General features: G+C 34.3%; 5 protein-coding genes and 1 long non-coding RNA gene across 6 annotated transcripts in view; 2 read left to right on the top strand and 4 right to left on the bottom strand.

Annotated features, from left to right (window-relative positions):
• The window catches only part of LOC133184888 (uncharacterized), a 3,564-nt gene extending 3,227 nt beyond the window's left edge, over window positions 1–337 (bottom strand). Inside the window, exon 1 of the long non-coding RNA XR_009720861.1 lies at window positions 1–337. This exon is cut by the window's left edge and continues 209 nt beyond it. This is a non-coding gene — a long non-coding RNA (uncharacterized LOC133184888).
• Window positions 338–9,298: 8,961 nt separating this feature from the next.
• Window positions 9,299–27,632, bottom strand: LOC133184778 (exportin-T-like). The gene is made up of 28 exons (XM_061319839.1): window positions 27,598–27,632; window positions 25,762–25,886; window positions 23,335–23,420; window positions 23,029–23,085; window positions 22,655–22,724; window positions 22,214–22,432; window positions 21,994–22,077; window positions 20,154–20,264; window positions 19,750–19,908; window positions 19,263–19,342; window positions 18,726–18,921; window positions 16,565–16,627; window positions 16,401–16,472; window positions 15,995–16,123; window positions 15,497–15,565; window positions 15,100–15,219; window positions 14,864–14,958; window positions 14,595–14,760; window positions 14,165–14,307; window positions 13,076–13,361; window positions 12,515–12,704; window positions 12,119–12,186; window positions 11,775–11,823; window positions 11,387–11,502; window positions 11,065–11,112; window positions 10,867–10,938; window positions 10,433–10,486; window positions 9,299–10,258 (listed from the first exon to the last, which is right to left on the bottom strand). The coding sequence occupies exons 2-28, from the start codon at window positions 25,819–25,821 to the stop codon at window positions 10,232–10,234; spliced, it is 2,889 nt and encodes a 962-aa protein (XP_061175823.1). The 5' UTR covers window positions 25,822–25,886; window positions 27,598–27,632; the 3' UTR covers window positions 9,299–10,231.
• A 2,173-nt stretch (window positions 27,633–29,805) lies between these two features.
• On the top strand, window positions 29,806–51,172 carry LOC133184774 (constitutive coactivator of PPAR-gamma-like protein 1 homolog). The gene is made up of 17 exons (XM_061319836.1): window positions 29,806–30,687; window positions 31,139–31,221; window positions 32,914–33,008; window positions 33,740–33,852; window positions 34,016–34,065; window positions 38,268–38,358; window positions 40,401–40,516; window positions 40,797–40,937; window positions 41,953–42,109; window positions 42,769–43,042; window positions 43,328–43,436; window positions 43,706–43,912; window positions 44,228–44,501; window positions 45,264–45,432; window positions 45,602–45,767; window positions 46,018–46,166; window positions 46,695–51,172. The coding sequence occupies exons 1-17, from the start codon at window positions 29,970–29,972 to the stop codon at window positions 46,864–46,866; spliced, it is 3,084 nt and encodes a 1,027-aa protein (XP_061175820.1). The 5' UTR covers window positions 29,806–29,969; the 3' UTR covers window positions 46,867–51,172.
• Window positions 51,173–53,262: 2,090 nt separating this feature from the next.
• On the bottom strand, window positions 53,263–56,216 carry LOC133184775 (EEF1A lysine methyltransferase 2-like). Its single transcript, XM_061319837.1, has 6 exons — window positions 56,071–56,216; window positions 55,845–55,910; window positions 55,030–55,147; window positions 54,142–54,249; window positions 53,741–53,975; window positions 53,263–53,460 (listed from the first exon to the last, which is right to left on the bottom strand). The coding sequence occupies exons 1-6, from the start codon at window positions 56,130–56,132 to the stop codon at window positions 53,363–53,365; spliced, it is 687 nt and encodes a 228-aa protein (XP_061175821.1). The 5' UTR covers window positions 56,133–56,216; the 3' UTR covers window positions 53,263–53,362.
• LOC133184777 (ras-related protein rab7) lies at window positions 56,182–62,621 on the top strand. Its single transcript, XM_061319838.1, has 5 exons — window positions 56,182–56,283; window positions 57,364–57,425; window positions 58,235–58,361; window positions 60,239–60,457; window positions 60,726–62,621. Exons 2-5 carry the CDS (start codon window positions 57,373–57,375, stop codon window positions 60,942–60,944), a joined length of 618 nt encoding a protein of 205 aa, XP_061175822.1. The 5' UTR covers window positions 56,182–56,283; window positions 57,364–57,372; the 3' UTR covers window positions 60,945–62,621.
• Window positions 62,622–65,468: 2,847 nt separating this feature from the next.
• The window catches only part of LOC133184887 (putative Dol-P-Glc:Glc(2)Man(9)GlcNAc(2)-PP-Dol alpha-1,2-glucosyltransferase), a 4,789-nt gene continuing 389 nt past the window's right edge, over window positions 65,469–69,868 (bottom strand). The window contains exons 2-3 of the mRNA XM_061319962.1: window positions 67,066–67,266; window positions 65,469–66,587 (exon numbers count right to left, since the gene is read on the bottom strand). Coding sequence (XP_061175946.1) covers window positions 65,517–66,587; window positions 67,066–67,266 — 1,272 coding nt within the window. The 3' untranslated portion in view covers window positions 65,469–65,516. The remainder of the gene's footprint in view (window positions 66,588–67,065; window positions 67,267–69,868) is intronic.

Raw genomic sequence — 69,868 nt, 5'->3', positions numbered from 1 at the left:
TCAAGATGGTTAACGATAAGAAGCGTTTCACGGACAGAAATGTCTTATGTGCTGCATTTAAAATACCTTGTATATTCAGCTGAATCTATTTTACAATCTTTCAACAAAGCTAGAGATCTTTTATCATAATATTGTCCTCAAATCAACACTTCATCTTTTCGTCTGCCATTAAGACATCACACTTTTAATTCCTTTAAATAAGGAGAGTTCCACTAAGGGAGATAATTTTTCTAATAGTTTCAGCCAACTTCAATCTATTTTTAAATTAGCATAATGCCATTTGCAACCAAATTCCTTTTAACTATATATTGATTTTGAAGGATTTTTGCAATTAAACTGATATTTATAATGTTTTAAGCGTTTCTTGGGTTTTTACAGCATTCTAAAGATAGTGGTATTTTAAACACATTGATTTAATCTAATTTTAGACCCCACTTTTACAGAATCAGTGTTGATAAATGAAATTAAATAAAATATTTCTAGTTAGAGCACTTCCTTTAAATTTATTTAATATGTAACATTTGAATAAAAGTGCATTTTTTCCTGCAATTTTTTTCTCTTAATCTATGGGTGTTTTTCAAAATATTTTCATAAAATGTGCTAAAAATAGAATATAGGGCTATAATAGGGATCCCCAAAGGTACCTGACAGTTTTGATACTGGGATTTATTAGAGGACACATGATGCTAATCAGAAACAATAAAATTAGTCAAAATGATCACAATGCCTTTCATAATAAAATTTGGATTTTGCATGGTTTTCTCGTAGACACGCATTTAAAAGTATTTGTAACATACTGGCGGAAGTTAAAAGATGCACCTAGTATCCAGTCATTTATGGGGTTTTGTCTTTTTGACAATATATCCTAAAATCCAAATCAAAGTTTCAAAACGAGATTAGACTTTGAAAAACAAGAAGAGTGGTAAGAAGTTTTCAACCTTACCTGGTGTCTTCTATAACTTCCATTTTAAGATATTTTAATCCATTTTCATATGTCCACCTGTTCTTCCGCCTTGTTTTATTGACAGTAAAATTAATGTGTCTCCAGGCTCGTAACTGCTGCTATTCATAATCTCTAGTTGACATACACAACAAGTGGAATGTTTTTAATATATATTCTGAATGCCTTTAACATTCTTTGTGCCGCGGGCCTATTTTGGGCCTATTTTCAAAAACTACGTTAAGTGCCATGGGCCTATTTTGGGCCTACCGTTAACTCATTACGTCACAAGTAAAACTGCATGACTATGACGTTCCGTCATCATTCTAAGTTTCGCGCCATTTTGGCCTCTTGTTGCAGAAAACAATCAATCATTTTTAAAACCAATTTAATACTGAAAATTATAAGAAAGAATTTTAATCAGATTTTTCATTTGTCTTGATCTCCAGAAAATGTAATCGATGCATTCTGATTTGAAATTATGCAAATTCATCAATATTTTCAATCCTTGTCTGCACGATAAAAGCAATACAATGCCGTAAAAGTTCCCGTGGGTTTTTTTTTCAGTAATATTTTTCCTAAAACACGGGAATAACTTTAATTTCTCTGGGTACTGGTGTTTTAATATTTATCGGACACGCGATGTCCGGCATGGTTTCAACTTTTGCCGGACATGTATGAAAGCTACCGGCGATCGTCGGTAATCCGGCACATTTCGCCAACTCTGCAGTAGTAATGCAATATCATTGTAATTTCTGTAAATAATTTTTAAATCTAAAATCGGCATTATATATGCAGGTAATAAAGTTTAACAATTTAACATTTAAGCCTTGTAGAGATTTTTAACCGACTATAAAACCAAGTTTTATCCTCAGGAGCATCACAAATTTATGCAGAGAAATGCAGTTTACAACAGATTACATGTCGCATAATAAAAGAAATTCGGCAAATAGACAAAGAACTCTACAGATAAACATTCAATTATAGAATACAAGTAGTCAGTGCACGACATTTTCATTAAGAAAAATCAAGATGCCTTCTTTTGTGGCACATGTACATGTGCTCGTGGATGGTCCTACCCTCTTCCCCAAATACACAACACCCAGTTTTGATAGTATTTTATGAATTATATTTACCATTGTAAAAATCTGGAGGGAAAGCCAAAAAAAAAAAAAAAAAAAAAAATCGCGACTGTGTATATTTATGGTATACATGATTAACAAGATGTGTTTGTGAAACACTATGCCCCCAATGATAACACAATTCTGGTGTGGGACGTAGACTACAGTGCAATAGTTATGGTCAATGTTAAAGTTTTTCAAATGTAGGTCAAAGGTCACAGTTGAGGTCACATGATAAAAAATTTGTGTACCAATGGGTAGGTCTTGTCATAATGAACACTCATGTCAAATATTAAAGCATTACCCTTGACAGCGCAATAGTTATGGGCTAGGTTAAAGTTGACAACAGCTAGACAAACAGACAGACAGGACAAAAACAATATACCCCCGGGATCTTTCGATCCGGGGGCATAAAAAGTCTTAAGAAAAATAATTTGTGGGGGGAAACCCCCAACAAGCCCGGGGGTGTATATCGGCGAAAAAGGGGGAGGGGCATAATTGTTGGTGTTTTGTTGTTTAAATGTTGAAAACAAGGATATAATTAGGGAAAAGAAACATTTTTTTTTTCAAATTTCCTTAGCCTTTTTGTTGTCCCTTCGAGAATGTTTCGCTCGAATTAGAAAATCGCCAATTGCAGGAAAAGACTGCTTATGTCCATTGGGCAATTAGGCTCTTATTTCTGCAGAAAACGGCTGTGACATGGAACCTCTGCATGTTTATAAGTTCCCATCCAATCCCATCCATTCTGTTTGTGCATACGACCAATACAGGTTTCTTTTTGGCACGAATCATAGATTTTAACTGCGGAGAGGGGGGGGGGGGGTATTATTAGCCGGGATCAGATATTTTGGCATGCTTATCGTGTCAGATTAATGTTTTGCTATTAAATTAAAGGAAGAATTATGGGAGGTATTAACAATCAGATGGCAGGCTAAATATCTTTTCGGTTGAAATCGGGGCAAGACCCCCACCCTCGCAAATACCCATAAGATCTTGATTTCCTCCCAACGTAACTTACAATGTACCTAGTAGTAATAGTCTATTTTATTTTCTAACAGCTAGGCGAAGCATTCCAAATGAAGTAGATAAATACATAAATTAACGGTTCTTTTTGCTCAATAGGTTCCACACCTCTCCAATGTAATTGTGAAAAATCATAATATACTTATATACATGTACAGTAGTAACCTTGTCTGTCATTTATCTACCATGTTATTTTAGTTGTAGGATCGCACATTAAGAGTTGCCGATCGCCAAAACGTTTGCATTGTGTACTCCTAATATTGTACTTTGACGCTTTCAGTTTGAAAAACATATTTGCAATGAAAACTTTTATACTTTTTAAGGCCGATTACTACTTACATGTAGATGCACATTGTAAGTTACAAGTTGACGGAATATTTAGCTTTAACAAATGAAATGTTTGTTAATTTTTAATGTCCTTGAAGGTGTTTATTTATCTAGCACAAAATACAAAGCACAGGCACTTGTTTTTGTGATATTTTTTTTTTAACCCACAGCATAATAATAACATTGTTTTACTATGGGTTAAAAAGTATTACAGAAACAGTGCCTGATACAAGTCATAAATATTGTAGAAAAAAAAAAGTTGTAGTCAAAATACAAAAAGGACAAAATATAAGTTTTATAAATCTAAGCTTCTTCATTTGATTGAATTAAATAATCCATGTATTGCATCAGAGTTGCCGATTAAGGGTGGTAAAGACTCCGAAGAAAACGAACATTTGGAAGTAACGTACGTCTTAGTCGGTGTATTCCAAGTTATAATTTGTAAGAATACGATTACAAAAATGTGACAGTAAAAGATCAACATACTAACGTTTGAACAAATACAACCATAACAATTATATAATTTAAAACAATACAAGTGGTTTCAGGGAAAGAAGTGTGTGTACATGTGGTTATATGTAAGGCCTATGTTCAAAAATATGTATAAGGTTTACGAACAGAAATTAACCTTTTTCAAGTCCAATCGAATTTTTATGTTTTAGAACACTTTCACTGATAGATTCCGAAAAGAATTATTTACGTATCACTGTGTTTCAATTACACTGTACTTGTATATATTTTTAACTTAACTCGTACTGCGTTCAATATATGTTGTACGTGTATACACTTGATCCACAGGTACCCTACCCAATAATTCACGTGAATTGGATATGAGGTTATATTTTTTAAATAAGAAAAATATGTAACGTCAAGTGCCTGTGACTAGATCTACTAAGAATATTACTATTAATTTTGTGCGTTCTATAAATGTATTTTTTTTTTCGAAGGGGCCTGTCGTTGTAGAATCTATTATTGTCTCTATTGTAACAATATTCTGCAAATACGAAAAAGTATACATGTATACCTTTACCTACGTACATTGTTTGTGACGTCACAGTTACGTTACATCATAGATTTAACGTAATAGAAAACTGTCACGGCACTGTACGTAATTTGAACTGGAAATCTGCACGGCAGCAAAAGGGTTAACCACGCCTGATTGAATATCCATGGGTACATGTAAAAGATTTTACTACCATTTACAAATGCGTCTGAACCGGGAAAGGTGGTTTGGTGCTCTCTCATTCTCTCTCTCTCTCTCTCTCTCTCTCTCTCTCTCTCTCTCCAATATTATAAGAGAAAAAGATTTCTCTTTTACATTTAACACTTGTTTAGCAAACCGGTAACTTAATAAATTAAAATCCCTTAACGATCATATACAACTCCCTCATGTCCTGGTATGTACATCTTATAACTTGATAAAATTTGCGTAAGAATTAACCCTCCCATGGCCGTAGGAACGGGGGGGGGGCACGGGGGGGCGTGCCCCTTCCCCCCCCCCAATAATTTTGCCGATATATAGAATACTATAGAAAACATAGCTAATATATGCTTGTGCCCCCTCAATAATAACGTCTGATGACCTTTTTTTTTTTTTTTTGCTTGTCAAGGAATTTTGGTAGCGGATAGTTCCCCCCAACTGAAAATGTATGGTTGTGCCCCCTCAAAGTGAAATTGCTTCCTACGGGCCTGCCCCCCCCCCCGCCCCCCTTTTTTTATTTTGCCGAGAGACTCGATGAAAGATAACATCATCCTGGCATTAGTTTTGTAAATTCTCTCTTTAGATTTTACTGAAATGATTTAGCATGCACTGTTAAATACATCTCAAGGTTATGACAATGCCCATGTGTGGATCTAGAGAGGGGGATCAGCCCCCCCCCCCACGGGGATTTTGTTTTCAAATTTCTATAGTAAAGAAAAGAATACCTTGTCCCCCCCCCCCTCAAAAACATGGACCCCTGATAAAATGGTAAGGAGAGTCATTAGTATAGACGAAGGAATTAAGCCCCCTCCCTATACACACACACACACAAAATAGGTATTTGGGGTTTGGACAATTGTAGCTTTTTTTTCCTTGTCATTAAAATCCTGCAATGGATTTTTTAGTGGGTATGAACCCTCCCCCCCCCCCCGTGGAAAAAAATTCCTAGATCCGTGCATGAGGCTATAATGACATGGGAAAAATATCTGCATGTTCAGTCCCTGAAACGTTCTACTTTCCCACTTGAACGGTGAGCGAACGCTGAACGAACGGTGAACGAACGCTGAACGAACGCAGAGCGAACGGTGAGTGAACGATGTGTGAACGCTGAACGCAACTTGGTGAACGATGTGTGAACGGTGAACGGTGAGCGAACACAGAACGCGAACGGAGCGCAAACGCGAACGCAAAGTGAACGGTGAACGAACGGTGAACGCAAGATGAACGATATACTAGTATTCGGAATGCCTCTGATCTTTTCCTTGCATTGAAACTATTTTGTTGTATTATAATGTCAGGTGCCAAAAAAAAAATAATAATAATAATAAATAAGTAAACAAATAAATGAATGAATAATTAAGTCAATAAAATAAATTCTCCAAAATTGTCCTCAGAAAGACGATGCATGTACATTAAGTTTTTAATCACACGATTTTTATCGCATTAAAACATTGCAATTGTTGCCGAACGCTGAAGTATAAAAGATATTGTTTTTAGTTGGAAAATAAAAATGTTTATTCTTAGTTGATAACAAATCAGAGAAATCTTATGATTTAAAGAATGAATTAAAGCGGTTGTAACTTATATTCATATATATATATATCTCCGTGTCAAGGCGATTTCGTGTAAAGTAATGAAAAAAAAATTAATTACATTTATACGCTCGTATTTTAAATATTTAAAACAATAATATATTATGTGTCATTTCTATTTTTCATTATGATTTATTGAGCAGACGTCTACATGCATCTTTAGATGGCCGTGATTATACTCGAACAAGATCATGATGATACAAAAATACATATTCATATTATTTGTTATAAATTCAATTTTCAGAACTTGATATTTAAGTAATATGGTGTTATAGTTTTTATTAAACAGACAAATGAGAGAGAGAGAGAGAGAGTAATATTCAGTTTTAGCCCCCCCCCCTCCTTTCAGGCTTCACCAAATGTTTGTACCTATATCAAACAAAAACTCGGAAATTTTTTTCTAAATATATCAGACAGTGAAAGTAACTTTTTTTTTTTATCAACAAATCATATCCATTTGTTTGACAGTCATACTTGTTTTTCATTTTTCCTGCTTCAAGTTCACACGAAGTCCACGTGCTTGTCCTGTCAATCAAAATCATTCGACACTGTGCAGGTGTGAAAGTTTCGTCACATCGAAGACGAAGTGCGAGTATTTCCAACAAGTTATAACATTTATTTTTATCATTTCTAGATTTGATTCCAACATTTGAATAATAAGTTAGTAAAATACATTAGGCATTAACACTTGAATGTGAAACATACTCTCTGCCAATTTCAAATACCACCGCCGACACGTGTACATTTTGATCTACTATTGTTTTGTGACTTTTTTAGATGCATGTTTGTTTTGAGACTGAAATTTTTTTTTCTAAAAAAGACCGTAGCTTTTTTTAAATGTTAATTAAAACATTCTGGAAATATGGTACTGACTAAGTCACCGATTTAGGGGGAAAGGGGGGGGTATTAATCATATCGATTAGCAAACATATTAAGTTACGGTGAAGAAAGTTTTTTTTTTTCTCTATAACTATATACTTTACATATTACAGTAGAGAAATTCTGTAGTGCATTACATTTTAAAAATATTTCCTTTAACCACACTATCAATTTAATTCGTTCTAAAGATAATAAATTAACAGGATATCCGCAGTACTATGTATAACTCTCAGAACTAGTACTAGTTCTATTATATTTTCCGTAGTAATTGAAAAAAAAACCTATTAGAAATAAATATTTTCGTAATTTTGCTGCGTAATTATTTGACTTGAATAATTATATCTCCATTAATGATTTGTCGTCTTTAACAAAACAACAAAATCTTGCAGTGCTTGAAGTATTTGCACATTGCCCTTAGTTAAATTTAATATTTCAGCATCGTTCTACATAGGTACAGAATGTGCTTGTAACAACATTTATTTTCCAGAGTAATTTAATAAATAACCTAACAGCTAAGTTAAAATAATAAAAATATATATCGTAGATATTTTTCCTCATGAAATAATGATTCTTCAAACACGATATGTTAGTTAATAAATTAAAAAAAAAACCTGTAACTCCTTAACTACAAAAAGATAAGTCCTTTCACTTCGGAGTTCCGAATGGCAATGAAAACTGAACGATAGGTGAACGCTGAACGCAAGGTGAACGCAAAGTGAACGGAACGAAGAGCGAACGCTGAACGCTTTGTGAACGGTGAACGCGAGCGCACGGTGAACGGTGAACGCAAAACTGTGAACGGAGAGCGAACGGTGAACGCACGCTGAACGAACGGTGAACGCACGCTGAACGAACGGTGAGCGAACGGAAAAATGGGAAAGTAGAACGTTTCAGGGACTGTACATGTACCAAAATTAATGTCTCATACAGTTTCTGATTTAAATTAGTAATGCCTTTCATATGAGTATTTTTTATTGATAGCCTATATCTTACAGTTCCTGGTTAGGGAATAGTTTTTTATCATTAGTTTAGTTATAGATTGCTGTACTTTGTTTTGTAGACTCTCGATCAACATGGACTGATAGTTCATTGGATGTCTTGTGCATTTTTTTTCCCAAGAAAATACATTACAAAGCAGTTGAAGGTGATAAGTAAACACTGGCATGCAGGTACTTAACTTTCTTGTTTAGAAACAGTTTCAATCAACTTTAAATGTGAAGTTAGTAGTCAATCAGTCTATGACCTTGTATCCAAATGACGCTCCTCAAGGTCAAAGATGTGTGAAAGTCAGGTACTGGTAATTATACGTACCATTGATTTGGACATGTAAAACATGTTGTGGAAATCAGAGTTCGAACTTTATTTGAAATGGTGTACATGTATAATGGTAAACGGTACAATTTGCCAAAATATTAAGCAAAATGTCTGGAAGTGTTTTCTTTTAATATATATTTTTGACAAACTTGCTTCCAGATGAATGCGGAGTTTATGGTAATATATACAACAGTTTCCTTACAAAATAAAAGTTTTTATCCAAAAAGGAAATTTATGTGTTTATTCCTCGTTACTAAACATTTACAGTATGTTGTTTAGGGTGTAGAAACTAGGGATGGGGCATGCCCCAATAAATTTTTCAGTATACAGTATACAGTTGATTTACGGTTGTGTCCCTTAGTGGAAATGTCTGATGACCCAACCTTTTTTGTTTCTCCGAGAATTTCTGTTGGGTTTCTATGAACCTGCTCTTTGTAATGCGTCTGGTATGCATTTGTAAAACAGTAGTACTTGTATTTTCCTAGAGATCATGAATGTGGCAATCAACAGAGACTGTAACAGTCAGCTAAATAGTTGTTTTGATATTAATGCGAATTTTCTCCAGATTTTTTTAACACTCCTTAACCAAAATATCAACTTAAAGTTCATAGGTAGAAAATACATAAGGCCAGCTCAGTAAGCAAAATCTGAGTAACACATGTACTTCAGCATCCAATCCAAAGATCAACACTGAAATCTTAATTACCGGTATGATATTAAAAAACAAGAAGATATTAAATACAGGTATCATTAATCATCTTCTAGGACAATTAATTTACCTCAGGCCTCTAATTAAAAACTGAAATACACTGTTTTTACACTGTTTAAGCTTACTTTATTCATTTTGAGAAAGAATAATTTAACAACAATATATGTTGCAGTAACAACCCTATTTTTAACAAAAAAAAAAGAAGCAATTCTTGTACATATAAACATATGATTCAAACTAAAAGACAGTGTATACTATCGAAAATATCTATATTGCCAATAGAAAATAACTGGAGTGAAATCTTTCCTTGATTCTAAATGCATTGCTCATTGCATTTTGTAAATAAAATTTAAAAAATAAAGTAAAAAAACATTAAAACCATGAATTACATTTATCAAAAATAACACTGACATTATAATTTAACGTGTATATTTTTTGCCATACAATTTGTGAATATTACTTTTTAAATTCATGTGTATCACTGCACTTGTTTAAAGCATGTGCCTTATGGAATATTCATGAGCTTAAGTTTTAGAACTGCTAAAATATACTCAACTATTTTTACAGGATTTGAAATTTAAGGTCAGTTAGTTGTACCATCTAGCAAGACTCTCTCTCTCTCTCTCTTTCTTTCTCTAAAACATAACCCAATGAATGCAAAAATAACAATAGCTTATTAAACAAAACACTTTTCAACTTACATTTAAAACATTGCAGTGCACCAATTTTTAAATACATGTACATGTCGCCTTCTTAAACAATCAGCTCTAACAAAACATTTTTATTTACAGTATATTCAGAACCATGATCTAGAAAATCATTCTCATACACATACATTCATATATCAATGTTATGAAATGGGTGTTTTCTATGATATAAATTAACATCAAGACAATGAAAAATAATGAAAAGCAACTTCCTCATTACAACCAAGAATTTAACACAATGATTCCATGCAGCCAGGAAACTTCTTTTTCTCTTTAAGCCTTTATTTTTAAATTGCCTCACACAAAAGCTGTGATTAGAGTCCTCTTTGGTGGAACTAAGCAGCATGCATTGACAATGTGAATGGTCACTATATCTACGTTGGTAAAAGTTATCTCCCTTTCTGAGTTCAATCCTGTGTCATGACTTTGCCTTCATGAAAAAATTCTACAAATCCAATGGATATCATTCGTAATACATTATATACAGATTTTAAATGTGCATCCAAAAACAAATGTATGGAATGGTGGAATATACTCTTGAGGAATAGATCTATCTACTATTGAGAAGAAAATGGTATCATGTACATGTAGTCTTTTTTAATGTTTTCCAAAAACTTACCTTTAAATAAGTTCTAAAAGTTTTATAATCTGTCTTTAAAGCTTCACAGAATTCCTGTATAAATGAAAAAAAAAAGAAAATAGTTCAGGATGTAAGATGTTTATATTCTGTATTCTATATCAGTTCTTCTTGTCCTGATAAGACAAACGTTCCTGTAGTTTTATATTGAAGGCTCTTGCACATATAAATGTACCATATATACTCGCCTATAAGTCGGTTGTATTTTTTAAGCTTACAATAAAGGGATTGACCCGCAATAACATCAATATTTTTTTTCACTCGCCTATAAGTCTGACAAGGGTTTGTGAACCAAAGTTTAACTCCCCCAAAAACGACTTATAGGCGAGTATGTGTGGTACATGATAAATTAAGAGGCTATTAACTTAAACAATAATATTCTTGTTTTGACTGTAGTGTAAGCACTGTATAATTACCTGGATGTTTTCAGCAGGTACATTAAGTTTGGGCAGGTAATCCATGGACAGGTAAGACAAAAACTCCTGGCCCTGCGGAAATTTAAAAGATTTATGTTTACTACATGTAATTTTACAGTTGTATTTGATAATAAAATTACAAGTAGTTTTCTTTGTACAAGAAAATATTTAAATAAAAACAACTGCACAGATACTTACTCTTTTATCAACCATACTCTTTAGACAATGTGCACATTCTCCAAGTGCCTACAAAAACAATCATTATGTTTCTCAGTGTGCAAAAATTCAATAATTTTTACCCAGGGCAAAAGATGATCTCCTTATTTAGCATTCTAAAATTGCATTTCACCATTTCACAAAAACTCATTAAAATATGTATATTTCTTGATATCCAAGTTCACAAGATGTGAAACATCAGCAGTGGTCTTCAAAAATAACAATTCTGAAGGAACATGCATGCACAGCTGATTCTGATTTCATTGTTAGGGGGAGACAACTAAATTCTTAAAAAGAATCTCACCAATGAAGTTTGTCCATCATTCAAATCAAATGTGGGTTTCATGGGACCAAGGAAGCAAGCTGGTAGGAAACTCTTGTACATAAAATCCACGAAACCCACCAATCCATTGTTTCCACCTGAAAAGGAGAATGACTTATCATTCTAAATCAGCAATTCATCAATAAGCATAAGTATGATTCTGAACCATTTTGTTTACTGTGTTCACATTCTCAAATTTTAAAAATGAAAAGTATCAGTTATCCAAGATGCACGTAGTATACATGTGCTTATTTACAAAATTACATGTAAATTATCTGATGTTATTTTTTAAAATGCACATTTAATAGTATTTTTTTAAAACAGACAAGTTAAAAAAAATACAATGAAGCAACAAGTGTTTTTAACATACCCCAAGTCTCTATCAGCTTTCGCATGATGTTGTAACACATTTTTTGACTCTAAGAATAAAAAAAATTGCTAGTCAGTATGTGTAGAGCATACATCTTGTGTGAAGTATTGAGCTTTTTTCTAAATAACTAGTATAAGATATCCTAAATGTGCAAGATCAAAGCAGTACTTAACTGGATTCTTATGTTGCAAAAAAATTTCTCAAGTACACTGTACATGTACAATGTAGATAACATTTTAAGCAGCATTGATTTAGAAAATCTTCCTTTGTATATGTGTATATGTATTATGAGATCAGCATAAATTAAAATTTCATTGTAAGATTATTAAACTTTTGACACCAACCTGTGGGTCTGGAATGTCCGCTGCTCCTTGGACAATGGTCACAAGTAAGTTATGAAGGTTATTCATTTCTGGGTAGAAAGAAAACAACTTAATAAGAAACAAATGAGCACCTTTAAACAATTTTTATATTTTTAAAACTACATGTATTTAATTAAATGACGACAGAAACTCTTAACCTGTAGGGCCCCCATCCCCTCCCTAGATCTAACCCCCCACCCCCCTATGAAGGTGTCTAGGGATTTAAACTTGTAAAAATATATTTAGCATGAATTTCTTTTTTATCCCCATCTTCAGTTTGAAAATCATATTTGAAAAAAAAAATTCCATTTCTTGAACAGAAGTTTATTCATCCCTTATGCTCTGTTAATTCATAACAATGCAGTAACTTATTTTTACCTTGGTTTTTGAGAACATCCAGACAGTCGTTAGATATAATTGTGGACAAAAATAAATAGTAACTTCTTTGTAGCATCTTCTTCTCTACGGCCGTGACCTGGTCAAGGTCATCTGTAGGGGTCGACAGAACTTGGAAGATGGTGCTGACTAAAGGCATGAACACTTGTTGTAGAAAGGGAACTATGGCAGACTGTCAGGAAAAACAATTAAAATCAATCTACATAAGGCTTCAAAATACTGTTTTTCACGGTTGATACATGTGATATAAGCTGTGCTTAATCTTATAACATGCAGCATTGGAAACATAACTTCTTTTTTATCAAAAAAAAAAATTATGACTTCCCCCAATTTTTGTATGAATTTTCAATTGTTGGACTCTTAGTATTTACAGAAATTAAAAATTCAACAAACAGAAAAGCCATTAAAATGACTGGACTTACAAAATGATCACATGCATGCACATATGCCGAAGTACAATAAATGCATATGAAATAAAATCTTCATAAAATGAAAAACCAAGAATAAAAACAAAACTAAATTACATGTACAGAGTTGACTTACTTTGAATTTCATGATTAACTGGTTCATCAGAGGTAAGAAGTCATGGAGTTCCTTAGCCTCGGGTTGTTTCAGCAGGTTCTCCAAAACAATGGGGACAAATGGCAGGATTTCCTTCTCTAAACAGACCACCATTCTGTGGAGGTACTGCCTGACCCCCATCTGTATCAGCTGTCGGTGGGTGGGGACATTTACCGCCTGAAGGAAGATCTTTAGGAGGTCTGTAAATGTCTCCACACAACCACAAGCCTGCATAGTTTGCTGACTAGAAAAACCTTTACTCACTCGGCTGGAAATAGAATACACATGCAGGTACATGTACTTTACATATAGCTTTCATATGATTCAATGAGATTTATATGATCAACATAAAATGAACAATTAATAATCATTGATGACATGACAATACTCCATCCAATACTTCGTAATATCAGAACAGTTTGCTTTAATTACATGTAATGCAAAAATGTAAGCTTGGATATCCAGATTTTATATACAATTAAAAATGTACGTGTATTTACACAATTTTCTGAAAACTGAGAGTCAATTATATGGGGTCAAAGATATATTTAGCTCTAATTACAAATGCAGACTTGTCGAAATCCGTCGGTCCTGTCGGCAAGGCCGGTAAAAATTTGTCTGGACCGACAACTTTTAAGAAAACGTCGGTCCAGATGACCGTTTGAAAAAATCGAGCGTGATGCAAATTTAATAAAGGTCGGGATCGGGATGCGCAGCTGAAGGTCACAAACACTGAAAAAAATGGCTGCGTACGCGGGGTGTAGACGATAGCCAATTAAATTTGTTATAGCAAAGTCATAAAACATGTCATTTATGTCTTTTATTAAAGACTTTCTATCATAAGGAAGGAAACTTGTAAGATTGAAGGCTGTTGAAAATAATCTAGGGCATTTTGGAGCTGTTATTCATGACTTTCACAGCGTCCAAATAAGGTACAGGTATCTGGTCTGAGAAAACTTTGACTGGTCCGACAGAACATTTGACTTTGTCAGACCAAATGTCTGACAATGATTTAAAAATTTCGACAAGTCTGCAAATGTCCTTTAAATGAAATCTCTCTCTCATTATTACCTGGCTAATGATGTAGCCATGTTAATGCTCTGAGCATAGGCATACTGCCGTTTTTCATCAGTCTCCACCTGAAGCTTGTTCAACAAACTCTCGAATTTACTGGCAATAGGGGAAAGTAACTCTTTCATGAGATGGTGTTTTCTCTGGAAAAAATAAAAATCTTGATTATTGCCTGCATTCTTCAAGAACCCCATGATTTGATTGGGTAAAGATTTTTTTTTACACACAAACAAGTGAAAAACAAAGAAAATTGGGAGTGAGGTGAAGGATATGAGCACGGTGAGTAGCAAACTAAAGCAAATCTTGGAAGTATTTACAATCTGGTTAACACAAGATACATGTACTTTGGCCACAAGGACCTAGATTAAGGGGTTGTAACACACTGCTTAATAATAAAGGTTTTAAAGACTTTAGATGAACCAGTGCTGACCTCTGGTGAGAGACTACTGGAGACAATAAGACTGCTGACGGTCTCATAAATAAATAACTGGTCCTCATTGGACAGGAGATGCTGGTACCCATTGTCTGGTGTGTTGAGGACCAGTAAATCCTGAACCCGGCTCAACACTTCCTCTACGTATGGATTCAACTGACCCCTGTTAACATAAAATAAAACAGAATTCCATCAAATTAGTAAACTACACATATGTAATTTTTTTTCATCTAAAAGCAATTTAAGATTTGAAGTGTCCTACTCACTTCAGTCCTTTGATGAACCTTGAAAATAAATAAGAAGTCCGACTTCTGACTTGAGCCGACTCATGACGAAAACCACGTTCATCTGTGAAGGCCATCTGAAACAAGAAAATTTCATTCGAAGCCTAACACACTACATCACCATTTTACGTAATTCACTTTGAGATCTCTCTGATACATGTACTTTTCTTTATATTCAATATGAAAAAAAGAACAAACAAAAAAAATCGGTCATTCACCAGTACATCTGGAATATGCTGAGGCTCAGCAAGGAAGAATTTTTCATATCGTGTGACGGTTTCAAAAAACTGCAGCTCCACGATCATGTGACCTTGACAGCTGACTCGACTAGTGATGAGCTGAAAATAAATCGTAGACAAATTTACTCTCATTTTCTTGTATTAATATATGACCTTCATATGCTACATGTATATAGTATAACATACATGTGTTGCAAATTTAAATAAAATTGAAAACTCATTGGGGAAAAAATCTCTATACTGTATATACATCAAGACTTTCAATTATTGAATCTCTGCTGTTGTGAACAATTTTGTCAAATGAAAAAGAACACATGTTGTCATTGATCAAGTATTTTGGATTCTTAATGCATTTAACAAATTGAATTTAACATACCATCCTCATCATATTTTGTAGGGGACTGGCCTTGGAAATATCGGGGTTGAACTGTTGACTTTGGGAACCCTGAAACATAGACCAAACTTGATAGGAATTTCAGGCTCTGAGGCCATAGAATCTAGACCAGCACAGTTTTTGATCTTGGCATTATTTTTCCAATAGGAATTTATTTTGGAAGTGATCTTTTAGTTAAAATAAGACATTCAACATCAATACATAGATTTATTTACACTTAATACAAAAGTACATGTAAAAGATGCCACAATCTTAACCACACTGAGTTTAAAGATGATGAAATTCCCTATGTTTTACAGCTGTATTTTGAATTCATTTATTATTTTCTGTAAAGGATGGAAAACTGTCTACTGAACTTAAAGTTACACACTATTACTACAACTTAATCAATTTGGTAGAAGAGAAAACTTAACCATGTAACCAACTGAGAATTTATTCTTTTTTTTTTAATTAATTAATTTAATGTAGATATTTTCTTACTGGCAGGGCCTCCCCCAGCATGTACAGCATTGTAATGGCTACCTCAATGTCACACACCTTCATGGCCTCCCACCTGGGCAGGGTCTGACTTACCAGGTTATGGACTGTCACCACCATCAGCTCTGTATCCTACACACAGACAAACAAACAAACATTTACACATACTACAATATCCTTATTTTATAGTTTCTTAAAAATTCATAAATATTGCAATAATACATCATCCATAAAAGTTTCCATGCTTATAAGGTACACTTAAAATGGTAATTGCTTATTCTTTTTAAATTAGTAAAATCTATGAAACTCTAAAAAGCACTTGATGCTTAAAACAAAGAAGATTAATTAAGCAAAATGAGGTCTCCTTTCTACAATGAATTCATCTACAGGTATATTGATTTCTAGTTACCAGGGCTGCCAGGTTTGTGAAGATGGTTTTAAGTTGTTTCTTGTACTCTTGAAACATGGCCTCTTCCTCTCCCTAAAAACCAGGAATTACATTAACATGTACTTATTATTGAATATCATTGACTTCCGCCATTTTTGACTGGATAAGAATAAAATAAAACAAACCTCATGGTCGAAATTGTAGGAGTCATCATATTTCATCTTCTTTATCACAATATACAAGAGACCCTAAAATGCATGATTAATGAAAGAAATAAACATAGGTAATCAGAGATTACAGAGCTCACCTCAACGAATGTTGTCTTTAAGTAAGGCAAAGTCCCACACTAAACTAATAATCTAGGAGTGTGCATCCCTAGATGCAACATTTATGCAATTTTGGTCTGATAGGGCTTGCAGTTACTTGGGAATAGACTTATCTGAAAACTTGAAACTAGTCACTCATTCAGAAAATGTAAGTCAAATCCAGCATTCGAAGCAAGTTTTGAGATTGTTCGTCCCTTGATGCATCATCCAAGCAAGTTTGGTTCAGATAGGCCTTATAGTTACTTGGAAATGAGATCTGCTCCAAAAACTTTAATCTGATTACTCATCCGGAAAATGTAGGTCAGATCCAGCATCCGAAGCAAGTCCAGTAGTGTGCATCCTTAGATGTATCATCCATGCAAATTTGGTCAACACAGGGTTTATAGTTACTTGAAAATGACATCTGCTCCAAAACTTTAACCTGGTCACTCATCCAGAAAATGTAGGTCAGATCCAGCATCTGAAGCAAGTCCAGTAGTGTGCATCCTTAGATGTATCATCCATGCAAGTTTAGTCAATATAGGGCTTATAGTTACTTGGAAATGAGATCTGCTCCAAAAACTTTAATCTGGTTACTCATCCGGAAAATGTAGGTCAGATCCAGCATCCGAATCAAGTCCAGTAGTGTACATCCTTAGATGTATCATCCATGCAAGTTTGGTCAATATAGGGTTTATAGTTACTTGGAAATGAGATCTACTCCAGAAACCTTAACCTAGTCACTCATGCAGAAAGTGTAGGTCAGATCCAGCATCTGAAGCAAGTTCAGTAGTGTGCATCCTTAAATGTATCATCCATGCAAGTTTGGTCAATATAGGGCTTTTAGTTACTTGAAAATGAGATCTGCTCCAAAAACCTTAACCTGGTCACTCTTCCGGAAAATGTAGGTCAGATCCAGCATCCGAAGCAAGTTCAGTAGTGTGCATCCTTAAATGTATCATCCATGCAAGTTTGGTCAATATAGGGCTTTTAGTTACTTGGAAATGAGATCTGCTCCAAAAACCTTAACCTGGTCACTCATCCGGAAAATGTAGGTCAGATCCAGCATCTGAAGCAAGTCCAAAAGTGTGCATCCTTAGATGTATCATCCATGCAAGTTTGGTCAATATAGGGCTTATAGTTACTTGGAAATGAGATCTGCTCCAAAAACCTTAACCTGGTCAGTGGTCACTCATCCAGAAAATATAGGTCAGATTCAGCATCTGAAGCAAGTCCAGTAGTGTGCATCCTTAAATGTATCATCCATGCAAGTTTGGTCAATATAGGGCTTATAGTTACTTGGAAATGAGACCTGCTCCAAAAACTTTAACCTGCTCCAAAAACTTTAACCTGCTCCAAAAACATCAACCTGGTCATTCTTCAGCTGAAATTGCAGCATCTGAAACCTTGACTGGTACAATGAAACACACTAGAAGCTTCCTCCATGCATCTCTGACTAATATAGGCCATAGAAGTACTTGAAAAGAAAACTGCTCCAAAAACCTTAACCTGGGACGCCGACGCCGACACCGACGCCGACGCCGAGGGTATTACATAAGCTCCCCCAACTTCGTTGAGGTGAGCTAAAAAATAATGTATACTATGTATGTACAAAATGTAGGATAAAGGACTTCAGAAATAATCTTTTGTTTTCTCTAAACCTTTAAAATTGACAAAATAAACAATGGATTAAAAAGAGATACTTGGCTACCCTATTTTAAAATAATCATGTACTGTGAAATCACTCATTTTTGTGGATGTTCAATTTTCATTGTTTTCGAGGTACATGTATAAGACCCACAAATTCATACAAAACTACCCAACAATTCTTCATCCAAATCCATAAACTCATAGTTTTTCCTCAAACCACGAAAATTTGACCCCTTGGAAATACGTGCTTTTACAGTATTTGTATAAAAATTCCATATAAAACTGGTACATGTATCTATAAATTTTTGGGTATACCTATCAGAATTTAGCATTAAAGTACATGTACATGTATGTACCTAAACTTACATGTAATAATTCTTTTTAGTTTTACCTCAATATGTTCTCTGTGTTTTGGAGACAGCTGCTTCAGTTGTTTCAGAACACCAATGTATTCCTGTACGAACGCGACCACCGCCCCAGATACATCATCGTCCTCATCACCAAGGAAACGGAACATCAACGGTACCTTCTCCTCCAGGGCTGCCATGGTAACCCGACTATTTTCCTGGTCATCCATCTTCTGTAATCTTTAGGAAAATCGTTTCCTTATTTTTTTTTCTTATATATTCAAAGACCTGTACTTCATTTGGACTCCATAAACATGCAACTATTTTCTTTCATTTATTTTATAAGGTACATGTTTATTTTTAGTTACCAAGAGAAAAATTTAACAATTTAATGAAAATTTCAGTTAGAATTAATGGAATATGAATAATAATCAATCAATTATATAAAAAGTCTTAAATATGTAGACTGCGTAAGTCATTTGCTAGACTTTTTGTTGGGACAGTATCAGCACTTTGGAATACATTTCACTCCAAAAAACAAGGTTCACTTGCAGTTGCCTTCCATTTTTATATATTCTTACTTTTGCCAGCTGATGATGAGGTTGACCCCAATTCCATTGATCAGCTTAGACAGCTTGGATAAATAATCCCCTTCTTCCTCCTGAGTAAATATAGAAAAAAAAATTGTAAAAACATACCACCAAAAATACTATAAATCGCTTTTAATTTGTAAGAACTTTATATTTTTGCCTAATTTCTAAAGATCATCTGGTCAAGAAAATTTTATTCTCCCTTACGTTTGTATCATTAAAGATTATATACAAAATAACCAGAATTTGTGAAAAATTTGTTTCCTTTATAAATACCATAATTATGACTTTTTCTAAAATTATTACCTTATAAATAGAAATTTTCAAAAAAATTTTTTTTAAATATTATTTGTTATCAGTACTAACATTAAAATATCTGTATATTTCAGACTGATCATAAAATAAATTGCCAATATCTTTAATAATGCACTTGGCATGTTTATGATTTGATGGTCTTTATGATTTAATTAAGCGGTACCTCTTGAGGGTTGAAGATGCCTCGAGCTTGTAAAATTGATGTAAAGGACTCGATGAGTTTTGTCTTGGCCACTGGTTCCATGCCTTTGTTTATGATATCATGGATACAATCACATGCACTCTCTCTCAGTAGAGGCATGGACATAAACTCCAACAGCACCTGTAAACAAGGCAGAGATATAATTTATGTCTATCACATTGTTGATAAGCAAAAAAAGTATACACATCTCTCCAATTTTTAACAAAAATATTCTCATGACATGTGATTCAAATGTACAGTGTACATTACTCATGAAAGCAACATGATCCTTGAAGTCAAACAAATGTATTTTGCATTCTTTCTAAGACTTTTCGCTACATGTATACATACTTGTATGTACATTTTCCATATAGGTTATGACTTACCTGTACAAATTTATCATTGGCAATGAGATTTATATCTATCCAAGTGACAAACTTCCCGATGACGTCCAGACACATACAAGTGACCTCAGGGTTACTGGACTGAAACTGGGTCTGACCAAACAAAATATAATAAAAGACACGTTAAAGGTCATGAAATCATTAATCAATAAAAAGCAAGATGTATCACGGTCAGAATACTTAGTAGAAAATGCATGTATAAATGAACCTCCACTTAAATTTAACAGATAGTATAAAAATGCTGTATACAGGGTTATTTTCGCCTCTTGTTATTTTAGCCCTCTCACACTGTCAAACAATTTTTCCCCTTTTTGAAATTGCCAAGATATTGTTATTAATGAGATCATGCTTTTTAATTTGAATTTGCCGTTTTAAATACTGTATAAAAGGAAATTTTTGTCTCTGTTTTATTTTTGCCCTTTTCGTCCTTGCTGCTAGTGGGCGAATTTAAACATAGGTAATCAAAGATTACTAAGCTCAACTCGACGAATGTTATCTACCCAAGATGAATATCTATCAATATTAGATTCAGAATCCAAAGCAAGTCTGGAAGTGTCCATCTCTAGATACATCATCATCCATGCTAATTTGGCTAAAATATGGCTAAAATTCACTCATGTGGAAAATCTAGGTCAGATCCAGAATCTGAAGCAGGTTAGTTAGTGTACATCCCTCGATGCATCATCCCTGCAAGTCTGGTCCAGGTAGGGCTTACAGTTCCGTGGGAATGGAGCTGCTCCAAAAAAAATTTAACCTGGTCACTCATCTGGAAAATCTAGGTCAGATCCAGCAACTGAAGCAAATATGGTAGTGTCTATCCCTAGATGTATCATCAATGCAAATTTGGTCGAGGTAGGGCTTATAGTTTCTTGGGAATGGACCTGCTCCAAAAACTTTAATCTGGTCACTCATCTGGAAAATCTAGGTCAGATCCAGCATCCCAAGCAAGTGTGGTAGTGTCCATCCCTAGATGCATCATCCATGCAAGTTTGGTCAAGGTAGGGCTTATAGTTACTTGGGAATAGACCTGATCCAAAAACTTTAACCTGGTCACTCATCTGGAAAATCTAGGTCAGATCCAGCATCCGAAGCAAGTGTGGTAGTGTCCATCCCCAGATGCATCATCCATGCAAGTTTGGTCCAGGTAGGGCTAATACTTCCTTGGGAATGGAACTGCCTCCAAAAACAATAACCTGCTCACTCATCTAGAAAATCTAGGTCAGATTCAGCATCTGAAGCAAGTGTGGTAGTGTCCATCCCTAGATGCATCATCCATGCAAGTTTGGTCAAGGTAAGGCTTATAATTCCTTGGGAATTGACCTGCTCCAAAAACTTTAACCTGGTCATTCATCTGGAAAATCTAGGTCAGATCCAGCATCCGAAGCAAGTGTGGTATTGTCCATCCCTAGATGCATCATCCATGCAATGTGGTCGAGGTAGGGCTTATAGTTACTTGGGAATGGGACTTGCTCCTAAAACTTTAACTGGGACGCCGACGCCAACGCTGGGGGTATAGCATAAGCTAATCTCGACTTCGTCAAGGTGAGCTAAAAAAGGGGCGAATTCAAGAAAGACAGCATAATCTTTGTCTGGCCAAAATTAAAGCGGGGATATACTGTTTGCAAGAATTAAAGGGCGAAAATAACCCTGTATACAGTATGCCCACTTGCGACGATGGCACAAGGGGCAAAAATAAAAAAAAGGGCAAAAATTTCAGATTCCTGTATAAAGTATGTTCTTTTTTACCTTTCCCCTTCTCTGATAGAGAAGAGGGCTATCTTTTCTTTTAATAACAAAGTGTAGATGTGGGATTAAGACCTACCAATATAGTGTACCATGTCTCCGTTAGTTGTACCACACTCTGTTCCCTCATGGCATCCTTAATGACAGTGTTTCTTTGGATCTCCTAAATCAAAAAAAAAAAAAAATTACATATGAATTGATAATGTGGAAGTACATGTATTATCCAATGAGGAAGAAAATTTCCATTAACTTAGTACCTCAATATACCTCAATACATTATCTTAATGGCTCATACGTACCTCATAAGTATGAACAATTTCCCTGTCTACAACCTCGCTGTCTATACTTAGTAACACTCGGAGGTAAATGTCTACGGCCTTGGCACTTGGGGACAGAATTCCTATCAGGTCAGTAAAGAATGAGGGCCAACGGTGGGGATAGTCCATAACAAAGGCGAGGGAGGCAATCTGGGCTACTTTGTTTCGTAAAAAACTTCGGTCTTGGTTTGACTCATTTCCCTGAAAAACATGTTCACAGATCATTGAAAATGACATACATAAACTTAGGTTTTCCTGTGCCCCATTATATATTGATCTGACCAACTTGTGTGTTTTCCTCTTAATGAGCTCTTTGTTCAAATAAATATTTATTTACATTTTGTTTTCATGAGAAATCTTTAACATGACCTAAAAGTTAATGATAAAAAGCATTTGGATAGAAGTTTATCAGACTACGTATACCATCAGCTGCAGACAGGTACAAATGAGATTTCTCATACTCTGTTGATCTTCAATGCCTGCCTCTCTGTATCTGTTAAAAAGTAATAACCTGTGATGTTTAGCTGCTGACAAAAATAATGGAATAAATTAAGTCCTGAAGGACTTTAAAAATACATGTACCAAAATATACATGTACAATATCAGATCAAATAAGTTTTTCCTGACAATGAACTGTTAGAAAATACATATGATACATGTATATGTTTCTGTAAAAAATAAACATATATGTCAAAAGTATGCAAAATGTGCCATCTCAAAAAAAAAGCTGCAATATTCAAAAGGTCAAGATTAAAACAAAACTCTCACCCTAAATTTTAAAAAAAATAAGTACTCACTGTAATTTCAGGTAATGCTCAATGACCTGAAGACAGAAAAACCTCACGTGATCATTCCTGAAAAATGGGAAACTCTATTAAACAGAATGTTCTTCAACTTACTACATTCATATGAAAGTAAATCAAAAGTTTGGAGCTCAGATACATGTACATGTATTATTCATTCATTGCCTAGGATACTGAATATCTTAATGAATATAAACATTGCTTGAAAAAAAAAAATCTGACAAGAAAAAACATGCAAAAATAAAAATCCCTGCTATTTATTGGCATCATAAAAACATACTGTCATTTTTATTCACTTACCCAAAGTAACTTCCATTTGTAAATGCTGCAGCACATAACTTCCATCCATCTCCTGATGTTTTCAGTTGCTCAAAGTACTGGAGAGCCTACAAATAATAATCAAAGTACTGAAGAGCCTACAAATAATAATCAAAGTACTGGAGAGCCTACAAATAATAATCAAAGTACTGGAGAGCCTACAAATAATAACCAAAGTACTGGAGAGTCTACAAATAATAATCAAAGTACTGGAGAGCCTACAAATAATAAAATTGGCATCGTCTGCACAATAATATACATACTATTTCACTTCGGTAATTTTACAACATGTACAAGTTGAAACAAGAGGCCCATGGGCCACAACGCTCACCTGAGTAACTTTGGCCCAGCTGTTCTTCACCAGACTTTCCCCCATGTAATACACCTATTGTGGTCCCATCCTATCCCCTGGGGTCATGATTTTAACAATTTAGAATCTACACTACCCCAGGATACTTCTACATTAGTTTCAGCTTTTCTGGCCCTGTGGTTCTTGAGAAGAAGATTTTTAAAGATTTTTTCTATATATTTCAATGTAAAACTTGGATTCCCTATTGTGGCCCCGCCCTACCCCCGGGGGTCATGCTTTTAACAATTTATATCTACACTACCCCAGGATACTTCTACATTAGTTTCAGCTTTTCTGGCCCTGTGGTTCTTGAGAAGAAGATTTTTAAAGATTGTTTCTATATATTTCAATGTAAAACTTGGATTCCCTATTGTGGCCCCGCCCTATCCCCGGGGGTCATGATTTTAACAATTTAGAATCTACACTACCCCAAGATGCTTCCACATTAGTTTCAGCTTTTCTGGCCCAGTGGTTCTTGAGAAGAAGATTTTTAAAGATTTTTTCTATATATTTCAATGTAAAACTTGGATTCCCCCTTGTGGCCCCGCCCTACCCCCTGGGGTCATGATTTTAACAATTTAGAATCTACACTACCCCAAGATGCTTCCACATTAGTTTCAGCTTTTCTGGCCCAATGGTTCTTGAGAAGATTTTTAAAGATTTTTTCTATATATTTCAATGTAAAACTTGGATTCCCTATTGTGGCCCCGCCCTACCCCCGGGGGTCATGATTTTAACAATTTAGAATCTACACTACCCCAGGATGCTTCCACAATAGTTTCAGCTTTTCTGGCCCAGTTGTTCTTGAGAAGAAGATTTTTAAAGATTTTTCCTATATATTTCTATGTAAAACATTGATTCCACATTGTGGCCCCGCCCTACCCCCGGGGGTCATGATTTGAACAAATTAGAATCTACACTACCCCAGGATGCTTCCATATAAGTTTCAGCTTTACTGGCCCTGTGGTTCTTGAGAAGAAGATTTTTTAATGACCCCACCCTATTTTTGACTTCTCTTGATTATCTCCCCTTGTGAGGGGACTTGGCCCTTCATTTTAACAATTTAAATTCCCCTTCACCCAAGGATGCTTTGTACCAAGTTTGGTCAAAATTGGCCCAGTGGTTCTTGAGAAGAAGTCAAAAATGTGAAAACAGACGGACAGACAGACAGACGGACGGACGACGGACAAAATGTGATCAGAAAAGCTCACTTGAGCCTTCGGCTCAGGTGAGCTAAAAAACCCATCAAAACAAGAATTAAAGATTGAGACAGAATTCCTTTTGAACAGAAACCAAAGCAGAGACTATCAAACTGCAAAAATAGTGTTGGATAAGTCATATACTTTGAAGACCACAAAATAGCATCACAAGGCATGCTCTGAACTGGAACCAATACGTCAATAGAAAAAGAAAGCGTCCAGCAACAACATTGAGAGGGATCCTTGATGCAGAGCTTTGATCTATCTGAATGTCCTGGAGCATGTGGAGGGAAGTGAAACATGCAGCCCAAGATGGAGAGTTGTTGACAAGGCCCTATGCCCCTGCAGGGGCAAAGAGGTATAACTAACCAACTAATGAAATCCTTGGGCATTTCAGTCAAGATGAAAAACTAATGATCAAAATAAAATAATCTTTAATGGACTGATAAGATCTTGAACTCTGCCATTATAATGAATGTCAGTCTACAAAAATTCCACAAGATTGAATGACAGAATTAAACCAGAGGTTGGTATAAATACTACTTGACTTTCAACCCCCCCCCCCCCATCATGCTGTTTATAAGTTACCTTTGATCAACAAAATAAATGTACATCATGATTTTTTTTTTAAATTCCAGTTGAAAATCTTAAATGTGAATATTCATGATATTAGACTGAGTTGTTTCCTTTGAAATCTGTACCCCCCCCCCCCTCCCCCCCAAAAAAGAGAACTGTTTTACTTAATTGAAAATACTTTTCTTTACCATAGGTAATTAACAAACTTAACCTCATGAAATAAATGACAAAAATGCAAAATACTACCAATGTGACTGACATTTATGTACAAATAATAAAACCTACCCTAGTCTGGAGCTGTGGATCAGCACGAGGGTCCAATCCACGTAGAGCATCCTCATCCATCACAAAATATAAAACAGGTTCTCGATAGAGAAAAACTTCTGAGGTATCTACACCATGTCTAAAGCCTGCAAGGAATCAAATATTTTTCGATTTTCAGTAGTTCAATAACATTTTTTCAACTTTACTGTCTCTCTCTCCATTTTTTGTTACATCAACATCTGAAACATACTTGTAGCTTTCATGGTAGGACTGTTGAAAAACTTCCAACAATTAGATATATAGATAATTAAGATAATGAAAAAGAAATTTGAATTAATAATATGACTAGATAAGCCAATCTCTTTCACATGTCCTTGGTATTCACATATCTAGACTAAATGAATTCAACAAAAAAAGAAAAGAAAAGAGTTTATAAGAAACTGTTTTTTATCATGTTTATCAAACAAACACATACATGTGATTCTTCCGGCGGGAGACAAAATCTCCCGATATTTCACCCCCCTTCCGCCCCTCCCGATTAATTTTTAAATCTTCCGTGTTTTAAAGTTCTTCAAATTAAATATTATTTGCAATATTTTTTTGATCGTGTTTCATGTAATTGCACAGAATGAAAAGAAATTGAGATAACAACGCCAGTGCAATAAATTTTCACAGCGGTAGGCTTCGTATGAATCAACATGAGGTCGTATAATTATGTTGTAAAAATTAGTGATATTTCAACTTGATAAAAGACCATTGATGTTTATTACTGAATGCAAAACATTGTAATTAGTTGCTAAAATACCCAGTTGCCATCTTCTAATGCTGCTTTGGTCATTAAAAGATACAGTTATAATGTAGATCACACTCTAGTTAAAAATAGATCACACTACAGGGTGTTGCTAAAATATACCTGACTCTAATTTGTTTATTTTTTTAGAGGGTACTTTTTTCATCTGTACATATTCTATTTAAAAACAAATTACTGACATAGAATTTGTTACATAAAACCTAGCTAAGTTTTACTTCACTTACTAGTTGATATATCAATACTAAATCAAAAATAAAATTTTATCCAATGTTTTAATGATGCTGTTAACTCTTAATTAATTTACTAGGAAATGAGTTGATTTCATTTTGAATACTCAATTTCACGTCATTTGAATAAAAACTTTATCATATTTTTCTTAAAACTATAGACAACAACTTTATAAAATAAAATTTGTAAAGTAATAAACTGGGAGAAGGTATTTTTTCCTGAATTTTGGGGGTTGGATGGTCTTTTGCGATTTGAAAAAATGTCGATAAAAAATCTCCAGCTTTGAGACCAAAACTCCAGCTGAAAATTTTCAAATCTCCAGTTGTGATTTTTCAGTTCTGTCACATGTATGCAAACAATGGAAAGATCTATACCCATAAAAGGGATTACATGCCATTTTATTTAAAACAATATAATAGTAGGACGATATAAAATTCATTAAACAAATATTTTAGAAAAGTAAATGTTAACATATTGCGCAAAATTTACATGAACAGAGGAAACTCGAAATATAAACAAAAACAGATAACATACGAACCTGAATGAAGCATTTCAACGAAGATTAACTACAATTAACTTCAACTGCTTAAAATGGCTATATTATGGTCAAGCAAATTTATTCCATTTTGTACATAAACTTTTTTTTTCAGCTGTTTCATCAAAATTCACGTTTCCACAAAATATATAAATACGCCTCAAATCTTTATGTAGCATGACCAAAATTTAAATAAACACTGAATTATGATTCAAATATTTTCAGCTTTAATATATAATCTCTCGTTGATCTTTTCATGGTGATGCAATAAAGATAAAATTACCTAAAGATAGATTATTTACTGGATTTCAAATTTCTCTGGCCACGTTTCGTCATCCATAGTCGCCATGTTGATGCAGGTTTTAAATAACTCGTACATAGAATGGTAAGGGAAAAGTCACATGGGCAATTTAACTTTTTTTTAAGGATATCCGTTCCTCACCCAGATAGGATATAACCCTTAAAATTTTTGTTTAATTAATTAGTCTAAAAATAGAACTTGACATTGAAATTTTTCATGCAACAATTTTCATTTTATGCATCTCAATAGGTTCTTTAAAGTCCCAGAAAGTAAATTGTAAAAAGTTGACATTTGCACCCCATATAAGTACAATAGTAAATACATTTTAAGAGAAATTAAACTTCCTTTAATCTAGCCTTATATGCCAATTTTTTTATTAACATGATATGAAATTAAAAGCTTTCAGTGATGTCTTCCAAAGAGACGATATGCAGACTTTAAAAATGCAATCTCTCCAAATGCCTGGATACCTATACAGTTTTTTTTATTCTAAAATATATTTTTTGATGAAATTACAATTAGAAATTAAAATGCATAACTGGTGCTTTCATCCGCATTTCCTGAAAATATATTTGAGTTTTGATAATTTTCTTTAATATGATTAACTTTAATGATGAACTTTGATGATATACCATGGGTAAATACACATTACATTGCCACGGTGAATTCAGTGACATTTTTGTGAGCATTGCAATATACTAAACTTCTAATTTAATTTCAGAACCTGAGGATCGGACTACCTTAAATCGAATGTATTCAAGTCTATATCTCTAACATTTGATTGACATCAATAGCAATTATTGTAATAATGTTGAAGAAACGTACACTGTGATGTATTAATTGATACGAGCAGATCCACGATTTTTTTCCCGGGGACGGAGGGGGGGGGGATTCCACATCTACTCTAGCAAAGGTTAGACTCGGAAATTTAAGGCAAGCAACAAGCAAAACAAAGTTAAACAACTTAGCCATACCCGAAAAACATATATCTTGGGGATGGGGTGGTCCAGGAGTAGGAGAAGACACTTACCTTAGTTTCCTGCTTTTCTTAGTCAATTATCTTCAGATACATCACTCTCCTTACCATTTTAGGAGTAAGGAAGTTTCCATTTTTCAACAGAAGGGGCCGGGCAACCCCCTCCACACCTACCCACAATTTAGGTTAGGCGCGGATCCAGGATTTTTTCCGGGGGAAGAGGGGGGGTTCCATCCCAGTCAAAAAATTCCCAACCCAGAATTAGCAAAAAAAAAAAAGGTAAAGTCCATTCCTAAACGTGAAAAAAAAAACATATTTCATAGTGGGTCCACGTTTTCTAGGGGGGTCCAAAGTCATTTTTTATTTGCTTCAGTATGTATATACATAATATTATTATAACTCCGCAAACTTCAGGGGTCCGCCCCCTCCCCCTCCTCTAGATCCGTGCACGTAGGTTAAATCTTTAAGTTCACATTAGCCTACACGTTAGCAGAAAGGAATATACGCCACTGCAAAGTCTCCTTTTAGTTTCTAGCTTTTGCATAGAAATTTAATAATTCTGAAAATTCCCAGAAGAAGGGGGGGGGGTGACCCCTCGAGATCTGTGCATGCCATAAGGAAAGTTCTATCCATCTATTCTCCACATCTCTCTCCATCTCGCCTTCCCCAATCTATACGGTCTCAATGTTACCGTCGTATCACTGTACACTATATCCTGTTAACTTTTGCATATTTTGGGACTCTACTAAATGGGGATGTTCATTTGCATTTTTAGACCAGGTGAGCTAAATATGCACTTTGGTCAAAATTTTGGATCTTTGACCTCAGTCTTTTATGGAGGTAACATATTTTCTCCAGGTTTTTGCCTTTGCGGCAGCATCTCCAAAAAATAAAGTTACCATTGTTTGTTTGTTTTTTTTTTTTTTTTTTTTAAAGAAATAACCCCCCTCCCCCAAGTCCAGAAGTCCTGAAAGTCTATAAATCCTGTTCTGAATAATTTTCCTTTTTAAAAAAGAAATATATTATTTAAGTTAAAAACATTTGTAAATCGTCTGTAATTAACCTCCCCCTCCCCCTTCCCAGCAAAAGGAAAAAAATATTGCCTTTGAGATTCTCCCGATCTTAGTTTGTTTAACAAATGTAAAGTCCCGAAATGTTTGGCATTCCGAAAAGTTACGCAATGGTTTCTGGGTATACATCCGGGATACGTCACTGGCGCATGACACCTAACTCGTAAGCCGCAAGAAAAGCACATGGCCGCCTTGTAGGTCAAAATTAACCTACTTCTTCTCTTAAAATTCCATTCTATTTCACTTCATTGGACAAAAAAATTAATTGATTAGTATGCAAAAATAATTATTTGGCATAACTCTGCAAAATGGGGATTAGGTCATTACAGGAATTTATCGAAACGCACTGTGCAAGTGCATGTGTGTCAGTGGATTTGCTGAAAATATCGAGAGGATTCATACCAAAAAGGCGTGGCAGGGAACCCGGAAATGAGCGCTTCTGCCTTGTGGTCGATGCAGAGAGCTGCCTAGACCGTCTGTACGGGGGATATTTCTCGGATTGGGTTTGCGGGGGACAATGGAATCGTATGATAGCGTTCCTAAACAACCTGATGCAGGCATGTCACTCGGCCAATTTAGATATGGTGGTATTTTTCAACGGTGCATTAGAGAGCCAAAAATTAAACGAATGGTATGCAGATCAATTGAATGCAAAGAAAAAAGTCACTTTTGTCTTGCGTCACATCAACAACAAAGGGACCCCTCCCCCAAAGGTCTGGTGGATCCCCCCTGTATTCTTGCAGGGTTCCCTTCGCATGGCCCTAAGACAGATGGGTGTAGGGGTAGCATGTTCAATGGATGATCATGCACAAGAAGTAATTGGCTACTGTAGAGAACATGGTCTGCAGGGTATCATTGCACAGGACCCCGTTTACACAATCTTTGATCCTCCTCGGTATTTTTCATCACAGAATCTGAAGTTGACATACAAAGGTTCCTTGGAAACAAAAGAATACATTATGGATGAAATTGCAAAGAATCTGGACCTAAATCCAAATAGATTTTGTATTTTGGCAGCTTTGTTAGGTGAGAGCAATCAAATTGCAAGACTTTACTATATAAATGGTGCATGGTTTATACATCATAGGCAGGAAACTGTCAACCAACAATTTAGAATTGAAGATTCCGCAGTTTGCACACTTCAGATACATCATTGAAGAAGAATTTAGCATGTAATAATGTAATTTTACCATGCAGTAAATACAGTTGAATTTCATATCTTGAACATCAATATCTCTTTGTATTGCATTCTCTAATGAAATGTTTTGCATTGCATCAGGAAGTCTTAATTGCACTTGTAAACAAACTGAATATAGATTATGGGAAGTCATTACGAGCATTTTCCTGTACATGATCATATTTTCAGATGCTTTTGTATTTTTATACATGCCTTATTTTCTCTTTCATGATATATTTTTTTTTAAAGTACTTGACTAATGGCCATTGACTAATCAGATACCATTATGAATATACACAGGCAACCATATTCTCCCAGATGAAGATCTCTACTCTTTCTACATTGAACTTCTAAGCAGAGCTGATCCCAGTAAACCAGCAAAGGTAATGTTTGAAATAAGTACAGCATCAAATAAACCTATAAACTGCATGACTGACTTGAAAACTCAAAAAAAATATCGTAACCAAGTGGTGGAAGTTGCATCAAGGTGTTGACCCCTGTTACAAAAATGTGTCATAAAACCAGAACCATGGCAATAAATACTATGCATTTATAATTTTTTTTAAAAATTTTTAAAAAAAAAGTACAAGGAGTGTTTTCTTTTTATCTGCTGCATTGTTAGATAAATCAATTTTGAAGACTCTGATCTATTGTCTTGAAGTGAATGAGGAGTTTGGGTATATAATATCGGTTACTCGTCATTCATCATAGTGTGATTCTCCTGTGTTTTATGCAATGAAACTTTTATCAGTCAGGGGTGATACTGAAATCCGTCATTTTTAAAATGACGATTTTTAGTCATAAAATAAAATTTTTATTATGACTTAAACTCATCATTTTTAAGAAAATGACGAAAAACAGTCATAAAAATTTAGAGTGTTTCTAGAATACCGAGTTACCTCTCTTTGAAAAATGTTAGATCCACCAACCGAAAAAAGGACAAAAAAACATCGTAAACAAACTTCATTTCTCTAATACAGTTGACTACAATACTGGTTATGTCGACAGTACAAATTTCCCAAGCAAAAATAAGAGTGGAAGAGTTATTATTTGTCAATTTATTTGCATTAAATAGGAAAGAAGACGATATGCCGTCTTTTTTCAAAATGGAGGGTCTGGGCTCACTGAAATATCTCGCTTGTTTTACGGGGCGCACTACTTTTTTATGGCTTTAACTTTTTGTCGAGACTTTTCTCTACAAGTACGTATTCTTCCAGACGGTGTACTATATGTTTTTATAGGGCTAAAAGCCATGTAAAAATGGCGAATTAGTTCTACCAAAATTCGACATTTTACCGCTAAATAATAACTTTCACCTTCCATGTTGATGTTCTAACGCATGTGGTCGGCAGTAATTAGTGACCCGGATGAAATGAAACTTGCGTAAACACTCTTCTTTCAGTGGTGAATTCAAATTTCGCTTTTATGTAACCAGGATAGAAGAATTAAGTTGAAAAAGAAAATATGACGATAGTAAATCATATTGACAAAAATGACGAAAATACGTAGTTAGTAAATATGACGATTATCCATCATTTTTCAGAAATGACGGATTTCAGTCTCACCCCTGACTGTTTATGCATGTTGTTTGTAATTCACTTGGTGCAATATTAACTTAATCTTTGTAACAGTTACACATGTATATGGTTTATTTAGGGCAGACATAGGGTTAATTTTATTGTAAGTCCACAGGCACTTTACTGCTATTTTGGTATATATATCAATGTATAATTTTTATATATTACTTTTCACCTCAAAAACTAAGCTCGTAACGAGTCCTGGTCACTGCTGGACTTCCACCTGTTTGTTACAAGTTGACATAAACAGTTTCAATTTGTTGTGGAACTAGTCAGCCAGGACTAAAATCAATTAGTACAAACTTTGTGATTATGTTGAAGTTGCCCCTAAAGTTTATACTGTGATCTCCATTATCTCGTAAACTTTTTTGAGTGAATATTTTTCTTAAGTTATAGCAAGAGAATATTATGATCACATAGATATAATATCAGTTAATTCTCCAGCATTTTGAAGTTTGATGATTTGTGTTATTGAATTTGAACTTTAACCTTTTTCAGTTGACTCCAGAAAATGCTATCCAGGCAGCTGTGGATTTTGTCAGGAATCTACCTAGTGTTGAAAATCTGGATGAAGTTGGAGAAATCATATTCAGGTAAATCTTGACACAATTTTTTTTATTGCAGTAGCACATGATTATTATGCACATGGCTTTTGTAAGTACTTGTACAGTCAAACCTCATTATCTCGAACTCAATGGGACCAAGAAAAAACTTCGAGATATCCGAGGATTCAAGATACCAGAGGTAAAATACTTCAGGGATTTATCTAGCTATTTTGTTTTACTACCATTTTTATATGTTAAGGGGGAAAATGAGAGCCGCAGGCTCGAGCTGAGCGCCAGAGGCGCGAATATGCTACATGTAGGGGGGTCCGGGGGCAGTTAGAATTCAATCAGACAAAAACGGGAAATTTACAAACGATGTTTTAAATATTCTCTGTTTAATCGGCAAATTTTCTATCTGAAAAAGGGGAATTTTTGCACCTTTCTTAAGAGGGGAAAGGTACCGTTTACCAGTAGTAAAAACAGCCTTGATAAATCCCTGTACTTAAAGAATAAGAGGTTGGGGACTTCCAACTCACTTCGACATATCCATGGTATTTGAGATATCAGTGTTCAAGATATTGAAGTTCAACTGTACTTGCTCACTTGAAATTTTTAGAAGTTGTAAAATTGAAATGGTGAGATAATAGCAGGATATACATGAACGAAAGTATGGATATAGTAAATTGATTGTGGTTGAACTTGGGGGTTCACTCACAGTACATACATGTATATTCAAATTTTATGGAGACATTATTGACAAAAATTATCTTTCAAAACAGGAACTCCAAAGGGAACAAAACTGAGCTGGTGTCAAAGTTCAAACAATGTGTACAGTATTATTTAAATGGCACAAACGATGGATTTCTTAAGTACAGACCTCGGCTTGGACAATGTGAGTGTACCATCATAAGAAAGACAGTCTTTATCATTACTACAAGCACAATGTTAATTGTTGACAACTGTTCATAGTTAATTAGCATGGAAATTATTAAAAAATCATAAAAATCATCGAAATTGAATATCAAATAAGGGAACGCAAACATGTTTATTTTCAGTTGGTGCTACTCCAAGACAAGGAAATTACGCAATGTCACAGAGAAATATTGTAAGTATAGTTTTCAGATGATAATTCATTTACATGTAAATGTGTACTACAGGACTTGTAGATATTTCTTCAAAGATGGAAACATTTCTCTGGCAATTTTGAGAAGAAAAAAAAACAAACAAACAAAAAAACCAAAACAAAACAAAAAACCAAAAAATTACACCAGTACTTTTCTGTACTTAATTCAACAGTGTTAGGCTAAAAATATATTTACTCAGGCCAAAGTTCTTTAGGTTTACGAATTTTTTTCAACCAAAATATCCATTGGGTGGTGACAAAATAAAAATAAATTGAAACTTCTTTCAAACTGAACATTGCTGATTTTTTTTAAACTACCACCCTCCTTTTGAATTGGGAAAAATTAGAAACATTTTCCTCGAACTGGGAAAAATCATTTGTAGTAAATGAGAATCAGAAATAAAGAACTACAAAAGATTTTGTTTAAGGTTTACTTCAGATCTTATTTAAAATCATTAAATAAATCTTCTTCTTTTAACATTAAACATATATTAGTCAAACCTTGTATAACTATAATTTACTCTCTTGAAATAACTCATAATTTTATTTAAAAAAACTAATTACCAGTATTAGGTTTCATAATCTACTAAACTGCCTTCTATTAATTATAAAGTTACAGAACATCTTAACTAATTTTAGTGAAAGGTCATACCCTACAATGTTGTCTATTTCATGTTATTATCCTGACCTTATATCTACCAATGGCGGTCAAACTAAAATGTCAACAACACATGTACCTGGGACCTATAACAAGCTATGTATTAAACTGCTTATATCGATATCTCCATTGTTTCACACATTCATTATAAAAGATTTTGCATGTTCATGGGTTTGGAGAAATAAAATTGAAGACTAAAGTAAAAAACGTACTTAGTCTTTGTCTGCAATTCCTGTAATTTTTGTCCAATTTTAGCATATTAATCATTACTTTTGAAACTGGAAAAAAATATTATCATTAGGAAAAAATAGCTATTTTTTGTGAGGGGAAACAGCTGAATATCGGTGGCATTTTGGCCCATAAAATTCACTGCTCAGCTATGTTAAGGAAGGAAATAGAAAATGCGATCTTACGTACATACTTAATATGTATTATTTTTAAAATCTTTGTAACAAAGTAACTGTAAAAATGTAGGACAGGTAATAAAGATATCCATAATGGATAGGTTTGTGGCTTACTCAGTACCAGTTACATCGCATGTACAAGTATCAGCTGTGTGTCACGTGACTTGTATAAAATAGAATTGTTCAGTTGAATGTAGAAAATGGGGCTAGTGCAAGGGCATATCCATGTTTTTAGAAAAAAAAATTGATACATATTAAAAAAGATTAACATCAGCTTCCCGGAAAGTGCTGGGAGCTAGTTTGAGCTGTTTCGGAAATACTCGTAATTTTGCCGAAAATGCGTTTAATAGCCCAGAATTTCCACTTCGCTTAAATTCTGTCATGAATAAAAATAATGTTATGCCGACCAGAATCAGCTCCCAGCACTTTTCAAAATATACATGAAATAAGCAATTGATATTCCATATTTCAGCTCAATCAGTCTAGTCTATGCCCTTGCACTTTTGAGCTTAATCAGGTATACACTCATCGTGTTAGCGATATTCTTGACATACTTTGTCTTTGTGCAGCTCCATAGCACCTGGATATATTAATAATCTACATAATTGTTTCAGGGATCGACATTAACGGTTGTCCGATTGCCCGGGACAAGTAAATTCTCAGTTCGGGCAAGTGAAATCATCGACATACTTGTCCGATCGGGCAAGTGAATTTTTCTCACACAAATGTACATATTTATTTAGTTTACATTAATTTATAGATAAAACAATAAATTGAGAACTTGATTTCTGCAACGCACCTGACTGACAATGTTTTGCATTCGAAATTCCTTGGTAGCATTTCTGGATTATACCGTTCATTTAAAAATCGAGTTCGTTGTTTTCTTTCATAGGAAATACGCTCTACGAGTAACAACATTTTGTTAAACTTCTTTTTAGGAAATTAGATTAATCACGCACAGAATATAAGTACAGGTAAGATGTATGTTCCGTAGCAACTATCTTCCTTAAGCGTTGCTTCACAGTTATCGCTGAAAATCATGAATCACAAAATGATCCTACCGCAAATAATTTTCAAAAATATGAATTTTTAAAAAAGGAAACGGAGGGTTATTGCTGAATGGCAGTGTGAGTTAACAGGTTAAATTTACAAGTACAGCGGTATACATTTATGTACAAATACAGGATCGAAATTTTTTCAGGTACCCGGTAGCTCAACTTGCCAAATTGACAGTAGTGTATATCGTCACATTTTTTCTTTTCATAATGTTTGCAGTAATTAATAATTTTCGTCTTAAGTTCCATCCTAATTTTGGGCAACCAAGTTTTGCATTCGGACAAGTCAAAGTTTGAGATCACTTGCCCGAAGGGCAAGTGAATCTAAAAGTTAATGTCTATCCCTGTGTTTTAGATAAATCATTTCCTTTTAATTTTATTAATTAGATTTAAACATTAGCAATGGTTTAATATTTATTTACGCATTTTTGTAATTATTAAACCAATGGATCCACGCCCCTAGATCACTTGTACTGTGTCAAGTCAAGGCTAGTGACATCATTCATGAAGCAAGATTTGCTTCTAAAAACTCGGCAGTATAGTTATCAGATGTTGTGATTCTACTTGCTTTTATAAATAATTGATAAAATAAATGAATGCAAGATGTTATTTACGCATTATCATGTGGTTAAATAGGTTTTTGTCGCTTGTTAAATTTTCAATGACGTCACAATGAAACTTCACATACGGTGCATCACAGATGTGAACTCGGGCCTTCCTTAACATAGCTGAGTGATTACATGTTTTTAACACGACTCTTGGGGGATAGGGAAATATGGCATCCCCTATAGTTTGCTACCCTTTCATCCTCAAAAAAAAAGTTTCGGGACAACGTGCCATCTCCAAAACATTTTTATGACGTCGAGCTCTCGGAGCTCGAACGTCATCTAGCAAGCGCCCAGTATGAAATCGCGACCGGATATGTACGCGACCGAATGTGTCAGTCGATGCATCCGCAATAGAAAATAGCAATAGCTATAAACCAATTTCTTTGAAAACGCTCAAAATGAATAATAGCTTGAAAATAAAATTGCATCAATTATATCTGCAATTAATTCTATTGCAAAACAACAATATTATGTTTTATTCTCACACAAGAAAAACGTGATGGTTGTTGCGGATGAATTTCTACAGAAAGGGTGCGTTAAATGACATGAATAACATTTCGGAACGATAACCGTGTAACATAAACAACACAACAGGAGGTAAAATAATTAAAAATTACATAAACACGAATACTACAAGACTAAAAAGATTGAATTTCTAAATCTTAGCTTTACTTATACAATCTTCTAACCAACTCTATCCTAAAAACCGATGATTTTGACCAGTATTACTGTATTTCTCTATTTCCTCCATTTCCCAGTATACCGTATACCACGCCCGATCGTAACTCGATCGTAATTGTAACAGAACAGTCTTGGTTGTAGTTTAGATGCAATCACTAATACAACGCTTTGACATTGGCAATTAGAAAAAATATTATATAAATTCATGAAATCCTTCATAGTTCTTCAACTGACTGAAAAGAATTTAACATGAACATGTTCGACGGTGTCTGGTCAATTCGAACCCTGCTTCATTCGGACCATGACATAAGGCCCCAAACTGTAATTGTGATATTTTGTTTAAAACTATTTTTTTTTTATTATTTCTCCTGAGTCACTCACTTGACTTATTGCTATCTTCAAATTCAAAATGATCTTTTGAAATTGTTTTTCTTCTTCGACGTCATTGAAGCCTTTCAGGCTTTTGATTACTTTACTTTAAAATAAAGACATGCTTGCCGCCATGTTTACACGTTTCTGTTTATGATCACCGAAATGTTTGAAACAGCGAGCTGTTTTTAATGCATGTATTGGACCCAGACGCATTATAAATACTTAAACCCTGATGATCAGACATGAATTTTCCGGAAAATTAACGACAGGGGTGATAAAATCCATAATTTTTATTTTCAAAAACCTGAAAAAATTGGGTCGTCGGATCCGTAAACCGAAAGATATAATAACTCTGGCCTCAGATAAGTTTCGAGTAGATTGAGACAGTTTTGTAACTTACATTTAGGATAACACTGGATTTTCTGGCGATCATGTGCCTCAGGTGGTGGTTGATCCCCCGACGGGTGGAAATGCCAACTTTAACCATATCCCACCAGGTAGGTTTTGTTTTATTAAAGAAACAGCGGTAGTGTGCTTATTTAGAAATGATTCATTCGCAGATTTTTCAAAAGTACAGATTTCATCCAGTTAAGTTTCAGTAAAACAGATACATGAAACCTTGGTGCACCCCAATTTTCTTGTATCTGTTTTTGATTTGGTGAACTGTGTCACCATGGACATTTTAAACACAGATTTATGTAAAATTCCCCTATATTTTTGGTTTGAAAAAACTTAGTACAAATTAGGACTGGGATGATATATCAAATTATCGATAATATGGACTTTGTGTGATGATAATACATGTTTCGATACGTGTGTAGAAATATTGACACAGAAAAACAAATTTTCAGACTTACAATATATATTTTTTCAGTCTCTGTTTTACTTTTAATGTTTTAGGTTAAACAGTCAGGGTTGAGACTGAAATCCGTCATTTTTAAAATGACGATTTTTAGTCATAAAATAAAATTTTTATTATGACTTAAACTCGTCATTTTTAAGAAAATGACGAAAAACAGTCATAAACACCGAAAAAAGGACAAAAAACATCGTAAACAAACTTCATTTCTCTAATACAGTTGACTACAATACTGGTTATGTTGACAGTACAAATTTCCCAAGCAAAAATAAGAGTGGAAGAGTTATTTGTCAATTTATTTGCATTAAATAGGAAAGAAGACGAAAATGACGATATTCCGTCTTTTTTCAAAATGGAGGGTCTGGGCTCACTGAAATATCTCGCTTGTTTTACGTGGCGCACTACTTTTTTATGGCTTTAACTTTTTGTCGAGACTTTTCTCTACAAGTACGTATTCTTCCAGACGGTGTACTATATGTTTTTATAGGGCTAAAAGCCATGTAAAAATGGCGAATTAGTTCTACCAAAATTCGACATTTTACCGCAAAATAATAACGTTCACCTTCCATGTTGATGGTCTAATACACGTGGTTGGCAGTAATTAGTGACCCGGATGAAATGAAACTTGCGTAAACACTCTTCTTTCAGTGGTGAATTCAAATTTCGCTTTTATGTAACCAGGATAGAAGAATTAAGTTGAAAAAGAAATATGACGATAGTAAGTCATATTGACAAAAATGACGAAAATACGTAGTTAGTAAATATGACGATTATCCATCATTTTTCAGAAATGACGGATTTCAGTCTCACCCCTGACTGTTTAAGATGTTTAACAAATATTTTAAATATAAATCAGAAATATGTAATAATTACTAAACAGCACTTTTTAAAAATAATTTTGTTTTACAACAGATATATAGATTCATAAACTATGTACATGTACATATATTCTTGCATGTATTTGTGAAGAAATGTAATATTGTTTATTCAATACAATGAAAATTTCTTGACCAGCAGTGATTGGGAAGGGCTTGCGCCATGCGCCATAGTCACATTGAAGTGATAATTGGCGCATTAAATCAACCATTGGTGGTGCCAAGGTGGGCATTCAAATTTAAGCTATGTTAGTTGGAAATATATTGCGTACGACTTTCTTGCTTGTTTTACTTTCGTTTTAAATGCAGTCATTTTAATACAACAAATCTCATTGGTTAAAACCCGGCAAAAACTGTTTCCTGTTACATGAAGCGCTTTATTTAGGACATCAAAGGTACATTACCTCACTCATTTCCCAATTTTGACGTTATTGATCCAAAATATGAGAAAATTATATTGTTTGCGTGTTCCATTAAATGTGCAACACTCCATAAACATACGTGAAAAATAAGATTTGGTTAATAAAGAAACATGTTTCCTTTCTTATTTCACATTTTGTTTACAAGTCATTTTTTTTCTTCTTGAAATGGCCCATCAGAATATAAAGATGGCCCATTCACTTTCAAAAACTTTGACAGTTGCGCCATAGTCCCATTGACCTTTATGGCCTTCCCAATCACTGGACCAGTGAAAAATATCATGATATGTATGCAAATCACAGTAAGTTTGGTGTGTTTTGTAGGAATTCACTGTAAGTTTGGTGTGTTTTGTAGGAAATCACAGTAAGTTTGGTGTGTTTTGTAGGAATTCGTCAAGATATGTTAGCCGCTGTATCCTCCTCCTCATCCAGCAGCAGTGGTTCTAGTCCCAACAGAAACAGCCCAGAGGCCAACTGGTCCCAGTCCCTCAAAATCCAGGCAGTAAGTCTGTTCAGTCATGTATTATAATACCTCCTGCCTCAAAATCCAGGCAGTAAGTTTGTATTAATATTCCCCGGCCTCAAAATCCAGGCAATGACTTTGTACATTTTTTATACCTTCTCCCACAAAATCTAGACAATAAGTTTGCATTATTATACCATAATCATTTCGTAACAGATATCTATTATTTATCATACAGTTTGTCTTAGAGATTTCAGTGAAATATTGACTAATTTGTCACTTATTCCTTTGTTTAAATGCTGGAATGTTTCTGTTTCAGCAAATGCACAGCAAACAACAGAACAAGTCAACCTCAGGAGACTCTAAAATCCCACAGGTATCCCCTGAAATCATGAGAATCGCCAGTGAGAGGCACCAGAAGGGATTGATGCACCCTTGGATTTATCAGCTGCTGTCACAGGTGAAACTTGTCTCATTGTCATAAATGTGTTGATGTGGCCTTCAGTGAGTGACCGTAGTATATGTACATGAAATACATGTATGAAGATAACAAACAGTATTCAAGCTCAAAAGTCTGTTGAAACAATACAAATTTGGAGCGAAGCAAACATGGACCTCTAAAAACATTAGAGGTGGGATCAGGTGCCATGGAGGAGTAAGCATCCCCTGTTGACTGCTCACACACCCCTGGGCAAACAGAAAAATCCATAGGCTATTCAATGTTAAAAAAAAAAAAAAAAAAAAGGCCTAACAATTTGTATGAAAAATGTCAGTCAACATTTGACTTATTGATGGACTGTATGTGCTGGCAAGGTCATAGTATCGTCAGGGTTGTCCCTAAGAATTGAAAAAGAAGAGGACATTTAAAAAGTAGATGGGGAACTGGGGTTCCTTCCCTAATGGGGAGTTTAGGAGGAATACGAAAATAACTGGGGGATTACATCATTATAGGTGGGAAAATTCTCCAGCCCACGGGTCTTAGGGACAACCCTGTATTGTCCATAGAATTTGCGAAAATTTGACTTTAAACAAGACTGTTGATGTTCTTTTTTCATCAACTTGTATATCAATAGCTTGCCTCATTTTAGTAATCGATCATACATAGAGCATACTCTTGCATATTGAATTAACTGGGAGACATAAACTCCATATATACAGGTAATAATGGTATATTCCTACATTAATAAAGGAAGTTGATAGAAAAGTTTAAGTCATCACGTTTATCTTAAAATTTTTTTGTTAGATTACCATTAAAAAATTTTTTTTAGAATATCAAAATATGAAATAGATGTATCAGACTCTATGGTGTCATTTATTTAGAGTTCAAAGGGATATATAAAATCAAGGATTGAAAATGACTATTGTTAATTGATAAAACATCATCAATATGTCTAAATAGACTTAATTAAATGACTGCACGGAATTTAATGGAATTTTTGTGTCATTGATGCTAATGTTCTGTTCTGTGTCAATAGGGAGAGATGAAGATCCCTGTGAGTTTGGAGGATGAAGCCAGCAGGGAGCTGCCAACAGCAGCAGAGCTATATAAACCAATCCGACAGACAGTATACTCTGTACTCTTCAACCTCAACAAACTCAAGATTATCCACGAAAATCAGGTCAAAGAGAAAGGTTAGTCATTGCAGTTACTTCAGGTCAAAGATTAACACTGTGGAAGCAAGTTGAATGTAGTAAATCTGATAGTTTGATGAGGGAGAACAGAAACCTTTAAAAAGTGGCTGAAGCCAAGTCTTGATATTTTGGAATTATATGTACATCATTGATACAGCTGGTTTTACATGCATCTCATCTCATAGTTGAGAACAGCTAAGTATGCAATATATATCCCCATCATTTGTGACGATGTTGATATCCCTGATTAAAGTTTTAGGAGCAGCTCTATTTCTCTAGTAGCCCTACCTAGGGATTCAAACAACCATTCCTGCTGCAGACGCTGCATTCTGACCCGTATTTTCTGGATGAGTTGGTCAGTTAAATTTTCACTCTTAAAGAAATGTTAGCCTTTCCTAAATATTCATCAAATGCATCTGCCCTACATAAATATGTTAGGGATGATTGGCAGGTTAAGGCTTTTGAAGCAGGAACAGTTTTAACTATGTACATTTACAGAATTTACAATTATTGAGAATCTGTGAATGCTATTATAAGTTTTGCTAAATTTTCCAGTCAGTGGTTATAAAATTACCATATGCATTCATTTATTACATGTATAACACTTTGCTATTTTTTTAGATGACATAATTTGAGGTGTATAAACTTGTATTTGACAGGTGATGCTCCACCCTCTTCCCCCAAGTCTTTTGACATACCAGTAAAGGAATGGTCAGTCAGGAGGAACAATGCTCGTCCTTCCTTTGACATGGTCATTGCTCGTCCAGTGGAATGGAAGACCCCGTCCATTGAACGAATGTGGCTAGGTCAGCAGGTGGACGACAAAACTCGGCGCCTGAGGGCGTTCCTGACTTGTATGGAAAGTGACACACCGCTGATGCTGAACACACAATATGTGCCTCAACAACTCCTCATTCTCTGCTGTGTACTAAGGTGAGGTTCTGTTAAGGAAGTGAATACTCAACTTGTTTGATGATCACATAACGTGTAAGATGACCAGTACATACAGTGAGTTAATGAATAAACATATGTCTACTTGTTTGTTAAATGTTTTAGATGACTAGTTTCATCTAATACTACTTGTACAGTGTATGTGTGACCTTAATTTCTTATTTTGTCATATCCGTTGTTGCATGTATAATTGCAATATAAAGATTTTTTTGCATTTTCCCATCCATTAGGCCATCTATTTAGTAAGTTGTGTCCCTTTTCCTATAGGTACATGCTAAGGTTTGGTCGCATCCTTCAGCGTCTGGAGTTAGATGCTTTCCTTGCTATGAGTGTGTCTCCACTTCTACATGATGTACAAACCATGCAGGATCTTAAGGTATTGAACCCTCTACTACAATAGTGGATTTATCCCATATACATTAATTACAATGTCTGCTATAAGTGAAAACCTGCCTGATTGGGTCAGTTGTTTTCCAAATGGTTTATAAAAAAAGGAAAAATCTGTGGACTGAGCATGATTCTTGATATATAGTTCAAGATACATGCACAGTATATTGAAATTTTTTTAGAACTTTTATGAGGAATGTTCACTTTCTCAACTTGAAATTGGAAATTTGACCTCTTGTACACATGTTTGTTTTACAGTTACCTAATGTTTTGCCACGAGGAATCCACTTGGCTTCCTTACTGATGTCTGGTGTGGAGACAGCAGTGTTTGCTAATGATGTGTGTGGTGCCCCAATACCCTGGAACATGTGCCTTCCCTGGCAGTTCTTTGATGGCAAGCTATTTCACTTCAAATTACTGAAGGCTACCAACAACACTCCACTGATTGACATGTGTGATGGACAGGTAAGAATTGAGACCATTCATTAGTTTGTACAGTAAAATTTGTCTTATCTGGACACACCATTGGTTTCATAAAAATGTCTGGATTAGACGAATTCCAGATTAGACAACATTTTAAACAATTGAATTTACTGATTTGGACTAAAAGTTCACATATTATGCAAGATTTTTGGAATACACAATGTCCATATTAGACAAGTTTTACTGTTTATACAAATTTATAACATGTATGTATAGAAATTTTGTTTTACCTCTCATTTGATGTTGAAATCAAATGCAAGTTGCATTGAAACTTAAAAACAATTTTTTCTATCCTAGGTGGATCAAGTCCTGCAGGTGGAGAGAATGAGACAAGCCATCATGGAGGGACTACAGTTTGAGTTTGCCAAGCCAATGCTTCCCACCCCTTCCCTCTACACTAACTATCCCTATGGATACCCGCCATTCCCAAACCCAAACAACCCCATGAACTTCCGCCCAGCAGGAATGGGGCCACCCAACAATAGAATGGGCCGGCCAGGTGGAATGCCTGCAGGAATGGGACCACAACAGAATCAGCCCAAGACTCCAGGAAGGGGCAGGGGAATTCTGGGTAAGAAAGTTTTAAGGCCAAACAAAAAAATGTGTGTGGTTCCAGTTACACTTCCAAAAAAATTAGGGTAGGTAGGTAGGGATTTTTTTTTTTTTTTTTTTTTTTTTTTTTTTTTTTTTTTTTTTAACAAAATGATTTTCTTAATTTTTTCTAAATAATACCTATCACTGCTTTGCAAATGGCATTTAGATGTGGTGTGATAATATACTAGTCAATATTGGTAGGGGACACCTACATGCTAGCTTCCTTTGGATTTAACACTATTAAACACTTGCACTATGTTTTGCAAGGAGGCCGTCATTGCTGAAACTAAAACTTAAACTGGAGCCATTGATGGAAATTGGGGGAAATTCTGGAAAAAATATGAAAATTGCCAAAAAAAAGTTTAGGGTCGGGGGTATAAAATAGGGAAGGTCGGGTAACCGGAACCACACATATTTTTTTATTTGGCCTAAGGACAAGTAAAATTGCATATTTTACTGTTCAGTTTGCTTAAATGTGTTTGATCTGGGAAGAGAAGTTAAAATTTAGCAAAATCTGAAATGAGAGTTTACTAGTTAACTCTTACATGTGTATCCATACATGTTTTTATTCTTTTAAACTTGCATAAAGATTTTATTGCTGCAAAATAAAAAATAAGGGAGGGGAAATACACTGTATATGTAATGGAATAATGGGTATCTGTTCTGTTTATTAATAGACAACATAGATTTTCTTGTAATTAAATACATGTATTTCGGTAAAGTTATGCTTGTACTTCAGGCCGCTCTCCAGTGGATGCCCGTGGTGGACAGCTGGAAATTGCGGGGGTTGTAGTAGGAAGCTGGGGACCCAATATTCCTTCCGCGGGCAGGGGACGTAACTCAGGACTGAGTCCCAGAGTAATGTCTGTGGGCAGGGGAGAAAATGGTGGAAATGGCTACCCAAATAGGTAATTCTTTCTGACTGAGGATCTTATTTTATATCTTAATCTATATACCTGTCTATGATCCTGTATAGCATGAGTGTTAGTATATTTATGAAGTTAATAAAGTTTAACTTCAGAAAATTTGGGCAAATGTAAAGTATAACTTAAAGATTGCTCTCAACATAAATTACAGAGGAGGGATGAACCCAATGCGTGGAGGAATGCCCCCGATGAGAGGAGGAGGAGGCATGGGTATGGGAGGTGGACCAATGATGTTCCGAGGAATGAACCGACCAATCAGAGGACGCATGGGACAGCCCATGTATGGGTATGGCAGGGGAGCTATGAGGATGCCCATGGTGAGAACATTAGCCCTTTGTTACTGAGTATGTCAGTGTCTGTAGTAGCTTTAGTACCAACGGTTCAAATGTTATGTCCAATGTAAAAATTTTTGTAGACAAACAGACAGACTAAAACTATATGCTCATGAATCTCCAATTAAGGAGGCATAAAAAATCTCTCGAGATGTTCTTGCCTGTAGAGTACATGTACATGTACATTTCACAGTTTTGTAGTATGTTTTATCACTGCTTTAACTTGTCTAAACAGGACCGAGGATATCCCTTCAGGGGGCGTGGAGTTGTCAGAGGTGTTCGTCGACCACAGGTCAAAGTTAGACCAAGGCCCGGAAAATTCAAACCAACTGCCAAGCCCAAACCAAACGGCAAAGGACGTGGAATCACCATTGAAATTATAGAGTAAGTTCCATCAGAATGCTTTGCCTATTTTATAAAGTAGGCCTTGTGAAAAATGAGAATATTGCAAGTCTTAAAGGTATTGTAGAATTAATAGGAGGGATTCCAAGTCCATGTATCAACAAAAGTATTTGCTGATTTAGTTTGTATGTATTACTTTACCAAAGCAATAGACTCAGTAAATTATTTCTGGCCAAAAGGGACCAAAATAAGACTGTACAAGATAGAGAATGCATACATTATTACATGTACAAAGGTTTATAGAGAATAAATTCTCTTAGTATGGGAAGTCCAGATTAAAATCACTTTGAGATATTACCAAGAAATGGGGGAAAATATGTGTTGCAAAGAGTAATGTTCAAGTTATCAATTAACAATAGTGAAGATTCATATTTGTTAAGGATATGGTACTGAGGCAAAAATTTTTACATACATGTATGTGTATATTTACATATATTTGTATTTGGGAGTTGGTTGATTTTCATAACCTTTATTCCTTCTCCATTGTCAATATCATCATGTTCTTTACAGAGAATCGGTGGCAATTTCCCAAGTGAATGGCCACTCAGACGATGCATATGAAGACGCCGATGCTGACGAAAATCTGACAACTCCAATTGGTAAAGGCCGAATCCACGAAGGAATCCAGAGTCCAGATAGTGGTATCCATGGTGACAAGTCTGCAACAGACATCAATGCATAGACAGTCAACTCATCCTAATCATCATTTTCTTCTGCAAAGTTCATGTGTGTGTGAAAATGTTTATCATTACAGTGACAACAGTGTTATGCAGTTTAATATTTACACACACACATACACACAGACAAGGTGGGTACAGTGATAGCCAGTCCTGTTTATTTTTTCCCCAGATTTCTATTGTTTTCGTTATATTTTTTTCTTCCTATTTTTTGTATGGTGGACTGGTCACTGTATTCTGTGATGTGATGTGGACAAGAATCACACGATTATTCTCCTCATCATGTCACCCAAAAATATGGAACTGTTCAACAAGCAAAGACTGGCGATTACAGAATTTTCTTTAGTTTTATACCTTATTTTCCCCCAGATGTTAGATTTCCTCAAAGCCAGTGTTGGTGTCTTTGCTTTTTGAATGGGGCCTATATTTCCAAGTTTCAGGGGACCTGGTATGAACAAAACGTGTCCAATTTTGATGCCAGATGTCTCATGAACTAGGAAATGTAAAATCTTATTGAGGTGTATAAAATGTGAAATCAGAAATGAACAACGTCCTCAGTAAGTGGTATTTTTTGTCGTGATATTAGTTGAACGTGTTGAGAAAAAAAGGCTGCAAACTGCCAAATTTTTTTCTGCAGCCTTTATGTTTAACAAGAATGCTGACTGATATTTTTTTGATGAAGCAGTGGGGTTGCTCAAGAGAGAGAGGAGTTGGAAGAATTTTCAGGGAGACATTTTATTCACATCATGTTTGTTGAACAAGGCCCTTACTATTGTAAGGTGGCCTCTATTGTTGCATTTATATTTTCCAATGGTGGTCTTTTGACTTCCAGTCCACAAAAATGGTCGGATGCCAAAGTCAAACACACTCGACTGGAATGCTAGAGTTCAAAATGAGGATGTGAGCTGGTAGGACAGCCCTTGTGAATCTTTTCTTTCAAGATAAAGTTATGAAAATTCAGCTGTCAAAAATAGCACTTTTTCTTGCAGAAAAATGAAAAAATGTATCTTCTCTCTTTTCAAATTTTATGTAAATTTGGTTAAATCTTTGAAGATTCAACTTTAAATTCACCAAGCATTTTTTTTTTTAAACTAATTAAAATATTTTCATCTTTTTGGGATACTGGCAAACAGTATGAGAAATAATTAATCTGATGTATTTTGGAAAATTGATGTTGTAAATGTTAATGGGCTGTCTTGCTGAATCACAGTTGAGGCCTTATAGTTGACATTGGTAATGTAAGTAAGCGGATGCATGCACAAGTGTTCAAATGGCCCATATTGTTTTTTTGAATTTTATACAGAAGACCTCTACATTATTTTTGTATGTTTCTATATTAATTTTTATTAGCAAAACAAATTGTTTGAAAAAAAGATCAGTATTTGTCATGTGAATTTGTGTGTGCTTTGTCCAAGGAAGGGATTTTGGGCCTCAATATTTTTCATTAAGCCACCCATCTGATGTTCTAGACAACACTGAAAAAATTCTTTATCTTTTCATGCAGGACCTTAATCTTTAAAACTGTAAACCAAGTGGAAGTTTCAGTTTGTTCTTTAGAAGCCTGTATGGGTTCAACATTCTTCGACATCTGTGATATACTTGTTTATTTCATATTTTTATGTTTCTTTCATGTAAATCAGTATTTTCTTGACTTTCATTTGGTTTTCAGTTTTCCTGTATCTATTTTCTCTCTCAACAAAAAAGAAACTTAACTTGTTTTATCATTGAGCTTTCACTGTCTAGAATATGATATGGACAAGGGTTAAAAGAAATTGGATTAAAAAAAAACAAAAATAATGTAATAAGTTGTGATAAGGTTTGTTTAGGGTTTGGGCGGAAATCTGTGTCAGGGTTTTTAAGTGTGCACACTTTGACGCAATATTACCAGTCAACTAGGATGTATAAACCATTCTGGAATTGACAAAGAAAGTTGGTTTTACTCTAAATAAGAGTTTCAAAATGAGTTTCAAATGAGTCTCTGTTGAAAAAAAAAGATGAAATAGGGTAGGCATATTGATTGTTATAGCAAGGAGTGGAATTTAATACATGTACTTGGTTAGGAATATTTTCTATGTGAATTTCAAAATGTGTTATACACGTTCAGGAGAGCAAAATTCAATCCACAGAAGATGATTTCGAGAAATTCTTTGGTGTCTGTGGTGAAAAGATACTTTAGATGAAAGATTTTAAACTGACCTTTGACATTTTTGATGTGTCCTTTAAGCTGTTGCCATGGCAACTTGGACTGGATAAGAAACAAGACTTTGTGAAAATAGAGATGAATTTAAGAAGAAATTAATTCAAATAAGGATCTAAACTATATCAGAATTGTTCTTTATTTAAAATGCACTCATTTTTTCCACAGTGAAAAATTTCCTCTGTGGAATCTATATCTCATTGGAAATGTAAAATGAGATAAGAAGTGTAGAAATGTATTAGAAAATGAACCAGCAACAGCTTCCTTAGAAATGGTTTCTTCTTTTTTAAAACAAGCAGAACAACTATAAGGAAAAGTTTACTTTTGCAACAAAAAAGTAACCAAAAAAAGATTCAAGCATGCTGAAGTATCCATGCTTATTTTCATTTTGATTGAAAAATCCCTGTATCCGGCTGGAAAGGGAGATTTAATGGGACATTGAAAAAGAGGAGTGAATTTTTTTTTCAAATTAAATGATGGATATCTCCTGGTCCCTATTGTACATTAACTATTTTAATTTTTTTTTTCTTTCATTTTGTATTATGTATAATATTTTAATGTAAAGCTGATTTGATTGATATCAAATAGCTAAGGTTTTGTAGTTATTACAAATGTTAAATATGCTTACGTATTGATTAATGACTGGAATTAAAATGTCAAGAAGTCAGTAATTTGGGGGAAATTTCATAAAAATTATAATGTAGAATCTTACATAAAATAAATGTGGGGGGTTGGGGGTTGGTTGTGGTCTTGTAAATTTCTTAGAAGGAAAATCTCTGAATTACTGGCTTCGTCTTTTGTATTACTCTATTTATCATGCAGTCTTGTGTGTTTCATAAAGTGGTAGCATTATGCTTGCTTTCAAACAGAGAAAAAAATAACGGTTCTTGGAAAGCTTCCAGGAACACAAAAAATAAAAGCATGTTGTAAAAATATGATGAATTCTCCTTCCCTCACTACAAGATGATTATGTTGTAAATTTGAATATTTGCTTATCACATTTTTTTTTTCTCTCTTGTTCTTCAATAAAGTAAAGTTTTGGAATGGAAAGTAGTTTAACAACATATGTGGATTGCTTTGTACAGAATATTCCAAAAATTGGGTTTTGTCATTGATTTGTATTTAAATATTATGTTTTTGATAATTTTTCACACTCTTTTTTGCCATGATTTTGTTGAAGTACAACTTTTAAAATGTAGAAGAAAACTGATTCAAAGCCATTGCGTTGATTGGTAAGAGTAAAGACAATTATGTCAGTAATAATGCTACAGGAACAATTGCATATACACGTACCAACAAATCATGGCATTGCTTTTTGTTTCACGCTGTTTTTAAAATGTTTAGCAAAATTGTAAATGAGTTCTTTTTTATAACGGTGTATAGTTGAAATTTGTTTTCTGAAGCATGGCCTATTTTTAGATATCTTTGGATAAGGGAATTCTTATAAAAAACTTTTTTTCTTTCTAAAGAAGGACATGTTTGAACATTGCATGAAATGTGCATGAAACAATTTATGTTCCTCTTGGTAGATTTTTTTTTCTTTTTGCTCCGTCTTTGGCATCATAATACAATTTATCCAGTATTTGGAAGAATGGTATATTTATATGTAAGCACTTATCCTGTAGTTATAATTTCTAGCAAGCAAAAGTTGTGCTGTGTGGTATTTTGAAATATGATAGAAAAAAAAACAATTTTTTAGGAGGACACCACACCCAGACATAACTCTTGCTTGTAGACTTAACTCTGTATACTTCGTGTATTTGGTAACTTTGCCAAGTTTGACAAATTCTCTTCATATATTCTATATTGTGTACTACTCCTTGCTTAGATAGAGATACATATAATAATTTACTATAGGTGAGAATGACAGATTATTTTTGAGTTTTTAGGATTTAAGGCCTTCATGGTATCAAGTAAATGAATTGCAAGCTAAGTCAAAATAAGATTGAGAGAGGTATTGGTTAATTTTTTGGCTCTTTGCAAACAAGTTATTTGTTAGGATTAAACTTCTATACAACAAGACAAGAATGGCCTGAGATGGTTGAGGTTAGCCCAGACATTATGACATTTGAATGGACTGTCAAGTGTTTTTGAATAAATGTTGTTTTTGTGGATTTAATGTGTGCTTTATTTTTGTGCTGCCTGCAAAGCACAGCAGGAACATGGGAATAACTTTGTCTATCTGGGAGGGAATAACTTTGACTGTCTGTCTATCTGGGAGTAGATCATGGAAACATCTATGGGATATTTTTAAGCATCGGTTAAACCTGGACATTTACAATATTTGCCCAATTCCAAAAGCTGATGTTATAAAATGCAAAATTTACTGCATACATCATTGTATGATGGGTTGATGTGACATGGATTGAATGTTGTTGCCTTAATGAAAGTTGAGTCTAAAAGAGCTACATAATGTGATGTGACTTGTGGATGAGGTCAATATAACAGTAAAATTTGCAAAAGGCCCATGGGCCACAACACTCACCTGAGTATCTTTGGCCAAAATTTTAAAAAATATACAGGGTATTTTCATGGGGGTTCAATTTTCTATCCCCCCCCCTCCCCCTGAAGAAAGGGACATTGAAGCAATATTTTCATCTTGTGGCAGACAAAAAAAATTTTCTCCATAAAAGCAGATGTTTTAGGTACTGGAACTTGTAATTTCCTGAAACCTAATACTTTTCAAGAACTGAGCATTTGCACGTTTCATGCAAAAATTCTATTTTGTCAATATCCTGTTTGTATGTCATGGCGTCACTTTAAGATATTGACAGCTCAATATCCTGAGAACCCTTTGCTTGACTGACACCAAACTTTGTTCATTGGTTCCCTTGAAGGACTAGATGTCCTTTTAGATTTTTTTTTGGTCCCACCAATGACCATGAAAATGGACAGGGCATATAGTGTTTATCATGTCTGGCTTTCTGTCTTTCTATCTGTCGGTCTGTCACACTTTGTGTTTAGCTCAGTTTCAAAACAAAATGTTCAAGACTTGTAACCAAAATTCATATACTGATACACATATTGGTGAGAGCTATTCAACTGTGGCATAACTTGCTGATCTTGGTCTTCCCTGTGACCTAAGCTTTACTATTGCCTTCTTTTTGTAATGAGCTCAGTTCCAACGCAGCTTTTGAAGATATTTTTTATCAAAACTCTTACATTGATACAATCATTTGTGGGAGCCATTCAATTGTTACAATACTTTCTCACCTTGACCTTATTTTGTGACCATGACCTCTCTATACCCTATTTCGTGTTTAGCTCAGTTTCAAAGCGATTATTGAAGATATTCAAAACTCTTACACCAATACATATTAGTCTGAGCTTTTCAACTATGTCATAATTTTCTGACCTTGACCTTCCCTGTGGCCTTGACACCACTATTCCTCATTTTGAATTTATGTTTCAAAGAAAGTGTTCAAGATATTTTCATTTCATAGATAAATATAAATTGATGAGAGCTTTTCGACTTTGACCTTCCATATGACCTTGACCTCACTATTGATTGTTTTGCATTTAGCATAGTAAAGAAGAGACTGCTCTCAAATTTTTTCACCAAACTTTATACACCAATACAAATCCCTGAGAACTATTCAACTGTGTAATAATTTTCTGACCTTGACCCTCCCTATGACACCTTGACTTCATTTTTAAAGATAATTTTATTACTTTTTTACAACGTTACATAATGGTAAAAACAATCTAAGTTGTAAGTTTTTGACATTAACCCTATGACTTTGTTTTTCATTTGACCTCGACCTTCACTTTTTGAAGATTGACCAAAGAGGGAAGGTACATTTTTTTCATGTTGCAATACCAGTTACCTTGGGCAGGACATTCATGTCCTGTGGACATATTTCTAGTTTAAAGGAATAATCAATGCATTCTCATTACATGACCAACTTCGCCCCATCATGGGTCTGAACTCAGGGAATATGAATCTCAAAAATTTTGATAGAAAATTTCATGCAGTTTGTATGCATGATGTCCAGTGGTAAAAATGTTCAAAAATATTATGCATGTGCGTTATATGAATTAGCCCCACCCAGAACTTATGAATTTAAATGGCTAATTTATCATTAATATCATGAATAATGCATTTCCAGTAAGTAAATCCACCCTTGTGCCTGAACCCTTCACCTCATGACCATGATTCAACAATCTCAGCATACCATTACAAAATGTTTACACAAAAATCTCAGAAGATGTATCACAGATTTAATATCTCACAAAACTGAGCTATAAAAACATTTTTCCCAGGGGAAGAAAGTGTTATTTTCTTTAATTATCAGCACAGTATATCAGGGTTTGGGTTTTAAAACCAACGAAGTCACAGTGTTTCCACTCTGTCCTCCGAACTGGAAACTGGGAGTCGGTATCTTCTCAAAAAGTTCAAAATCTAGAAAAGAAAAAAAAAGTCTTTCTCTGGATCAATCTGAAGTTCCAGCATGGAATATGTGTTTATAAAGTCAATGACATGCCTCAATTTACAGCTGTACTCTTCCAATTTTTATTAAAACCCCTAGAAGTCCATGACATGAGTAACAAGGATTTCAGCTATAAATGATTTATCAACGATGTTCATCTATTAATATATTTAGAATAATTACTCTGTAAAAATTATTTAGTGCAGCCACAAACATAATATAAAAAGTTTGACAATTGTAGACTTTTCTTACCAGTTTTCCAAAAGTGAAGCAATTGTTCCTTGGTCCAGTTACATGATGTTATGACAAACATCCCATTCTCAGCAACAAGGTGTTTCACTGTTTTAAGGTACACTTGCCGAGCCTCTACCTCACTGTCAGGAATAAGACTAATAGCATCGTATGTTCCCTTGTCAATGACGATCTTATACTGTCTGGTTAAGCATGTATACTTCTGCGTACAGTCAGCAGCAATTAGGTCAGCAACCTGTAAAAATGCTACACAAAGTCAGCAATTTGTAAAAATGGTCAACAGCAATTAGGTCAGCAACCTGTAAAAATGCAACAATCAGCAACCTGTAAAAATACAGTCAACAGCAATATAGGTCAGCAACCTGTAAAGGATTAAAGGGTAGACAACTTTGATGTCTGACCTGGTAGTTTATACAGGTTATCTCCTCTTTCTCTGCTATGGCTTTGGCAAGCTCTATTGCTCCCTGTGAGTAGTCGACCCCAGTCAAACTGGTGTATCCTCTTCTTGCCTGAATCAACAATAGAAATTTGGGTCTCTTGATTACGACTTGCTGAATCAACATTTTTTTATTCCTGGTATTTAACTAAATAAGATTGCGATTTATTACCGGTAAATATAAGATTTTGCATAGTAGATGTCTCCAGTCCCTAATCAAGAGTTCACAGAAATGTGTATACATAGAAATGGGATTGTGTATATATATATATATATATATATCAAGAACTTTGTCATGCTAGTCACTGCGATAACAAGTGGCTCTACTGAGACTCAGCCACTCGAAGTTAAAATTGATGCATTATTGATGTCATAGTATCATTCCATGGCTACTATAAATGTACATTAATTAGAGCACTCAAAATCTGGCGTAATCTTCCTCATCATGTACAGTGTATTTAATGTAATCATAAATTAGCGTATTTAGAGCCAAGATTTTTTTATTTTTTTGTTTTAATCAATCATATATTAGGGTGTACTTGAACAAGTGCTAAAAAGTGATACCTCTAAATCAATTACATTAACATCATTAGTATTACAAAATAAAGGTAGTTTTAATTCATGACTGTCACAAACTTTATTACTTAGATCAAACATATGAACATAATTCTAAACACCCGAATGTAGAAATATTTTGATATTCACTTTCTTTATTTTTTCCTTTAATTTTTTTGCCTGTTAAATCTCCCAGTGCATTATCATTATATGTCAAAAGTTATGTAACTAATTCATATGCTACAATGTTAAATTATCAATCCAATGATTTCAATGAACAAATACAGAATTCAAATACCATTTCTATAAGCATCATTCCATTGCCACAACCAAGATCTAGCACTGAGTCATCTGTTGTCACCAAGTCACAGTCTTCCAGCCAATCCAGCACCCTCTCCTGACTGTCCTCACCAAACCTGCCAATCATATCAAATCTTTCTTTGCAAAATAATATATGATTTCCATATAAAGATATTTCATATTTGCCTAAGCTGCAATAAAAAACAATGAAATGTATCACTTGGTTGGACACACACTTCATCTATTAAAGACCTTAAATACAATACAACTCAATACAACTGAATGGAGAGGTTCTCTCAGTTTGCATTTCATCATAATAAATTGAGAATAACATCATACAAATCCTGCATACACAGATAAACTTGATTTTAACCATTCATTATAGTGTAATTTTATGCAACATACACTGTGAACACGGTGTATGAAAAAAATATGAAAATTCGCTTTCTTTCATCATATTACACTACTGGGTGAATTTCTTTAAGTCATTGCTATGAAAGTGTGTGTTAACTTGTAGCAGTGATTGATTTGAAAAAGCCTGGAAAATTAACTCCTAAATGGATATCATCTGAGATACATTTCAGTTTCAATTTAATTATGCATTGTAAATTGTGTGCATCTCATAATTCTCATATGTGTTAATCAGTTAGTATGCACACCTCCTTTCCTATTATTTTTTGATAAAATGCAATGCACAATATGATGTTTATTCAGTTGTTAAAAAAGGCATTTATTTTAATTCCGGCCTGCATAACCACATGAATAAAATAAATTTATAAAAAATATTTATAAGATTATTAAGTGAAAAGTTACCATATTTCACCAACATCTCCGAAGTCATTGAAAGATTTGATTTCTCTGTCATAAGTTTCATCCCAACTGAAAGATAAATTTTACCATGTTTATTCTGCACATGCATGTCAACTAGCAACTGTGAATAATTTTCCTTGAAATAACAAGGACCTTGAATCACAACTTAAAAAAGCAATATTCTAGTATCAACATAATAAATTGTAACAGGTGTCCATAATGACATTACTAGTCCTTAGTCCCAAGTTCAGATGACACAAAGTCACGTTTAGATTCACTGGAGGCTGACATAATGGATCGAAAATGAGGTCGGAAGTTTGAATGACGTCACAGGTCACGAGACTGTAGGAGCCATATTGGAGGTGTCATTCGTAGATGAAATAATTTTCTATATTCATCACTCACAAAGAAACTCATTGTTGATCGTTATTGTGTTAAACAGGTACGGTTTTAGCAAAGCTTAATGCTCTCTATGACTTGTGTAGAAATCATTTATTATAAAAGCTTCAGTATTGAAGGAAATTATTGGTGAAATCTTTGGTTTAGTCAAGGATTCATGTGTAATTTTTCTTATTTCTTCTTTACGTGAAAAAAGTACTGGATATTTGACATGTCAATGTTTTTTAAATGTATTGATGAGTTTTTGTTTAGGAGAAAACATTTAATGATATTTTATTAAGTTTCCTAACGCTTTGATTCTTGGCCGTTGATAACATCAAGTGGTGATCAGCTGACTATGTTTATAAATAGAAACTTCTTTCATTGTGTGCTTTTCTATGTATAATTATTGAAAAAAAAATGTATTCAAATTTGGGCGATCACCAAAGTGGTAAGTTAAAATTTAGATTTTGATACCTGAGGTTATTCTTTACACCAGCAAGTTTCGTTTTGATTGTGAAGATTTGTGTCGTATAATAGAGGTCTGTTACATCTGATCTAAGGAAGAAAATAAACAGAGGAAGTCTTTTATTCAAAGATAACTTAGGGCATGCTTTGTTTTGTAAGCTTGGTGTTTAAACCATCATCTCATGGGGGAAACATTTGATTTACTTTATCTATGTGAAAGAAAAATTAAAAAGCATGAGTACACATGGTGTATGTGATGCCCTGGTACAATGAGACTGTTGACACTTGATAGGTGAAGCTCGTTTACAGTGTATGGAAAATTTTCACAATGCATGTTATTTCATTTTTGCCTTGTTTAAAATTTGGCAACAAAGGCTGTTTTGAGTTAGACCCGAGTTTTTAGTTTGAATGTATAGAATGAACATGGAGCTTGATTATAGACATAACAATAACAAGGGTATGATTTTTTTTCAGTAGTAAAATATTATTATGGGTGTTAATTTTGTATAATACACCTTCATGAACTTCATGGGTTTTAAAGTTTATGGAGATGGTCATCTTAGGAGAGAAAAAAATCAATGCAGGTGAACACATATTAAAAATTTAAGGAGATATATAAATAGTACTGTACAGTAATGAAAAAAAAATATAACTGAGATTTTTTGGATATTTTCAGGACAGTATTATGGCTTCAAGGAAGAAGGTGTTGCTAAAAGTCATTATACTAGGGGACAGTGGGTAAGTTACTCTTAAAATACAGAGAAAAAATGTCATAATTAATATCTTTGTAATGGATATAATTTGCAATATCCATCTTCATTTTTTTTTTTTTTTTTGGCTATCCTTTAAAGACAAAATAAATTGAATGTTTTTTTTATTTTCTCTTTTGCAACCGAAAGGAAAGTAAAAATATTGCTTTTGACTTTTATCATTTCATCATATTTTTTTCTGTTTCACTAAGCAGTGTCAAACAAAATACTTTTTCCCCTCCAATTTTGAAAACAAACCTAAATTATGTAGTTTCACTTTTAAAATGTTGTTATTGGGCAAATAGGTATTTTAGTACTTACTTTAGATCAAGGTGTATTGTCAAAGAAAACATGTCAGGTAGTTTAACCTTGACTTAGTTCTTCCAATGTTCATACTTTTATACATAAACATGATAAAAGAAGCAGTTTTCCAATTGACTTTTTCATCATGAATTCATGCTTCAAATTTTCTTCAAAATCTAGGAAATTTAAGTCCTTTTACGTAGGATTTAGCTGCAAGGAGATACAATTCAAAATTAAATGTATGATTTTAAATTTTAAAAGCATCATGAATGCACCATGTGTATGTGTTCAAGGTTACAGGGTACATTAATGTTAAAATATCATTTCAAAACCATATGGAATTCCTGGTATGTATGTATTTGGTCTGTTATTATGCTGATATATGAATGGAACTTAAACATTTAGAAATTTTGAATCATGCAAACTAAAACAAAATGCTGATTTCTTTGTTCAGAGTAACGTGACAAGATCTTTTTTTCCGTTTTTTCAATTCAGTGTTGGAAAGACATCTCTTATGAACCAGTATGTAAACAAAAAGTTCAGTAACCAGTATAAAGCTACCATTGGAGCTGATTTCCTGACCAAAGAAGTGATGGTAGAGGACAGATTAGTGACAATGCAGGTAAAACTCCGTACACACCTGGCAGTTATAAAACATTCTGAAATTAAATTTTGTAACTCTTGAGTCCTGTAAGACAGCAGAGATCACTCTGGACCAAAGATATGTTGAAACCTTACACAACATAAAATATGTGAAAATTGAAGAAATCTAATTGGGGTATTATGCATCATTGACTTGATCAAATTTAGTGTCCAACTGTCTGTAGTAATAGGAACATCTGAAATTTAATAGTCCATGATTATGCAGTGTGTGTATATTTTTAGCTCACCTCGACAAAGTCGAGCTGAGCTTATGCTTTACCCCCGGCATTGGTGTCCCAGTTAATGTTTTAGGAGCAAGTCTATTCCCAAGTAACTATAAGCCCTACCTGGACCAAACTTGCATGGATGATGTGTCTAGGGATGGACACTTCCAGACGAGCTTTGGATGCTGAATTTGACCTATATTTTCCAGATGAGTGAGCACGGTATTGTTTTTGGAGTAGCTCTATAGTTTTTTGGCCTGTTGTGATTAAACTTGCATGGATGATGCATCTAGGGATGGACACTTCCAGACTTGCTTTGGATGTTGGAACTGACAGACATTTTCTTGATTAGTGAACAGGTTAAAGTTTTTGGAGCAGGTCCATTTCCAAAATTCTACAGGTCTTACTCAAACCAACTTGCATGGATATTGATTTTGGATGCACACTAAGACCGTGGAACATTAACTGGCAAAATTGGAAATATGTAGCTTATGTCATTTCCATCTGTTACAGTCAAAACTTTTAATGATAGACAAGGGAATGGGCGGGTGCAATTTGGCATGGACGTCCATGAAAACATTGGATTGAAATTCTAGTTTGAAATTCATTTTCAATCCACCGCAGCTACGCTAGAATCATGGTGTTACTGATTGACGCAAAGAACAAATAATTTCAATTTCGGAATAGTTTGAAATTTATTTAAATCAGAATTTCTGTCCAGTGTTTTAAAAGAAATATAAAGGGAGAATATTTGATTTCTGTTAGGTTTGTGCATGCATGTTTTTTTTTGGGGGGGGAGGGGGGCTGAACGATCTTGGAAATAAAAAAAGAAAGTTTTTTTTTTTAGTTTGGACAACCCCTCCCTGTTTTTGATTCTTCAACTTTTTTTCAGTGAAAACAAAACTAAAGAAAATAGCTCGATCTTGTCATCCCTAGAAATAAATATATTTTATCATGTGAAGGCCTGATCTGACTCGACCATTTTTGCCAAACCCCCCCCCCCCCCTTCTAGAATCAAATAGCCGTCCCCTGAAAAAAAATCATCTCTGACTTCTATGACTTTGACATGTCCTTAAAATTATAGGCTAAAAAACTCAAATAAATGTGAATTTCAAACAACATGTATTTTGGAATTGAAATCATGTGTCTTTTGAATCATACATTCACACTTTGCATTTGAAAACAGCTCAGGTGGATTGAAAATGAATTTCAAACTAGAATTTCAATCCAATGTTTTCATGGACGTCCGTGTTGAATTGCACCCGCCCATTCCATTGTCTATCATTAAATGTTTTGACTTAACAGATGGAAATGACGTAAGCTGCATATTTCCAATTTTGCCGGTTAATGTTACGCAGTCTTAACTAGAAAAAATAATATGATGTAAGATATGCCTTACTTATAGATAACATTCCTTGAGATTAGCTTAATAATCTTTGATTATCTATGTTTTTGAACCAAAGCTTTGAATCAGTAAATTTAAGTGCCATATTGATAAAGAACTTACATGATCCCCATGAAATAAAAGCTTATTTGCAGGCAAAAGTGACTCAGATATGAAATACTAGCAATAATTATAAATTATTAAGCATAATGACTAGCTTTTGTTGATTTTATATTTTTTCATCAACAGATTTGGGATACAGCGGGACAAGAGAGATTTCAATCACTGGGTGTGGCTTTTTACAGAGGGGCAGACTGTTGTGTTCTTGTTTTTGATGTCACCATGCCAAACACATTCAAATCCCTGGACAGTTGGAGGGATGAATTCCTCATCCAGGCTAGCCCAAGAGACCCCGAAAATTTCCCATTCGTTGTCATAGGAAATAAAATTGACTTGGAAAATAGGGCGGTAAGATTTCTCATTGATATATTTCATGACACATGTATTTACAGTGGATTAGAAGTATTTATATATAAAAAAAGAAGAGATCCATATTTTAGATGGGATATTACATAATGATAGTTGGATATACTGAAAAAGAAATATTATATTCTTGTACATGTAGCCTTTTCATCGTACATTTTAATGTTCACCATGGTCTCAGTTGAAGTAACAAAATTTTTTTGTACTTTATACTTAGAAAATTATTTTAATTGTGAATGTTTGAATAAAACAGGTAACTGCAAAGAGAGCACAGAGTTGGTGCAATAGTAAAGGGGAGATTCCTTACTTTGAGACGAGTGCAAAAGAAGCCATTAATGTAGAACAAGCTTTCCAAACAGTTGCTAAGAATGCCCTGGCTCAAGAAACAGAAGTCGAGTTGTATAACGAGTTTCCAGACCAGATTAAACTTACAAACGATACAAAAAAGCAGGACAGTGGATGTGGTTGCTAATAGGAATAACTTCTTCTCTGTAAAAATTGTTTATCTTCATGAAAGAACATGCGAAAAAAAAATGGTTTCATTTAGCACACAATTTTCATTCATGGACCACATAGACGTTTCTTGGGAGTGAAGATGAAATGACCAATCACTGAGCAGTATGAATTTGAGGTGTGTATGTGAGTGAATGTGACTATGTTAAAAGGCATCTGATTGGAAGTTGTCATGACAATACTCGAATGTTAGGTTAAATGACTCCCACAGATCCAGGACAGGTCCATGGAAGTTGCGTTAATTTATTTGTGATTTGAATCAGAATTTTACAAGATTTTCTTTTTTTCTCTGTTATGATAGGAATGTGATATGCTCCTCTCCTTTGCCATGCTCAAATAAGAAAAAAATCTAAATTATCTGCCAAGAGGTTAACAAATGTTGTGATTTGCTGCTTATATACATGTTGGTTAAGTAAAATTTACCCATTTTTTGATAGAGATTTTTTAAGCCATGTTTTTTTTATGGAATTGAATAAAACAAAATCTTTAAGGCATGCAATTTAGAAAGTGCTTACATATCAACTAGCGCAAACAATTTTAGTAGTTTGAGAAAGTCTCTCTGGACTAATAGATATTTTAATTAACTGAAGCTGAATTTAAAATTATTTTTATACTCTATAGATTATGTGGATTCTGTGGTCTTGTACGTGTTGGTATTTCAGTGAAGCATTAGAAATTTTAGACACTTTTTTGTTAAATTGTACAGTACTGTAATTTTAAAGAAAAGTTGACTTTATGTGAAACATTTAAAAAAAAAAAATTAGATGATATAATATAATTGTCTGTAGTTCTCAGATTTGTAGAAGACAGGGTTTCAGAATATTTTTGTACAAGTGAGGTCTTGCTGTGTTCGTGAAATGTTTCATCAAGTTCAGGTCTCATGTCGTTCACAACTTGTATGTTTACAAACTGTAGACCATTTTGATGATTAAATTGTTTTTTTCACTGTCAATTGAAAAAATTCTGAAGCTATGAAAATTGTTGGATAAAGTTGGATCATTCGAAATAATGAATCCTCAGATCTTTGTACTTAGATACAGGTACATTTCAGAGTCTGTTAAACGTTAATTTTTTTTTGTTATCAGTTTTACGCTCTTGTTATTTAAATGAAATATTTAAAAATAATCTTGGTTTTTATTCTGTGGATGGATTTGAGATTTAGAGTTACCTGCTTCATGTGTTTTTGTTTTTCTGTGTAGATGATCAGTGTTATATCTCTAAGGCCTCAATATTATCTCGAACAAGGGAAATCAAACACTTTCAAAAAATTATTATTTTTGTTATAGCTACAGTGTCCACTTCTGTCAAAGTACTCTATTGAGAAGTGTCAATTTTAATATTATTTGCATCATAACAACATGCATAGTTTTAAAAGTTTCTTTGTTCTACCTACAGGAGATCTCTGTGAAAAATGTACATTGTGCATCAATGATGACCATTTTATTAAATAAATGTTCTTTTTTTTTTCTATAAAACATGACTGTATGCAAAGTTACTCCTTTTTCCCACAACTGCAATAGGATATCCTTATACATGTATGTGTACAAGTACACAATTCAATTTATATTGAGTATAATTTTGAGCATTACTGTAAATCTATAATGAATTGATCAATAAATAAGAAATGTACATTTAATATTTATGTATTTGAGAACATTTATGACAGGTGTTTCCAAGGACTAAGGAGTGGAAGCATGATTTTATTTAGAAGTAATCTAATATGCTAAAATTGAGTGATTGGGTATCCAGGATATGACACAGCTCATTGAAAGTTTTTACATGTACGTATTGTATTTACACATCCCAAACAGATGTGTCATTGTCACCATCTGATCATGGATTTAAAAGATATGTACTTGTATATTAGATGTGCAATTTGCAAAGTCTGGAAGACGTGTAGCAGATGACTATTTTGTGTTAAATATAAAGCCCTAATTTCAACATGTTCAAGAGGTCAGTGGTTCAGATGTCAAAGGAGCCATTGGATATTGCATGTCTCATTGTGACAGAAAGTTGAAAGTTGAAGTAAGTCAGGCTAGATGAAAAGCTTAAATCCTAGTACATTTTGTTCAATTAGATATTTAAAAATTTCCGTGGTCAGAAAAGGAGTGTTTGCACAAGGATACAGGAGGAATCATTTAAGTTTTCTGTTTTAAAAATAAACGCAAAATTAGTTCCCTTAACCCATTTTACTAATAGGTCTGCATAGCTCTAGATGGTAATAAGTGGCAATAAACCAGTATAACTAGTGTTTTCTCTGAGAGGCATATACTTAAGGTGTTATGGGATACCAAACGAAACTTCTCCTACATATTTATGTACCCAAATTAGAAGGATTTGAAATACCCCCACCTTTCAGTATATTAAAGTGTAATTTTAATAATTTTTTTATTATTTTAATGAGAAATACAAAAACGATTTTTTTTCTTGCATAATTCTTTTTTCATAAGCTTAATATTATAGGCAGGCGTTTGCTAATATAAAGTGTTTATAAAAACAAAAATGACAAGAAATATGTCTTAGTATTTTTTTTAATTTTCAACAAAAAATAAGCGTAAAAAACTGGGAAAACTTTATTTCTTGAAAACAGACGGATAACATTTCATGGAAGTCTACAATAAGAATGTATCTTAATATGTTAGCAAAGTGAAATAAACAAATTGAAAATATATATATAAATGGAAAATATAAAATGCATTTAAATTTTTTTGAATTAAAAGATCCGAACAGAAGAGTTATCCTTCTTTATTTTCCAAGGGTTGAAAAAACCTGGGTGCTGTTTTAGAAATGATGAGCATTTTTTCCCAACCATAAAAAAATCGCACTTTGTAGTTTTCAACTTTGAGCGGTTTTGAAAACAATGCATGGACAATCGCTTTCCAGGACGTGTCTTGTTCAGAGCAATTGCATTCATCTGAACGTTTTGGGACTATATACAACAGCTAGCTGATTTGTGACCAAACAGTTACTTCTTGAATTAAATAACAAAAAAGTCCAGCTCTGGTAAACGTGATAATTGATTGGTGATAATTCAGCACAATGTGAAGTAATCGCACTTATCCATGTCTCACTGCACACAAGGTGCTGTACAGTTACTCAAACAATTGAAATACAGCTTTTGCTTAAAAGTGTTCAAAAGCAGCAACGCTGAAACTACCTTTTACAGGGGTTTGCTTTTTTAAATGTCCATTGTACAATTATAATAAATTTATATACTTGCGATTTTTTTGTCTGTTTTTACTTAAAATGCCGACTTGTGAGAAGTTGCATTGAAATAGGCTTCAGAGTGTTCTTTTCAACGGTGTATCTACAAATTTTGACCCGATAATAAGCACTCATGCAAATCAAAACAATACTTCAAACGGAAATACGTCATAACGTAGAGGTATCCCATACTACCTTAAACTAATGGAAGTCAGTCATGGAACTGTAACATGATAAAGCATACTTCTGCAATTCAACATTTTTATCTACAACTTTCCTATTTTTTCCCCATGGCATTTACTTGGGTTATCTTTCCTAGTTGTTTTAATGTGCTGAGTCACAGAATCTGGAACAAAGACCCATAGGCCACAATGCTCACCTGTGTGAACTGTAAAGCTTACTATGCTTTAATAGAAGATTTTAAAGAACTTTTCCTGTTTATTCCCATGTCAAACTTTAATTCTCTACTTTGGCTGCATACTTGCCCCAGGGACACTGACTTATACAAACTTAAGTCAATCATTGTTAATATCAATATAAAATTGTGATTCCTGTTGTTCTTCAGATTTTTAAAGAATTTCAAAATTTTAACTCTAGCCCCAGAGGCCATGATTTGAACAAACTTGAATATTCACTATACCTGGTAATGTGTATATTGATTAAATAAATGTACAAGGTACTTATATGAATACTTATGTACATTTTAAATAAATGCAAAGTACTTGTTATGTATGAACAATTGCATCCCTTCTGTTCTTGAAAGATTTATAAGGATTCTTCTATTAAACTCTCCTATATCAGACCGACCTCTTAGTGTGCCCCTCCCTAGCCCTGGGGTGATTTTGAGCAAATTTGAATCTGCACTACATAGGGATGCAAGCATATCAATTTGACTTATTGATGCAGTGTTCTTATATTGAGAAGATTTTTAGAGTTCCGTTCTATAGCTTTAATAGAAATTTTTTTTTCTGACCCAGTGGTTCTTGGGAAGATTTTAAAACAACGCCATCCTATTTTTGCTATTTCCTTAAGTTACATACTCTTGACATGGACTTGGCCCTTCAAAAGATAAAATTGAATATCCATTACCCAAGGATGCTTTGTGCCAAGTTTGAATGAAATTTATCCAGGTGAGCTTAAAAGGCCCTATCACTTATCATCTTTCACTTGATCAAACTGTAATTTTGAATTTTCGCTTTCAAAATATTTCAAAATATTTCATTCCATCAAATGACCACCAAAGCGTGAGGGCCGCTTCATCATTAAAGACTACAACATCTTCTTTCAAAGGAGTTTTACTGTACACAAATTTTTTAACACAAATAATTTACCACATAAATCGTTGTAATTCAACATTGTCTCCCCATTTAAAAGGTCTGGCAATAAACATATATATCGTAAAGACATTCACTAACACATAAATTATGACTTCTAACAGCAAGTTCATCCAAGAAACATCCTTAACATTTACTCTGTATATTAGGTAAGGCAAAATAAAGTAACGAAATTCTAACAGTTTCTGAGGTATCGTAGCTGCCAACAAACATACTGAGAAAACTATTTTCCAAAAGACATTTTTGTGTTTCATTGTTTGAAATAGGGAGAAGATTCCATAATAATAAGCTGGGATCAAGGCATATCTAATGTATGGTATTCTTGACTCATAGATTTTATTCCAAACATAGAATGTATAATGCCTGTTGTCTGATATTAAGTATAGATGAACATAGGTATATTTATTGACTAGGGCATATGACACTGACAAGAACGCTACAGTAAATGGAATGTGATTTACACAGAACAGGATGAAGTTGGCGATTCGTGAGGGACTGATCGTGTATGGACTTAAAAACAACACAGTAAAGGAAACAAAATAGAAGACTTGGGGATAGTTTAAACAGGCCTCATGTTGAGATTTATCCCCCACAACGATCCCCCCATTATAGTGTACAAATAACCCGAAAAGGCCTATAACACTAATGTAATAAAAAGACCCCATAAGTATATGGCATACTAGTTTTAGGATATTCTGTGGTGTTGATTTAAAGTTTGTGAACAGAAGTTTTAAGAAATTAAAGATGACTTGTCCTTCTGAGGTAGGAGTTGATGTCTTGTCTTTTTTCTTCACATGAGTTTGGCTTTTCATCCATTCCTGAACGATGTCTGCTGCTGTTAAACCTGCCATGAAGACGACCCAGATAACATTCGACTGACGAAACAAAATGGATTCTCCTCCCATAAAAGCTGCCAAGGATTTATTTCCACGAAGATGAAACAGATACATCAGAAGCACAAAGAATGTGGATCCTGGGTCAGTGTAGTACAAAAAGGTGAAAAAGTAGAGCAAAGGGAACAAGGTCAAGGTCACAGCAGTAATCAGGGCCATCCTAATGACATCCTGCAATAAAAAATGTATTTTACTAAGAATAAGGCATTTATAGGTAATTCTGAATAATAATATATTTATGTGTGATATATGTTTACATATCATTGATGCCTACACAGATATGAGAAGAACAGGCTAAGATGAGAATCAAAAAATTAATTTTATGTGGCTTAGTATCACGTCTGCCATCTATCATGAGTTCCTTATCTGTACTGCCAAAAGTGATCCCCATTGTTGAAATTTCTGCACCCTATACCATGTACTGTAAACCAACTATTATTCACGGTTCGTCAGTTTGAAATCAATCTGCGACGATTAATTTTTGCGATTGAGGAAACATTCTCTTCAATTACAATGCAAAATAAATGGTATTTGCGAGTTAAAGTGTGTCGCAAAACTCATGGATATTCCTCGCACGTGAATAAGTTGGTATACAGCATACACTCATAATAATGAATGATGAATTAATAATTTTTAACATTTATATTACCTTCTCCCCTGTCGGTGGTGAGTGGATTGTTTTATAGATCTCTTTCAGTACGTAGAAGGTTCCGGCCTGGAACAAAACATTTATGAATCGGAGACCCATTACAGAACACACCGATTCAGCACCCAGAAGGAGAATTATGGGCTTCAAGATTCCAACTGTTACTAAATATAAACCAGGGAGGGTTGTTATCATTGGATCCCACTGAAAGAAAATTATGTAAATTTACATGAAGAAATTTCATTGGAGAAAGCAAAAATTTCAAAATATTGATAATGGTTTTCCTGATACTGGTGTCATGACAGTTCTACTTGTATTGACTTAAATATTTATCTTTACAGTCATGCATGTTCTTCATCACTCAGAAGCAGTGACTTTTTCATATTTAATGACATATGAGTTAATGAGTTACTGTACATGTACATGAATTGGTGTTTTCAAAATTTAGCACAATCACTTAGTATGGAGTTGTTGGTGTAATCATGAATTAGCGCTACACATGTCCATGCCTTATATTGTATATATAAATGATTTCTTACCAGTATTCATGGATTAACATATTGTTGTCTGTGCCAAAGTAACTAAAATATGAAGCCCACTTTTTTAAGTACACATACAGTATGTCATAATAAGTAATGTAAAAGATGATGTCATGAGTTTCTCTTAGACTTAGTCAACTGGACTGGGAAGCCTACTAAAATTTTTAGCAGTGGACAAACGTTTCAAGTTAGGAAGCAAAAGTAAGGAATGTTGCAACACCAGTCGGCTGCATGGAATTCAAGGTTTATTTTCAAATGGGGCCTCTTCTGACTCTTTCCCCCACATCAAAATATAAAGTGGGGGTAACACAGGGGTTTAAAATTTCCATAAACATTCATATGACCTAAGACTACTGAGCTTGAAATTACTGGACTACTGAACTGAAATTCACTAGTCTATAATGTTAATTCACTTGACAAATGAATTAAAACAAATCTGAAACAAGAGGCCCATGGGCCACAACGCTCACCTGAGTCAATATGGCCCTGCTGTTCTTTGTCAGCAGATTTCTTCTTCTATATATTCATACGTAAAGCTTTGATCAACTGTTCTAGGCATAACCTATCCCCAGTTGCCATGTTTTGAATGAAATTGAATCTAAACTTTCTGAGGATGCTTCTATATTCATATAACTAATCATGGTTTTGCTATTCTTGAAACGGAATTGTGGACCCACCCTACCCCCGGGGGTCATGATTTGAACAAACTTAAATCTACACTACTCTGAGGATGATTTCATATCAATATGACTAATTGTGACTTTGTTGTTCTTGAGAAGAAGATTTTTAAAGAATTTTCCTATATATTCCTATGTAAAACTTTGATCCCCCATTGTGGCCCCACCCTACCCCCGGGGGTCATGATTTGGACAAACTTGAATCTACATTACCTGAGGATGATTTCATATCAATATGACTAATTGTGGCTTTGTTGTTCTTGAGAAGAAGATTTTTAAAGAATTTTCCTATGTATTCCTATGTAAAACTTTGATCCCCCATAGTGGCCCCACCCTACCCCCGGGGGTCATGATTTGAACAAACTTGAATCTACACTATGTAACGAAGGTTTCCCATAAGTTTCAACTTTTCTGGCCCTGTGGTTCTTGAGAAGAAGATTTTTAAAAGAAGACACCAAATTTTCACTTATTCTTAATTATCTCCCCTTGGAAGAGGGCATGGCCCTTCATTTGAACAAACTTGAACCCCCTTCACCCAAGGATGCTTTGTGGCAAGTTTGGTTGAAATTGGCCCAGTGGTTCTGGAGAAGAAGTCGAAAATGTGAAAAGTTTACAGACGGACGGACGGACGGACAGACAGACTACGGACAAAATGTGATCAGAAAAGCTCACTTGAGCTTTCAGCTCAGGTGAGCTAACAATGTTTGTTGACCCTGTGTTTACTCATCATCTCATTTAGTGACTTTTTCTTTTGAATTGCACTGTAAAATCTGAATGCTGCTTTAATTTTAAATAACACTAAAACATTTAGCTGATGTGACTTAATTGTACTGTGTAGTAAACTAGTGTTCAAGTTGTGCTTTTAATTAGAAGAAATGATAAATAATACTCGCTTTTGAAATATGTGGGATTTTTTTTTTTATTTTTGTACTTTTCAAATATTTTTTCTGCTCAATACTACTGGTCCAATGGACTATTGGTGAGCAATTATTAGCTGGTCTGCCCCATAAACTCTAAGTGCCAGATCTCGTACCCACATATTTTTTAACTCCTGGTAACAGTCAGCAGAAATTATTTGTTCTTTCTGTACGTATTCTGTGTGCTGATTGTGGTTGTCATTAAATATTTTGTCATTTTAATGTAATGTGTAACAGGAAAGGAGAAAAATGTGACAGATCAGACTGGGATTTGAACCCAGGACCCTGAGTCTCCAGTCAGATGCTCTACCAACTGTGCTATCTGGCTACTGGTGATCAAAACCATCTGACCGCCACATTTCTCCCTCCTTAAAGGTCTTCAGCTTCTGATGACACCGACACAGGGTCATCCCTGGCAGGTTTTTCAGCTGTCACTTCCAGGGCATGGCACGACACCAAATGTAGTGAAAGGAGGAATTAATCACGAAAATATACTGATGGACTGTGAATAGAACTTGGGACCCCTGCATCACTAGTCAGGTGCTCTACCACTACCAAGGCCGAAATCAATGGTCCATATTGCCCAAGCTTCTACATTCCTCCCTCCTTAAAAAGTTTTCGACCTGCCAGTACTTCTTAATTAAGAATTTGCAGAATTCACATAACCTGAAGA

This window comes from Saccostrea echinata, unplaced genomic scaffold, assembly GCF_033153115.1.
Source record: "Saccostrea echinata isolate AGI-Se365-2 ecotype Australia unplaced genomic scaffold, CSIRO_AGI_Sech_v1 ptg000011l, whole genome shotgun sequence".
In the NCBI taxonomy this organism is placed as follows: Eukaryota; Metazoa; Mollusca; class Bivalvia; order Ostreida; family Ostreidae; genus Saccostrea; species Saccostrea echinata.
Note: the sequence above shows the minus strand (reverse complement) of the source record. Positions and strands in the feature narration are given on the sequence as shown.

Coding starts and splice junctions, on each gene's coding strand:
- LOC133184774 (XM_061319836.1), top strand. CDS start 29,970: ATGGGGATTAGGTCATTACAGGAATTTATCGAAACGCACTGTGCAAGT. Junction 42,110..42,768: donor AAATCAGGTCAAAGAGAAAG/GTTAGTCATTGC, acceptor TGTATTTGACAG/GTGATGCTCCACCCTCTTCC. Junction 44,502..45,263: donor AAGGGGCAGGGGAATTCTGG/GTAAGAAAGTTT, acceptor CTTGTACTTCAG/GCCGCTCTCCAGTGGATGCC.
- LOC133184775 (XM_061319837.1), bottom strand. CDS start 56,132: ATGTCAGCCTCCAGTGAATCTAAACGTGACTTTGTGTCATCTGAACTT. Junction 55,911..56,070: donor GAACTTGGGACTAAGGACTA/GTAATGTCATTA, acceptor TTTATCTTTCAG/TTGGGATGAAACTTATGACA. Junction 54,250..55,029: donor GAATGATGCTTATAGAAATG/GTATTTGAATTC, acceptor TTGTTGATTCAG/GCAAGAAGAGGATACACCAG.
- LOC133184777 (XM_061319838.1), top strand. CDS start 57,373: ATGGCTTCAAGGAAGAAGGTGTTGCTAAAAGTCATTATACTAGGGGAC. Junction 58,362..60,238: donor ACAGATTAGTGACAATGCAG/GTAAAACTCCGT, acceptor TTTCATCAACAG/ATTTGGGATACAGCGGGACA. Junction 60,458..60,725: donor TTGACTTGGAAAATAGGGCG/GTAAGATTTCTC, acceptor TGAATAAAACAG/GTAACTGCAAAGAGAGCACA.
- LOC133184778 (XM_061319839.1), bottom strand. CDS start 25,821: ATGGATGAGGATGCTCTACGTGGATTGGACCCTCGTGCTGATCCACAG. Junction 15,566..15,994: donor TGCTGGGGGAGGCCCTGCCA/GTAAGAAAATAT, acceptor TCTATGTTTCAG/GGTTCCCAAAGTCAACAGTT. Junction 10,487..10,866: donor TACCTGCTGAAAACATCCAG/GTAATTATACAG, acceptor TCATTTATACAG/GAATTCTGTGAAGCTTTAAA.